This window comes from Triticum dicoccoides, chromosome 2B (genome assembly GCF_002162155.2).
Source record: "Triticum dicoccoides isolate Atlit2015 ecotype Zavitan chromosome 2B, WEW_v2.0, whole genome shotgun sequence".
Classification (NCBI taxonomy): domain Eukaryota; kingdom Viridiplantae; phylum Streptophyta; class Magnoliopsida; order Poales; family Poaceae; genus Triticum; species Triticum dicoccoides.
In genome coordinates, this window is record NC_041383.1 from 253,987,861 (window position 1) to 254,059,949 (window position 72,089).

General features: G+C 45.4%; 1 protein-coding gene and 2 long non-coding RNA genes across 3 annotated transcripts; all 3 read right to left on the bottom strand.

Moving 5' to 3' along the window:
- Positions 1 to 24,203: 24,203 nt before the first annotated feature.
- Positions 24,204 to 25,940, bottom strand: LOC119363382. Its single transcript, XR_005173934.1, has 4 exons — positions 25,516 to 25,940; positions 25,365 to 25,427; positions 24,975 to 25,024; positions 24,204 to 24,448 (listed from the first exon to the last, which is right to left on the bottom strand). It is a non-coding gene; the product is annotated as an uncharacterized LOC119363382 (long non-coding RNA).
- Positions 25,941 to 56,279: 30,339 nt separating this feature from the next.
- Positions 56,280 to 58,654, bottom strand: LOC119363383. The gene is made up of 5 exons (XR_005173935.1): positions 58,511 to 58,654; positions 57,853 to 57,982; positions 57,631 to 57,753; positions 56,943 to 57,012; positions 56,280 to 56,310 (listed from the first exon to the last, which is right to left on the bottom strand). It is a non-coding gene; the product is annotated as an uncharacterized LOC119363383 (long non-coding RNA).
- Positions 58,655 to 60,278: 1,624 nt separating this feature from the next.
- LOC119363381 (cleavage and polyadenylation specificity factor subunit 3-I-like) lies at positions 60,279 to 62,626 on the bottom strand. The gene is made up of 7 exons (XM_037628723.1): positions 62,350 to 62,626; positions 62,160 to 62,257; positions 61,924 to 62,078; positions 61,797 to 61,842; positions 61,570 to 61,719; positions 60,463 to 60,866; positions 60,279 to 60,348 (listed from the first exon to the last, which is right to left on the bottom strand). The coding sequence occupies exons 3-6, from the start codon at positions 61,986 to 61,988 to the stop codon at positions 60,468 to 60,470; spliced, it is 660 nt and encodes a 219-aa protein (XP_037484620.1). The 5' UTR covers positions 61,989 to 62,078; positions 62,160 to 62,257; positions 62,350 to 62,626; the 3' UTR covers positions 60,279 to 60,348; positions 60,463 to 60,467.
- Positions 62,627 to 72,089: the final 9,463 nt, after the last annotated feature.

Sequence of the window (72,089 nt, forward strand, 5' to 3'; positions counted from 1 at the left end):
AATAAGAATATCATATTTCTTCTTGTCAGTCAGAAGAGGAAATTCAAAACCTCCAATAATAATCGATGGAATTTTTCCAATAGAATTGATACTGTGAACTTGAGGTTGTTTTCTCGGAAAGTGTACCATATGCTCATTACCATTAACATGAAAAGTTGCATTGCCTTTGTCACAGTCAATAACAGCCCCTGAAGTATTCAAAAAGGGTCTATCAAGCATAATCGACATACTATCGTCCTCGGGAATATCAAGAATAACAAAGTCCGTTAGAATAGTAACATTTGCAACCACAACAGGCACATCCTCACAAATACCGACAGGTATAGCAGTTGATTTATCGGCCATTTGCAAAGATATTTCAGTAGGTGTCAACTTATTCAATTCAAGTCTATGATATAAACAGAGAGGCATAACACTAACACCGGCTCCAAGATCACATAAAGTAGTTTTAACATAGTTTCTTTTAAGGGAGCATGGTATAGTGGGTACTCCTGGATCACCAAGTTTCTTTGGTATTCCACCCTTAGAAGTATAATTAGCAAGCATGGCGGAAATTTCAGTTTCCGGTATCTTTCGTTTATTTGTAACAATATCTTTCATGTACTTGGCATAAGGATTCATTTTAAGCATATCAGTCAAACGCATACGCAAAAAGATAGGTCTAATCATTTCAGCAAAGCGCTCAAAGTCCTCATCATCCTTTTTCTTGGATGGTTTAGGAGGAAAAGGCATGGGTTTCTGAACGCATGGTTCTCTTTCTTTACCATGCTTCCTAGCAATGAAGTCTCTCTTATCATAACGTTGATTCTTTGATTGTGGGTTATCAAGATCAACAGTAGGTTCAACCTCTACATCATTGTTATTGCTAGGTTGAGCATCAACATTAACATTATCATTAACATTATCACTAGGTTCATGTTCATCACCAGATTGTGTTTCGGCATCAGAAATAGAAATATCATTGGGATTCTCAGGTGTGTCTACAACAGGTTCACCAGATGCAAAGTCCTATCATCTTTCTTCTTTTTAGAAGGACTAGGTGCATCAACATTATTTCTCTGAGAATCCTGCTCAATTCTCTTAGGGTGGCCCTCAGGATACAAAGGTTCCTGAGTCATTTTACCCGTTCTTGTCATAACTCTAATAGCATAATCATTTTTCTTGTTATTTAATTCATCGAGCAAATCACTTTGAGCTTTAAGTACTTGTTTTGCTTCAACGGTAACCATAGAAGCATATTTACTAATGAGTTTAAGTTCACCCTTAACTCTAGCCATATAATCGCTCAAGTGTCCAATCATAGAAGCACTATTCTTTAATTGTCTACCAACAGAAGCATTGAAGTTTTCTTGTCTAGCCATAAAGTCAAATTCATCCAAACATTGGCTAGCAAACTTAGTAGACGGGATTTCAACTTTATCATATCTATGGAGAGAATTTACCTTTATTACCTGTGTCGGGTTATCAAGACCATGCATTTCTTCAACAGGTGGTATATTAAGGCCATGTATTTCTTCAATAGGAGGTAAATTCTTAACATCTTCAGCTTTAATACCTTTCTCTTTCATAGATTAATTTGCCTCTGCATATCTTCTGGACTGAGAAATAGAACAGCTCTTTTCTTCGGAGTTGGCTTAGGAGTTGGTTCAGGAAGTGTCCAATTATTTTTGTTAGTCAACATATTATTCAATAACAATTCAGCTTGATCAACAGTTCTTTCCCTGAAAACACAACCAGCACAACTATCCAGGTGGTCTCTGGAAGCATCGATTAGTCCATTATAAAATATATCAAGTATTTCATTTTTCTTGAGAGGATGATCAGGCAAAGCATTGAGTAATTGGAGAAGCCTCCCCCAAGCTTGTGGGAGACTCACTTCTTCAATTTGCACAAAATTATATATTTCCCTTAAAGCAACTTGTTTCTTATGAGCGGGGAAATATTTAGCAGAGAAGTTATAAGTCATATCCTGGGGACTACGCACACAACTAGGATCAAGAGAATTAAACCATGTTTTAGCATCACCCTTTAGTGAGAACAGAAATAATTTAAGGATATAGTAGTAACGAGTTTTCTCATCATTAGTGAACAGGGTGGCTATATCATTCAATTTAGTAAGATGTGCCACAACAGTTTCAGATTCATAGCCATAAAAAGGATCAGATTCGACCAAAGTAATTATCTCAGGATCGACAGAGAAATCGTAATCCTTATCGGTAACATAGATAGGTGAAGTAGCAAAAGCAGGGTCATATTTCATTCTAGCATTCAGAGACTTTTCTTTTAGCTTAGCTAATAATTTCTTAAGATCGAATCTATCATTGCAAGCAAGAAAATCTCTAGCAGTTTCTTCATCCATAACATAACCCTCAGGCACAATAGGAAATTCATATCTAGGGGGAGAATCTTCATCATCACTTTCATCAATATTATCAGTTTCAATAATTTCATTCTCTCTAGCCCTAGCAAGTTGTTCATCAAGAAATTCACCTAATGGCACAGTAGTATCAAGCATAGAAGTAGTTTCATCATAAGTATCTTGCATAGCAGAAGTGGCATCATCAATAACATGCGACATATCAGAATTAATAGCAGAAGCAGGTTCAGGTGTCGCAAGCTTACTCAAAACAGATGGTGAATCAAGTGCAGAGCTAGCTGGCAGTTCCTTACCTCCCCTCGTAGTTGAGGGAAAAATCTTAGTTCTTTCGTCTTTCAAGTTCCTCATAGTGATCAACAAATATAAATCCCAAGTGACTCAAAGAATAGAGCTATGCTCCCCGGCAACGGCGCCAGAAAATAGTCTTGATAACCCACAAGTATAGGGGATCGCAACAATTTTCGAGGGTAGAGTATTCAACCCAAATTTATTGATTTGACACAAGGGGAGCCAAATAATATTCTCAAGTATTAGCAGTTGAGTTGTCAATTCAACCACACCTGGATAACTTAAAATCTACAGCAAAGTATTTAGTAGCAAAGTAGTATGGAAGTAACGGTAACGGTAGCAAAAGTAACAGTAGCAGTTTTGTAGTAATTGTGACAGTGGCAACGGTAAAGTAACTAAGCAAAGAGCAATATGTGAAAAGCTTGTAGGCATTGGATCAGTGATGGATAATTATGTCGGATGCGATTCCTCATGTAATAGTTATGACATAGGGTGACACAGAACTAGCTCCAGTTCATCAATGTAATGTAGGCATGTATTCCGAATATAGTCATACGTGCTTATGGAAAAGAACTTGCATGACATCTTTTGTCGTACCCTCCCGTGGCAGCGGGGTCCTATTGGAAACTAAGGGATATTAAGGCCTCCTTTTAATAGAGTACCGGATCAAAGCATTAACACATAGTGAATACATGAACTCCTCAAACTACGGTCATCACCGGTAAGTATCCCGATTATTGTCACTTCGGGGTTAAGGATCATAACACATAATAGGTGACTATAGACTTGCAAGATAGGATCAAGAACTCACATATATTCACGAAAACATAATAGGTTCAGATCTGAAATCATGGCACTCGGGCCCTAGTGACAAGCATTAAGCATAGCAAAGTCATAGCAACATCAATCTCAGAACATAGTGGATAGGGATCAAACCCTAATAAAACTAACTCGATTACATGGTAAATCTCATCCAACCCATCACCGTCCAGCAATCCTATGATGGAATTACTCACGCACGGTGGTGAGCATCATGAAATTGGTGATGGGGGATGGTTGATGATGACGACGGTGACGGATCCCCTATTTGGAGCCCCGAACAGACTCCAGATCAGCCCTCCCAAGAGAGTTTAGGGCAGTGCTGGAGCTCGGGACGCTTGGGGAAGGTGGAGAGGGCGAGGCCTGGAGGGATGGCTTCTTAGCCATCTCCGTGAACTTGGCAGGAAGGGCCCTGCAGGGTAATGATCAGCTAAAGCAGCAGGAAAGTAAGGAACAGAGAAAGGGAAAGGCTTACTCATCAGTGGCGAAGTACTTCCTGCGCTTCAATAGGCGGCAAGGGTAATCATCACCCAAGGCCTCCCTTCTCTTTCGGAGAGCCTCGAAGTCCATGCGGAAGTGACCCAGGAGCTCGGCGCAAGGGTCAGCCCGCGACGAGGAAGAAGCGCCAATATGACCGGCATCGGGGGCATCGCCCAGGGATACGCCGCCGGACGCCGCGCCAAGAAGGGTGGCCGGGGCCTCGGGGGCCTCTGCCACGGGAGCCGCAGGCTGCGGCTCGGTACCTTCAGCCGCCATTGGGCGGGTCTCAGGAGCTGCCGCCTCAGGAGTACCGCGTGACGTCATCGTCCCGACGGTTGCCCCCTCAGCCCCGACGCCCTTTGCCTCCCAGCTCCACCACTCGAGGAAGGACTGTCGTGGGCAACCGGAAGGGCAACCACCACAACTGGGTTCTCGCGAGGTCCCCTGAGGCCTGCAGGGTGCAGCCCCCATTCGTCGAAGCTGGGCATCTGCTTCACAAGATCACCCCTGTTTGAGCAAAGGTATAGCAGGGCGCCCCCATGCCGGATGCTGCCAGGGGAAGGGTCCCCAGTCAGGATCATGAGAACCTTCCTCAGCACTTCAGGCGTCAGATCTTCCTCTTGGAGCCTCATGTGGTCTTCGCGCCCCCCGAAGGCCCACATCCGGCAGGAATGACGCTGTAGAGGGGCAATGCGGCACAGGAGGAACTCCTTCACCACCTTGGGTGCCGTCACACCAAGCGCTTTCAAGTACGCGAAGCGATGCCAAACGAAGACGAGCCGGGGGCTCGTGAGCGTCTCCTGGCCCCAGCTTGAATTGGGGATAGCGGGCACGGTTGGCTCCGAAAGCAGGGGGCTGGTCACCCCGGCATCCACATATAGCCACTGCTCACGGAACCCGGTCGTGGGCGGAGGACGGCTGAAGTCGATTCCCGAAGCCGCTGTTTCTGGTACGGCAAGGAAGCTCACGCACCCCAAGCATTGGGTGGGATTGCTGAGACGCAGAGAGAAGAAGTGGCGCATCAAGGCAACTGAAGGACGAATGCCCATCATCGCCTCGCAGACAAAAGCGAAAATGGCAAGAAGAGTAATGGATTCGGGACCCAAATGCATCATGTGGATCTGGTAATGAGAAAGCACAGCGCTGAAGAAATCAGAAAAGGGGGGAACCAGTCCCGCCCACAGAGCGTCGGCGAAGTACCGGACCTCGGTGACTGTTCTGTCAATGGAGAAGTGAGACGCGGGCCAAACCATGGTCCTCCCGCACTCGTTGAAGATGGTGGCGATGGCAGAGCTGACCTTGTCTGAGCCTTCCTGGTTGAGTATGATCGACCGGTCGACAGCAGGAGCCACCGACGGCGACGGGCGGGGCAAGGGCACAGGCTTTGGCCCTTTCCCCTTCTTCATCGGAGCCATGACGACAGGAAGGGAGAGGATGCGAGATTGGATTGGAAGCGGAGGCTGGAGCTCGAGAGAAGGAAGAGCAGGAGGCATGCGAGCGGCGAGAAGAGGGGAGACTGTGTGCAACAACGGGTCCGACTAGCCGAGTGCAAAATAAGGAGGCGTGGGGGAACAGGGACGCCCACGTCCAATCAACCGCCACGCGGCGCCCATGGCCGCAGGCTATTGGGGCCCGCGGCGCTTCGCACTTGCCTCTTCGCTTCTCTGCTAAGCCAAGTCCAAGCGCGCCTTGGGCCCGGGGGCTACTGTCGGCATTCTGGGAACGGGGGTACCCAGACTTGCATTAAGCCACGGGATGGATTTTCTATGTACAACCCCCCTAGCTGGGTGAGCTGCTATATATTACTCAACTCTATTCATTCCCGCACTCTTTCAGCACAAATATTTACCTTGCTAATTCATAGCAGGAACTGCGTAAAGCAGTGAGGGAGGTCCACAGCCCGCCTCCACAGCCAGAGGACCACAATCAGGCCCTCGACCCCGGACTTGAAGAAGATCCGGACATATTTGTGGAGCTCGTCGACTTGATGTTTTACCAGGCAAGCTGTGACGGTGCCCTGGTGGCCATCATAGCCGACTATCCTGGCCTACTCCCTGCATCATATGTAAGTAAAACCGGAGTCCTAACTTTCGAGAAGGATCCCTTCTTTACGCCTTACCCACCGCACACGTATTGCACTTTATAGGGAAGGCCATCGGGGCGCCGTGCCGAACCCGCGACGACTCACCAACATGGGGCACCCAAGCCGGGTAGGCTTAAAAGGAAGGCGGTCAGGACCGAGATGCCGCCGCAGAGGTATGATTTAAAACCTGCTCCGTGATTATCATCTTTAAAATATAACAATGTACATTGTCCCCTGGCAGAAAAGGTGCTCGCCGGACTGTGTCTGAAGATCCTGCCAGCCATGCCTCCACCAGCCGAACTCCAGAACCGGACTCAAGGGCGGAGGCTAACATGGGGACAACGTCGGACGGTCCTCCTACAGAGGATGCAGATAGAATATCCGCTACGAATTCCAAAGTGGAGAGCTCTATGAATCACAGGCGTCGACGGGCCATACTCCGCGACCCTAATTTCCCCGAAGAGGCATTCAATGCCTTCAACTCGGGAGACGCGTACATCCGAGCTGCTCAAGATGGGCTTGCTAGAGCCACAACCAGTATTTAAAGGATATATGGGTAAGAAAAGTCTGATAATTATGTATATCAGTAGCCCCTGAGACTTGAAACTGTTGGCACAACTGATTTAAGGATCATTGTATGCATAGGTTCTTACAGAGAAGAATACCCATTTGTCTCAAGAGCTGGAGGAGTGCAAAGCCCAGCTAAGGGCCGCAATTGCCGAAATGGAGGAATCTAAGAAGGCCTCATCAGGTAATACTTGTCTCGATCAAAAAGAATGTAATTACGTGTACCAGTTAGTATTCGGCATGCTTGCAAATCTAACAATAGATTCTGCAGACAATCCCAGAGTGGATCCGGAGATCATACAAGAGGATGAGCAACGAGCTCAACGACAACTAGAGGCTGGCGAGCGTGTGCTTACACGGGTTAGGCGAGAGAAAACGATCTCCAGGATGCCAATACCTGGCTGGGCGTTGAATTAGAAGATGTTCAGGCCCAGCTTGCTGACTCCGTGAAGGAGAATAAGAGGCTTCGCCGCGGCATTTTTAGTATGTGCTCAAATGAACCTTTATACAGTTCAGCGAAGAAACGGGCTAACAGAGTTATGTTTGTAGGTATGCTGACGGGTCGTCCCGAAGAGGAGATGCCCGAATCCGCAGGCGATCTTCTGCAAGAGCTTTCACAACTGAACGAACAAGTTCGGCAGGTGATGCAGGGTATTGCCCAGGCCTTGTGGCCGTCTGCCTCCCTGCCAGGAAGCATGGGGGAGCTTGTAGAGCTGCTCAAGGGAGCGCGGCGGCGCTTTCGATTATGGAAGATATCGGCCTGCCGACAAGGTGCGAGGGAAGCCTGGGCCATGGTAAAAACGCGGTACACCAAGGTTGATCTGAATCACATGGCCCTGGTCGGACCTATAGGGTCAGATGGGAAAGAGATTCCCGTTAGTCTGGCATATGACCAGGTAGGATTAGCCGCAAAGTATTCCCAACAGGATTGTAGGCTAGACAGCCTGTTGGATGGTATAGAAGAAGAATTTAGCCAGTCTAAGTGACTGTGTACTTCAATTGACATATTTTGTCCCTAGCCGGATTGTAAATCATTTGTCATGGCGGACCTTTTCGCTTCAACCTCCGGACCCGATAGTCCGGAGTGTATCCGAATACCCGCTCAGTTATGTAAACCGGGGTACGAGTGGAAACCAGGCGTAGGGGTCATAAGTGCCTGAACAGACAAGTACCCAACTAGCTATGTTATATTACATGGATAGAAAGAAACAACTTCCAGGGAGAATAGTTCCATTAAGGGTTCCTTTCCCTGGGTACGCATGCATTAATGTTCATGTCCGAACTGTGAACAGAGATGTAGGATATGAAACATCTGGGGGTTTGTATTGTAATAGGTAAGAAACATCTTTTGTTCACCGACCGAATATTCCCTTAAGAATGCTAGCTTTCGGCTTCACCCAGTCTAAGGTACACGTCCGGCAGACCCGGCAGTAACAATCGCAGAGGTGCTCCCCTTATGCCCTAGCCGAACTAACGGGAGCATAGGGCATAAACACAGGAGCCAGGCAACCCAGCTTGGCCAAAACTTAAGTCATATCGATGCATATAATGGCGAAGAAAAGGTACATATGGAAAAGTGACACATATGTAGTGGGCATGAAGCCCGAGAGATAATTATATTAATCTTCTGTATAAGAAGCCCCTAGGTATAGTGAGTGCACATAGCGCGTCAAGATTGTGTAGTCGAGTCACACTTGAAGCTTTTTAGGGTCATAAAAAAAGAAAGAAAGAAAGAAAGAAAGAAAGAAAGAAAGAAAGAAAGAGGATATAATTTAAAAAAGGCGGAGGTAAGGAGACGAACACAGAGTTCGGCGCTAGGCGTAGAATCTTTGGAGTCTGGCCGCGTTCCATGGGTTTGGCTTAAGTCGATTATCTGATGCATCACGCATGCGGTACGCTCCTCCGGTGAGAACTTTATCAATGATGAAGGGACCCTCCCACTTGGGCTTGAGCTTGTCCTTTTTCTTCTCCGGTAGGCGTAGAACGAGTTCGCCAATGTTATAAGTTTTGGCCCGTACTTCTCTGCTTTGATACCTTCGAGCCTGTTGCTGATAGAATGCGGAACGGGCTTTTGCGATGTCGTGCTCCTCCTCCAAGGCATCTAGACTGTCCTGCAGATCAAGCTCGGCTGCTCTCTCTTCATACATCGCACTCGTGGTGAGTCATGAATGATATCGCAAGGCAATACCGCCTCTGCGCCGTACACCATGAAGAATGGTGTGTATCCGGTAGTGCGATTCGGCGTGGTCTGCAGTCCCCATAGTACAGAGTCGAGCTCCTCGACCCAGTGCGTATCTGATTCCTTCAAGGATCACACTAGTCTGGGTTTGATGCCGCTCATAATAAGACCATTTGCTCGTTCGACTTGACCGTTTGTTTGGGGGTGATAGATGGAGGCGTAATCGAGCTTAATGCCCATGTTGCTGCACCAAGTTCTCAACTCGTCGGCTATGAAGTTGGAGCCATTATCGGTGATGATGCTGTGGGGGACACTGTAACGGTGTACAACTCCTGATATGAAGTCTATCACTGGTCTGGATTCGGCTGTTTTAACTGGTTTGGCTTCTATCCATTTGGTGAATTTATCTACCATGAACAATAGGTATTTTTTTCTTATGGCTTCCTCCTTTAACGGGTCCGACCATATCGAGCCCCCAGACCGCAAAGGGCCAAGTTATGGGGATTGTTTGGAGAGCGGTAGGTGGCATATGGCTTTGGTTTGCGAAAAGCTGGCAACGACGCAATGTTGGACGAGGTCCTGTGCATCTACTCGGGCTATCGGCCAATAGAAACCTGTACGGAAGCCCTTGCTTATAAGGGCCCGATCTGCGGCATGGTGGCCGCCGAGTCCAGCGTGGATTTCGGCCAAGAGCTGCCGCCCTTCCTCTTCGGAGATGCATCTTTGGAGTACTCCGGTAGCGCTTTTCTTATAAAGCTCTCCCTCGTGGACCTTGTAGGCTTTAGAGCGCCGCAGGATGCAGCGTGCCTCATTTTGGTCCTCGGGGAGTTCTTGCCTATTTAGGTAGGCTAAGAAGGGTTCTGTCCATGGGGCGATGACAGCCATGATCACGTGGGCCAAAGGTGTTATTTCGGTGGCGGAGCCTCCGATTATGTCAGTGTGTTCGGGATCTGGGGTTGTGGTCGGATCCGGACTAGTATTGTCGGTCTCCCCTTGCCACACCACGGATGGCTTGAACAGCCTTTCCAAGAAGATATTAGGTGGGACGGGGTCGCGCTTAGCGCTGATGCGGGCGAGGATATCCGCCGCTTGATTGTTTTCTCGGACCACATGATGGAATTCGAGCCCCTCGAACCGAGCTGACATCTTGAGGACGGCATTGCGGTAAGCCGCCATTTTCGAGTCCTTGGCGTCAAAGTCTCCATTTATTTGAGATATTGCAAGGTTCGAATGCCCACGCACCTCTAGGTGTTGAATGCCCATGGAGACAGCCATCCGAAGACCATGCAACAGAGCCTCGTATTCGGCTGCATTGTTGGAGTCTGTGTATAGTATTGGGAGTACGTATTGGACTATATCTCCGGTGGGGGATGTCAGGACAACGCCCGCTCCCAGACCTGCCAGCATCTTAGAGCCGTCAAAGTGCATGATCCAATTGGAGTATGCGCCGTACTCTTTCGGGAGTTCGGCTTCTGTCCATTCGGCGACGAAGTCAACCAGTACTTGTGACTTAATGGCTCGCCGTGGTTTGTATGTGATGTCGAACGGGAGGAGCTCGATGGCCCACTTAGCAATCCGGCCCGTGGCATCGCGGTTATTTATTATATCGTTGAGTGGTACTTCAGAGGCCACCGTGATTGAACACTCTTGAAAGTAGTGTCGTAGTTTCCAGGATGCCATGAAGACCGCGTATGCTATTTTTCGATAATGTGGGTACCGTGATTTGCATGGTTTGAGGACAGTGGATACGTAGTATACCGGCTTTTGAAGCGGGAACTTATGTCTGTCCTCCTCTCGTTCGATGACGAGCACTATGCTTACAACTTGGTGCGTTGCAGCTATATATAACAGCATGGGTTCGCCGATGTTTGGTGCGGCCAGGATTAGGTTGCTGGCCAAGAGGGCCTTTATTTCTTCCAGTCCGGCCATAGCCGCATCCGTCGATTTGAAGTGTTCGGTGCGTCGAAGAAGGCGATAGAGAGGTATTGCCTTTTCTCCCAATTGGGGTATTAAGCGGCTTAATGCAGCCATGCATCCAGTTAATTTCTGGATTTGCTTGAGGTCTATTGGGGTATCCAACTGTGACAAAGCTCGGATTTTAGCCGGATTTGCTTCAATTCCTCTATTGGAGACGATGAAACCTAGGAGCTTTCCGGCAGGAACGCCGAATACGCATTTTTCCGGATTGAGCTTGATGTCATATGTTCAGAAATTGTCGAACGTAAGCCTCAGGTCGTCTATTAAAGATTCAACGTGTCTGGTTTTGATGACCACGTCGTCTACGTATGCCTCAACTGTTTTACCGATTTGTTTGTCCAGGCATGTCTAAATCATGCGTTGGTAGGTTGCACCGCCATTTTTTAGCCTGAAAGGCATGGTGTTAAAATAGAAGGGGTCGTACGTAGTGATGAATGCTGTTGCGGCTTGATCGGACTCCGCCATCTTGATTTGATGGTATCCGGAGTATGCATCGAGGAAGCAAAATGAGTCGTGTCCTGCGGTAGCATTGATGATTTGATCGATGCGGGGGAGAGGGAAGGGATCCTTGGGGCAAGCCTTATTGAGGTTGTCGGTGTACAAAAGTAGGGGCTCTCCTTTTGACCCCTTTACTTGTGCACGGGCAGTCAGAGCCACCCGCCACGGCCACACATAACAGGGCAGGAAAGGGAAGCCGGAGAGAAGCCGAAGGCACAAGACAAACAAAGCAATGGCAAGGACCAAGGCCACAAAGATCGGATGGACGAAGCAGGTTTCCGTGGCAAGGACCCTTGCCGGGGCAGCCTCAGCGGCCCTGGGAAGACCCTTGCCGGGGGAGCTCGCCCCCACCAGCCGAGCGAGCCACCTTTGAGCCCACCAACGCTAGACAAACGCATTGGGACAGGGCTCGGGAGGCACCTCCGTGGTGGCATGCAGATCTTTGTGAAGACAAAGAATAGTCAAGATCAAATGAGGATAGGAATGCAACAATCCTCACCAAGATCCTCACCGAAGAAACCCACAAGACCCCTGGCAAGATCCTTGCCGAGGACGCTAGCGTGCCACGACAAGACCCTTGCTGGGCCACCCGACAAGACCCTCGCCAAGCGCGCCAGCAGGGCCACTGCCAGGCCCACGCCAGCCAAGTCTCCGCCGCCGTTCGCATGCAGTTGCCGACCCAACCAGCTGGGCAGGCACCTGCGTGGCAACATGCAGGCCCTTCATGGAGGCTCCACCATCGTGCCACCTCAGCTGCCTGCCTGCCTACATGGCACCGCATGCATCGCTGGCCAGGGTGCGTGTCAAAGCAAGGAGGAGCGGTGATGGACGGGACAGGCCTCGCTCCCGTCCCCGATAAAGTGAGGGAGACCTAAGCCTCGCATTAAATGCACCTTGTCCTATAATACCAGCGATAAGCTCACAGCAGTGTAGCACTTTCCACCTCCTGTGTGCCACTGTGGCAGCCCCTTTCACCTATAAAAGGAGGCCCATGGCACACTGGAGAAGGATTCGGCTCTTTCGAACCTAGCAGCACCCAGAGCTAGTTCAAGAGCTCAAGAACACTAAATGCATCCACCAAAGCAGGATCGTAGGGTTTTACGCATCTTTGTGGCCCGAACCTGGGTAAATCCCCTTTGTGTTGTCTACTAGTCCCGCTCTTCCGACGACCCCCGCGCCCCGCAACCGTAGTAGGGATTCCAGTGATCCCATAGGTGTTGTTTCCCACCGGCATCTTTGGCGCGCCAGGTAGGGGTGCACAATTGTGAGAATCTGGTCTAGCAGTTGACCTAGTTGTTCTTCATCGCCATGGCCCTAAGAAGAAGACAACCACGGCGATCGGTTTGTCCGGGACCGGGTTGCCAGTACTAGTGCGGACCAGTAGCGGGCCAGTCGTGGAGAGAACCCGTGGCACAGCCCGCGAACATCCACATCACCCTGGCGGTCCAGGCCCGGCGAGTGGCATCGTTCGCGCGCCAGGCGACGAGCCACCAGTTGCGGGCTCTAGAGATGGAGTCAGGCCCCCCGCAGGCGGCGCGGGGCCCTCCAGGGGCGCCGCCATCCCGCCAGACGGCGGCGCAGCGGCCTCCAAGAAGCCAACACCGGCGCCCACGGTGCGCTCTTCCCAGGTTGTGCGTGATGAGCAGCATCACCCTGCCGGTGACCCTGCGCGCCGCCCTGGGAAGGGTCCTGTGCGCCCATCACATGATGAGGAGGGCCAGCATGCGCGCCGAGGTGCTGTCGGAGGTGGCGAACGGCTGCGGGGCCATGACGCAGCTCCTTCTAACGTGGTTAGAAGTCGAGGCGCATCGCGGTCCACCCAGCTCTCGCCGCCACCCATTCCAGCAGAGGCTCTAGCACGCACAGCTGCTCCTCGATTTTCCTCCCGCCGCGGAGAAGCTCGACGAATGGAGGGCCACCGTCCGGAGCCTCGTCGGCATCGCCAACAATGATGAGTTGCGGCCGGCAGGACCCATAGGCCGTCGCTCCGCCGGGCCACCGCATGCCAGCGAAGGCCGTGCCGGAGGCGATGCGGCTACGGTGTACTCCCCACCTCCATCCCGGCCACCCCGGGCATTGGTTCGTCACGACGACGCTCGTGATGGTATCTCCATCGCGTCGTCCGACCTGTGAACCAACCGCGATCAGCGTCAAGTCCTTCGGGAGCGGGTTCATGAGGACGCTTGAACTACCATCGAGCGCCGATGTGACGCGTGCCACCAGTCGGACAGGCGGGCAGGGCCCACTACGGACCACCCAGCGCCGAGAAGCTACGGTGGCCTACCCTACGAGGTGGGTTGTCCGGCTTTCACCCGTGAGCTGCGGCAGTTCCAGTGGCCCTCCCATCGTACGTTCAAGCCCGATGTTGGCAAGAAGTACAATGGCAAGACTCACCCGTCAGAGTTCCTCAGCATCTATACCATCGCGATGCAAGCTGCTGGGGCCCGCGATGATAAGGTGCTTGCCAACTACTTCCCGTTGGCACTCAATCCTAATGTTATGTCATGGTTGATGCACTTGCCGGTGGATTCCATCTCTTCTTGGGCGGACCCGTGCCATGAGTTTGTTGGCGCCTTTACCAGAGGTCACCAAGCTAATGGCCAGGCGAGTGATTTACACATCATCCCCCACAAGGAAGGAGAAAACTTGCGTAAGTACATCCAAAGGTTCAGCCGGGTGCAGTACAACATCCCCGATGTTCATCCCGCCGTTGTGATCAGTGTGTTCCACCAGAATGTGCGCAACCGCAAGATGCGCGAAGAGCTGGCGATGAACAAGGTCAAGGATGTGGCCGAGCTTTATGTCTTGGCCGATCGATGCGCTCGCGCTGAAGAGGGAAGGAAGTACCCTGGCGAAGATGCCGGTTCGGAAACCGACTCCACTGGCGACACCGCCACCCCAGCGAAGAAAGGCCGACGCCGTAACAGGAAGCGCAAGAGCAAAGCCGTGCTTGCCGTCGAGGGATTCGACGACACCGGAGCCACCAAGAAGACCAAGGCGAGCGACCCCGGCAAGGAGGTTGCCGGGTGTGTCGCTTGCCGGGCCTTGGCGGCTGCCGACAAGCCAGGAGGCTCCGATAAGCAGTACTGCAAGATCCACCGCACCAAGGGCCATGACCTCCAAAACTGCCGGCAGGTAGAGCTGCTCGCCGAGAAGCAGAAAGCCGAGTATGAGCGGCGGGACAAAGAGAAAGGCCCAGATGGTGCTGAGGGACCCGGCACGAAGCGTGGCGGCCAAGGGGGGCACCGCGGCAAGGACAATCAGCAGGAGAGGCCCGCCCGAGGCCGCGACAAGAAGCAGGAAGACAATGATCATGACGAGGATGACGAGTCCGGCGACCACGAGATTCAGAAAGCCATAGAGGCCATGTGCGTCGATGGTGGCGCCTCGCTGCATACGTCCCACCGCCAACTCAAGTAGTGGGCGCGTGCGATCACAGCGGTGGAGCCATCGTTCGATGCACGGAAGCCCCTGAAATGGTCCAGCACGCCCATCATCTTCGACACCGAGGACAACCCTGACCGCACTACTGCGGTCAGGTGCTTGCCATTGTTGGTTTCACCAACAATCCGCAACCTCAAGGTGACAAAGATGTTGGTTGACAGTAGGGCCAGCCTGAACTTGATCTCACCTGTTGTGGTCAAAAGGCTGCAGATCCCCGATGGAGACCTCGAGGAGACGGGCATGTTCCAAGGGGTTAACCCAGGGAGGAGCCAACCAAAGGGAAAGGTCACGCTGCCCGTGACATTCGGAGGCGAGCTGAACCACAGGACAAAAAGGATTGTTTTTGATGTATGTAGCCGAGATCCCCTTGCCTTACAACGGGATCCTCGGCCGCCCGGCACTAGCCAAGTTCATGGCGGCTTCACACTATGCCTACAACATGCTGAAGATTCCCGGGCCGATGAACATCATCATCGTCCCCTCCGACAAGAAAGATGCGTTGATCTGCGCTGGCCAACTCTATCGGGAGGCAGTTGCAGCAGCTGCCGCTAAGGCACCTGCTCCTGCCGATGGAGCCCCGAGGGGGGAGAAGACCGGCGAGACCTCTTGCACCCACTCCGGCAAGCGCACCTCTTTGGGGTGTTGCGCTCCCATTGAGAACGTGCCAGAGAGCTCCGCCGGCAAGAGCAATAAGTCCAGAGCCACACCACCAGAGACCAAGAAGGTGCCCATCAAGGAGGACGACACGGGGGGAGCTTTTACCATAAGCTCCACCCTCGACGGCAAATAGGAAAGCGAGCTCGTCACCTTCCTGCGAGCGAATGTCGATGTGTTTGCATGGTAAGCCTCCGACATGCCCGGCCTTCCCAGGGAGGTGATTGAGCACCACCTTGCTGTCTGTCCTCATGCGCGGCCCGTCAAGCAGAAGGTCAGGAAGCAAGCTCTGGAGAGGCAGGAGTTCATCACGGAGGAAATGATAAAGCTAGAGGTGGCAGGCTTGGTGAGAGGGGTACTCCATCCGACGTGGTTGGCCAATCCGGTAGTAGTGCACAAGGCAAATTGGAAGTGGAGATTGTGTATTGATTACACAGACATCAATAAGGCCTGTCCAAAGGATCCCTTCCCGCTACTGCACATCGATAGATTATTGACTCCACGGCTGGATGTGACCTATTATCATTCCTTGACGCCTACTTAGGATACCACCAGATCTTCATGACAAAAGGACACGAGGAAAAGACAACATTCATCACCCCATGTGGTACGTATTGCTTTTTACGGATGCCTTTCGGGTTAAAGAGTGCTGGCTCAACCTTTGCAAGGGCAGTCCAAATTGGTTTTGAGCCCCAGCTACATAGAAATATGGAAGCTTATATGGATGACATAGTAGTCAAAACCAAGGACAAAGCAACCCTTGTGCAAGATCTGGAGGAAACATTTGCAAACCTGCGCAAGATCAACCTCAAATTGAACCCTGAGAAGTGTGTCTTCGGCGTCCTGTTTGGCAAGCTTCTCGGGTTCTTTGTGTCCCAGCGCGGGATTGAAGCAAACCCAGATAAGATCAAGGCCATCGAGCAGATTGAGGCACCCAAACGGATCAAGGACGTGCGCCGGCTCACTGGCTGCGTTGCTGCCATGAGCCGGTTCATCTCCAAGTCCGTGGAGCATGCCCTTCATTTTTTCAAGATCTTGAAGAAGGCAGGGCCAGTGGAGTGGACCCCACAGGCCGAGGTAGCGCTGCATGATTTGAAGAAATACCTCTCCTCTACCCCAGTGCCGGTTGTGCCCAAACCACAAGAACCGTTGCTGCTTTATTTAGAGGCAACAAATCAGGTGGTTAGCGCCACACTGGTGGCGCAGAGAGAGGTCGACGAGAAGGCAGCGGCAGCGGCAGAGTCAATAGATGGCAAGCCGGAACCCTCTCCGGCAGGGCTCGATCCCGGCACGACTGAGTCCCCGGCAGAGGCTGACGCCAGCGTGACAGGACCCACGCGACCGGGTGAAGAGGCGCATAAGAAGAAAATGGTACAGCACCCAGTTTACTTCATCAGCTCCATCTTGCAAGGGATAGGTCGAGGTACTCAGGTGTGCAAAAGCTGCTCTTCAGCCTCCTTATAGCTTCGAGGAAGCTGCGCCATTACTTCCAAGCGCACGAGACCACAGTGGTCACCCGCCTCCCATTGCAACGGATACTGCATAACCTAGATGCAACGGGGAGGATCGTGGAATGGGCCCTGGAGCTATCAAGTTTTGGTTTGAAGTTCAAAAGTACCTCGACGATTCAGAGCAGAGTCTTGGTGAAGTTTGTTGCGGAATGGACCTCGACGCCCGACGAAGAGGTGCATGAGACCACTCTCCCCAGCAAGGAAACGAGCCGTAACTAGATCATGTACTTTGATGGTGCCTTCTCGCTGCAAGGCGCCGGTGTTGGTGTGCTGCTTGTCACACCCACTGGAGAGCACCTCAAGTATGCCATCCAGATGCACTTCCCCCGGGAGATGTCAACCAACAACACCGCCGAGTATGAGGGTTTGCTTGCTGGTCACAGGATCGCGACAGACCTTGGAGTTAAAAAGCTCATCGTCAGGGGCGACTGACAGCTCGTCGTCAGGCAAATCAACAAAGATTATCAAAGCCCGTTGATGGAAGCTTACGTAGATGAGGTGACGAAATTGGAGGAGCGCTTTCACGGTATACAAGTGGAGCATGTCCCTCAGGCGGAGAACGACATCGTCGACTACCTGTCAAAGCGCACTGCCCTCAAGCTACCTATGGAACTAGGTACTTTTGTGCTTCAGTTAACTCAACCATGCGTTGAGCCATTGACCGGGCAGAACAAGCGGAGGAAGCTAGGCCCCGGCAAGTACTTCCCCACCAAGCTCCTCGGAGCCATCGGCGAAGATGTTGCCGTGGATGCCGATCCTACCGCAGGATAGCCAACTCCGGCAGGACCTCAGGTCATGGCCGTGGAGACGACCGCTCCCGTGGCAGAAGAGATGCCTTTGGTCCTTGTCGTCGAGCCACAGGCTCCGGCATGGGCGCATCACACCGTCCGATTCCTTCAAAAAGGAGAGCTTCCTGAGGAGCAGGGAGAGGCAGAAAGAGTAGCCCGCCGGCCTGCTCTGTACCAATTCGTTGATAACGTATTGTACAGAAAAAGACCGAATGGGGTGAAATTGAAGTGCATCTCCTGGGAGGAAGGACTAAAGCTGTTGGTAGAGATACATGGAGGCATATGTGGCTCCCACATAGGGTCGAGGGCCCTTGCCGGCAAGGCTTTCCGGCAAGGTTTCTTCTGGCCCACCGCCCTCCAGGATGCGACGGCACTAGTAACCAAGTGTGAAGCGTGCCAGTTCCATTCGAAGAAGCTCCATCAACCAGCTCAAGCCCTTCAAACTATCCCTCTCTCCTGGCCCTTCTTGGTCTGGGGGCTCAACATATTGGGCCCTTTCCCCCGTGCTGTCGGGGGCTTTGAGTACTTGTATGTCGCAATCGACAAGTTCACAAAGTGGCCAGAAGTGGAAGCAGTGAAGAAGGTGACAGCGCAGTCAGCCATCAAGTTCTTCAAGGGACTAGTGTGCCGTTTTGGGGTTCCCAACAGGATCATCACCGACAACGGCACACAGTTCACAAGCCATGCCTTCATGCAATACATTGAGGATCTCGACAGCAGGGTTTGTTTTGCTTCCGTGGCACATCCACAGAGCAACGGCCAAGCGGAGAGAGCAAATGTTGAAGTCCCGCGAGGCTTAAGAACGAAGACTTCTGCCAGGCTGCGCAAGAGTGGAAGGCGCTGGATTGATGAGTTGTCGGCAGTTCTTTGGTCGATCAGAACGACGCCAAGTCGAGCCACCGGCCAGACACCCTTTGCCCCGGTTTACGGGGCAGAAGCAGTTCTCCCCACAGAACTCATATACGGGTCACCTTGAGTGCTCGCTTATGATGAGCTTGAGCAAGAGCGATTGCGGCAAGATGACGCGATGCTCCTTGAGGAAGATCGTCTCCGGGCGGCTGTGAGAGCAGCACGCTACCAGCAAGCCTTGCGCCACTACCATAGCTGCAAGATTCGTGCCCGGAGCTTTGAGGAAGGCGACCTTGTTCTTCGGCACGTTCAGTCGGCCAAGAATTCCAACAAGTTGACACCAAAGTGGGAAGGCCCTTATCGGGTAACACGAGTCACCAGGCCCGGCGCAGTCCGGCTGGAGACCAAAGATGTCGTTCCAGTGAGCATGAGCAACTCCTGGAACATCGAGCATCTCTGCAAGTTTTACCCATAAGGCGCGGCTGTCGGGCCTCCCGGCAAGCCACCCTTTTGTACAAGCCTTGTCGGCAAATCATGTAACCCTTTGTACAAAGCCAGGCGCAGACCCTGAGCATAAATAAACAAAGCGCTGGCGCCCTAAGTTATAGCATGCATGCTAGGTTGAGTCTCTTCCTTGGTTAGGGTTGATAGTGCTTAGTGGCGGCTAACCCATAGCTTAGAGGCCGAGTGCGCGTCTCTCTGTTCTTCTGTGTCTTCTTTGGTTCGCAGGAGACATGAGTATTCTTGTCGAACTGCTTTGGAAGAAAGGGGACGGACCGACGTCCGGGCCCCGACAAGCCAAAGTTGCCAGGTGCTACAAGAGCAAGGATCCATCCGCGGCAAGCCAAGGTTGCCGGGGGCTGCAGATCCAGATAAGTCTTCTATCCTCTATCATGCATTTCGTTATGGACTGAGGTATGTGAAACCTCATTTTATCCTTAGGCTACCGTGCTCCCCTCATTCCGGACCCTAGGACTCATCTCCTGGGGCCGAGTTTGGTCGTAGTTGAGGCAGCAAGGAAATGAAATGAGGATCCTAAGCCCACCTCATTCCTGCCTCTGCCAAGGGCGTGAGAAAGGTCGAGCGAAGTGGGGGGACGGCAAGGCCTGTTGCCGGGCAAAAAAACGTTTATCTTAAAGGTAACGAGGATTCACTCCTTGTTGTGGGTTGCACCTGCAAACGAAAACCCCGGCAAACATCCCTTTTTCAGTAAAAAACATCCCGTACAGGTACAGTTAATACGAAATGAAAAACATGAGCAAGGGGATTACAAGTTATAAAGTTAACAGAAGCCCGAAGCCTTACAAGACTAAAAAGAGATAAGGTGCCCGTAATCCCTTTCTTGTCCCTCTCCTCAGGAAATGGAACAAGAAAGCAGAGGGGCAAAAGGGGCGCCTAGGCGAGCTACGAGTGGCAGAAGACACCAAGAGAACATCCCGGTGGCCGTCTGATACGTCTCCAACGTATCTATAATTTTTGATTGCTCCATGCTACTTTATCTACTATTTTGGACTATATTGGGCTTTATTTTCCACTTTTATATTACTTTTGGGACTAACCTATTAACCGGAGGCCCAACCCAAAATTGTTGTTTTTGCCTATTTCAGTGTTTCGAAGAAACAGAATATCAAACGGAGTCCAAACGGAATGAAACCTTCGGGATCATGATTTTCCAACCGAACATGATCCAGGAGACTTGGACCCTACTCCAAGCACTGTCCGAGGAGGTCACGAGGGTGGAGGGCGCGCCCCCCTGGACGCGCCCCCTACCTCGTGGGCCCCTCGAAGCTCCACCGACATACTCCTTCCTCCTATATATACCTACGTATCCTTGAACGATCAGAACAGGAGCCAAAAACCTAATTCCACCACCGCAACCTTCTGTATCCACGAGATCCCATCTTGGGGCCTATTCCGGAGCTTCGCCGGAGGGGGCATCCACCATGGAGGGCTTCTACATCATCACCATAGCCCCTCTGATGAAGTGTGAGTAGTTTACTTCAGACCTTCGGGTCCATAGCTAGTAGCTAGATTGCTTGTTCTCTTTTTTTGGATCTCAATACAATGTTCTCCCCCTCTCTCGTGGAGATCTATTCGATGTAATCTTCTTTTTGCGGTGTGTTTGTTGAGACCGGTGAATTGTGGGTTTATGATCCAGTATTATCTATGGAAAATATTTGATTCTTCTCTGAATTCTTTTATGTATGATTGAGTTATCTTTGCAAGTCTCTTCGAATTATCTTTTTTGGTTTGGCCAACTAGATTGGTAGTTCTTGCAATGGGAGAAGTGCTTAGCTTTGGGTTCAATCTTGCGGTGTCCTTACCCAGTGACAGAAGGGGCAGCAAGGCACGTATTGTATTGTTGCCATCGAGGATAACAAGATGGGGTTTTTATCATATTGCATGAATTTATCCCTCTACATCATGTCATCTTTCTTACGGCGTTACTCTGTTTTTAACTTAATACTCTAGATGCATGCTGGATAGCGGTCGATGAGTGGAGTAATAGTAGTAGATGCAGAATCGTTTCGATCTACTTGTTTTGGACGTGATGCCTATATACATGATCATTGCCTAGATATACTCATAACTATGCTCAATTCTGTCAATTGCTCAACAGTAATTTGTTCACCCACCGTAGAATACTTATGCTCTTGAGAGAAGCCACTAGTGAAACCTATGGCCCCCGGGTCTATTCTCATCATATCAATCCCTATCACTTTATTTACTTGCTTTGTTTTTACTTTGCCTTTTACTTTTTACTTTGCATCTATCTATCAAAAATACCAAAAATATTATCTCTATCAGATCTCACTCTCGTAAGTGACCGTGAAGGGATTGACAACCCCTAAGCGTTGGTTGCGAGTTGCTATCGTTTTGTGTAGGTACGAGGGACTTGTGCGTGGTCTCCTACTGGATTGATACCTTGGTTCTCAAAAACTGAGGGAAATACTTACGCTACTTTGCTGCATCATCCTCTCCTCTTCGGGGAAATCCAACGCAGTGCTCAAGAGGTAGCAAGAAGAATTTCTGGCGCCGTTGCCGGGGAGGCTCACGAAAGCAAGTCAACCATACCAAGTACCCATCGCAATCCCTATATCTCGCATTACATTTTTTGCCATTTGCCTCTCATTTTCCTCTCCCCCACTTCACCTTTGCCGTTTTATTTGCCCTCTCTTTCCCAATCTCCTCCTCTCTTTCCCGTTTGCCTTTTATCGTTGCCTTTCTGCTTGCTCGTGTGTTACTTTGCCTATTTGTTGCGATGGCTCTACCTAGATTTGGTGACCTTCACCTTAAAAAGGCTAGAGGAGATCGAAAGCAATGTTAGGAAGTTTATGGTTTTGCAATTTGAGCACAATAATTTCTTTAGAAACGAACTTAAGGAACAAAAAAGTTTTATGAGCTTTATGAATAAAGAACTCGATGATATGTCTAAAGAATTTGATGGTATAAGGGCCTAAATTGCTCGTCTTGAAAAGATGACCGCTGAAATTTCGGATATGCAAGCTACCTTAGTCAATAAGATGGCCGCTAAACCAAATTCCTATGAAAATCAAGATGAAGATCTAAAAGTTATTGATGTGTCCCCCATTAAATCTTTGTTTTGCAATATGAATCTTGATGAATCTGAATATGATCTTCCTTTACCTAGAAGGCGTTCTAAGAATTCGGAGTTTCTAGATCTTGATGATGAAATTGATGAAAGTGGGATTGAAATAAATAAAAATCGTGATGTTGCTAAACCAACTATTTTGGATCTCAAGGAATTTAATTATGAGAATTGCTCTTTGATTGGTTGTATTTCCTTGTTGCAATTCGTGCTAGATTCTCCTCATGCTTATAGTCATAATAAGGCCTTTACCGAACATATTTTTGATGCTTTGATGCAATCTTATGAAGAAAAACTTGAGTTGAAAATTTCTATCCCTAGAAAACTCTATGATGAGTGGGAACCTACTATTAAAATTAAAATTAAAGATTTTGTGTTTCATGCTTTGTGTGATTTAGGTGCTAGTGTCTCTACTATTCCCAAAACTTTATGTGATTTGCTAGATTTCCGTGATTTTGATGATTGCTCTCTAAACTTGCATCTTGCGGATTCCACTATTAAAAAATCTATGGGAAGAATTAATGATGTTCTTATTGTTGCAAATAGGAATTATGTGCCCGTAGATTTTATCGTTCTTGATATAGATTGCAATCCTTCATGTCCTATTATTCTTGGTAGACCTTTTCTTAGAACGATTGGTGCAATTATTGATATGAAGGAAGGGAATAATAGATTCCAATTTCCCTTAAAGAAGGGTATGGAATACTTCCCTAGAAAGAAAATAAAATTACCATATGAATCTATCATGAGATCCACTTATGGATTGCCTACCAAAGATGGCAATACCTAGATCTATCCTTGTTTTTATGTCTAGCTAGGGACGTTAAACGATAGCACTTGTTGGGAGGCAACCCAATTTTATTTTGTGTTTTTTGTTTTTGCTTCTGTTTAGGAATAAATAATCCATGTACCTTCTGTTTGGATGTGGTTTTATGTTTTAATTAGTTTTTGTGCCAAGTAGAACCTATAGGATGACCTACGATGATAGTTGACTTGATTCTGCTGAAAAACAGAAACTTTGCACGCACGAATTTAGTTATGATAAATCACAGGAACGTACTTTTGCGTTGATTCTTTTTGATGATGATCAATAAACAAATTGTCCAGGACTTCTATTTTGGAGAATTTTTAGAGTTCCATAAGTTTGCGTTAGTTACAGATTGCTACAGACTGTTTTGTTTTTGACAAATTCTGTTTTTCGTGTGTTGTTTGCTTATTTTGATGAATCTATGGCTAGTAAATTAGTTTATAAACCATAGAGAAGTTGGAATACAGTAGGTTTAACACCAATCTCTACTCCTAATGGAGCAGTTGGTAGGTCGCGTTCCGGGTTTTATTTTCGTCCCACCTAACCCGGCCTATTTTGGTACTTCTTTGGTACTACTTCCCACCTCCCTCCCAACCGCGGAAAACCAAAAAAAACCCGAGATGGAGTCCCGCACCCGCACAACCTCCCGTTATTATCATCTGAGATGAACGAAAAAAATAGAAAAACCACCGGCCACGGACCGGCGAAGATTAACCAGCCAAAAAACGGGATTGGTCTCGAACGAGTACTCGTGCCCTCGAGCGAGGTCTCGCGTGGTTCTTGCGAGTACCAAACGCAGACATCACCCTCCTTCGCCCGCTGCCGCCCATCGGTCCTTCCCCGCCATCCCACCGCCTGACTCCATTGCTCCGGCGCTGGTCCTGTTTACAACTCCCCGCTGAGCGCTTCGAGGATCCGGCGCGGATCAAAACCGCCGGTATCCATCGCGCCAGCGCGGATCCCCTTCTGGACCTGAAGCTGGACAGGTCCAGGACGTGGCGCCAACGCCAACGGCGTACAAGATCCGCCCTCCAGGTATCACATATCTGAAATTTACATCCATACACATATACAATGGTATGAACCTACAACCTACATAACAAACAGGTCCAGGACGTGGCGCCAGCGCCGACGGCGTACAAGATTCGCCCTCCAGGTATCACATATCTGGAATTTACATCCATACACAAATACAATGGTATGGACCTACATAACAGATCTGAAATTTACATGATTTCATATACACAGCCATCACATACACACTGCCAGCACATACACACTGCCATCGCATACACACATTGGATACTTTGTCGTAGCCTGCCATCGCATACACACTGCCAGCACATACACACAGCCATCGCATACACACATTAAATACTTTGTCGTAGCCTGCCATCGCATACACACTGCCAGCACATACACACAGCCATCGCATACACACTTTGGATACTTTGTCGTAGCCTGGGTCCAGTTGGAGCACCATGATCCTTAGAAGAAAGGTGGAGGGCTGGCCTGACTAATAAAGGACCCATAAGTAAGAATACCATCACCAAACGGCATTGCAAGGAATGAAAAGATGGAACCAATGTCCCTAATAATTTTGAATTGTAGCTGTTATTTTGAATTGCATATTATGATGGAACCAATGTCCCTAATAATATTTCAAAGATGAAGCTCTCAAAGATGTACTTGTGCCTTTTGCTGAATGTGTTCTATGTTTAGATTACCATACTTGATTTGCTGTTAAGGCATGAATGAGAATGTGCAAGATCACATTGTTGCGGGGAGTATGTAAAGGGCTCAGCCTGCGGGAGTGTAGCGGCCGGAAAAAAACATCATCTAAGATGCAACTTTTGATGAAAAAAAGAAGGAGATGTATTTTTTCTTTTATATTTTTTGCGGGAAAGTAGGAGCTATAACTTAAAGATCATGTCAACATAGCAACTTACAAATGCTTTGAATGCATGCTTCAGCGAAGTCATCTCATAGATGAAGGAAAGAAGGAGCTATAACTTAAAGAGCATGTCAACATAGCTACTTACAAATGCTTTGAATGCATGCTTCAGCGAAGTCATCTCATAGATGAAGTAGCCTAAAAATCGCAGATATTAGCCAAGAGAACAAGCAAGCAAGACATGCAACTGAATGTTAGATAGGAATGCTTGCCTATCAACCATATGTTGGACTTGGAGCCATATGAAATATAAGCAACAAGTTCAGTTATTTCAAGTATTTTTCCTACCTGATTTTCTTAGAGCATACTTACCGAGCCATATATTTATTAGCTGAACAAATATTTCTTAGAGCATACTTAGTGAGTAACCTTCTAGTATTAAGTGAACTGTTACTATCAAATAAAGCTGCTGCTTATCAGAAGCTGACCAAATAAAAATGCAGACAGACTTACTCAATTTATTAGCAATCTAACTAACCTGAAGAAGTCCGGTAAGTAGAACAAGTCGGGCAGGAGGCACAAGCATGAGTGAATCTACGAACTGTTGCACTCAAAATTTTCTTAAAGTTCAAGATAGAATAAAGTCGAGGAACTCAATGATTGACTATTGATGCTTTGAATTAAAGTACCTTCTTATTCATGCCTTCAAGTTCGCCATCTCTCTTGCGTTCATGTTGCATCTATTATATCCATCTGATCATCTCCCAGGCCTCAAAAACACCAGAGCTAGCGGTCATTTCATTTGCGAATGGGTAATGCAAGAAGCAAAGCCGGTGAACATGAACAAGAAGACGCCATAGCTACAGGTAGTGTTCACTGTACTATGAATACTTGCTTTTCTGCTAATATTGCGCTTCTTGCATAATGTATTGCAGATCAGACGAGCGTAAAACATGCTGAAGAATACAACGCAAACTTGATACCCATTGATGAACAAGTAGATGATATTCGCGCAATTGAACCCGGTATATAAAGTGTGAAAATACTGTGATGTGATGCCTGACATGCAAGTCTAACAATGACTTGTACCATGCTTAATGTCTTGCAGCACCTACGAGCGAAACAAAAATGAAAGATGGTAATCCAAACATCATATCCATAGCTGCAGATGTTGATCCTTTTTACACGATGGAGACAGGTACATGATTGATTGCGTGCATACCAGACAAATATTGAAGTTGTATTCATGCTTACTATACTCTACAGATGGACCGGAAAGGGCAAGGCCTAGGTACCATGATGATGGTCAAACATTTGCACCTACGGATAGCCTAACACTCGATCATGGTATTCATAACATGCAGCTACGAGATAATTCTCAAGGTATCCATAGGCATGATATCCACCTTCCCAACCGTCGTTTTATTTGTTTTCTTATTTGTATTTATACATGCAGACGACACTGCTTCTGAACATCATGAAACTCTATCATTAAATAATGAATGCAATAAATATGCGGATAATGCATTGGAGCAGTACAATGCAAGGAAACGTGCAGCTTATCGGATTAAACGAAATGAGGATATTGTCAGCTTACAGAATGAGAATCAGCCGGTAGTTGCAAAATCTGGTAAGCTTGATGGACACTCTTAGTTTGATGTGTATACGTATGTTGCTTAGTAGGTAATATTGTGCTTATATCCCGGTTAACAGAATATATGATGCACAATAATTTGCCACTTATTAGATCATAGGGATCTTATCAACGCTCGTAGGCGGGCTGCTTATCGCAACAAGTTGCCAGATGATTTGGGTAACCAACAAGTCATTGGGAAGTCCGCCCGTCGCCGGTCTCTATGTGATATCACAAATGTTCTCGAAGATAGGGAGAGAACTAAACCTAATGTCCAAGATGAAAATGCACTTGCCCTTCAATCATCAGGTAAGCTTAAAGAGTATTATCCATGATATTCGGTATGTCAAAACCATTTAGCTAACATGTGTTTGGACAACTTTTTGTTCACCAGACAACCCAGCTAACTCTAACTATACAACATTCTCGCATGACGCGTCAACATTTTCTATTACAACTACGGGCCTTTCTGGTCTCGTTAATGAGAATGAAAGTCAAGGTGATCATATTTTGAGTACTCATTGAACAAATTGCTCACATGTTTCTGTTATATTCTCTAATATTTGTGTTTGCCCCTAATGACATCTGATGCAGTAGCAGTCCATAATTACACCCAAGAAACAGAGGATAGAACGGAAGCAGAACGCAAGAGAGACCATAGAAACGCACTGAGAAGGGCCTCCTATCGGCAGAAAAAGCTACCTAATGTCCGAGATGAAATTGCAAAGACCCTTGTGTTAACAGGTATGGTTCAAAATGTTTTTAACATTATAGTTGGTATCGTCTTAACCAATTAGCATAATTTTGTTTGGTCAAATCTGGTTCACCAGACAACCCAACCAGCTCGGAGTCATTTCCAAGTTCAAATACGGTGTCATCTGGAATCATCTGTGACACCGAGCATCAAGGTGATCATATTGTTCCTAATCATCCACCAATTTCGTGGGCGTATCTGTTTTATTCTCTAATATTCGGGAATGTAATCTTGTAAGACACCCAAGAAGCAGAGCTTAAAACGGAAGAAGAACGCAAGAGAGACCATAGAAATGCCCTGAGGAGGGCTTCCTATCGGCGGAAGAAACAATCTAGCGTACAAGTTGAACATGCACACAACCTGCATTTATCAGGTATGCTATTAATGATTTAACCATTATGTTAACAACCGTTTTTATCAATAAGCAATAATATGTCTGGACAACTTTTGTATGCAAGGCAACCACACTAGCTCTAACTATACATCATTCTCGGATGATGCGTTGGCATTTCCTGATTCAACGGAGGTCTCGACTGGGATCGTTAGTGACATAGAGCTACAAGGTATTGTAATTTTGTTCTACTCTAACAGAAATTGCTTCCATCTTAGTTGCATGTTTTTTTATTTTCGGTAATGTTTATAATGGCTCCAGACGGGATCTTGAATGACATACAAGAAACAGAAGAAAGAACTGAAGAAGAACGCAAGAGAGACCATAGAAACGCCCTGCGGCGAGCTGCTTATTGGAGGAACAAGGATAAGCGTATCCAGGATCAAAACAAACATGCATCTGCTACTTCAGGTATGCGCTTACATTTAGTATCCGTTTCTATGGCAGTCCCTGCTATTCTATATGTGACTCCTCCAAATCCGATAAATCAAAATTAACTAAATATGAATTTAACTTATTTTTGATCCAAACGACCAAAATAGCCCTAGCGTTACAGAATTAATGAAAGAGGGAGCAACATGTCCCCCTTCAACTTTACACGTGTCTGTCATTCAGGACACTGTTCTAGCTAGGAGGTAGACTGACAATGAGCGGAAACGTAATTTAACAAACGATCAAAGGGAGGCAAAAAACGCAAGGAGCAGAGCATGCCATCAGAAGAGATGTGACGAATTAACGTTGGAGGTCAGAGAAATAATGAACGAAAAAAGACGCGAGAGGAGCGTGCAACGCCGCAAACTCATGTCGGCGAATGAGAAGGGGGAGTCAAGTGCACAGAGGAAGGCCAATTATGATCGAAGGAAAAAAAACGTGCAAAGAATGCATCGCAATCCCCCTTACAGACCTAGCAAACTCAGACTCCGAATGTCCCACATGCCCAAGCCGCGCATCACCCGTCTCCCAGGCCGCAAAAGATGATTCATCTGATGATGATCCGGGGACGAATATGCTGACATACTCTGTCGGTGCCACTGGTAAGAATTTGCGATTGTCACTTTCTTAAGCTCATTCTCAGCATGTCGTTCTAACATGATTGTGTCCGTTGTCACTATCTGTATGATGACAATGCAGAAGACATCGATGTTTTCCAAAGCGGCACCATGCGTCATGAGCAGGAAGCACATGAATTGATTGATGAGGAGTACTACATGTTTTGCAACGAAGGTATTGCAAACCCTACACTATTGACACTTTGGAGCTCTATTGTTGTCTCATTTATTTGTTGTTAGTGAATTGTACGTGATTTTGCAACAAATCACCGTAGGATCCGATAATGACATATTGGATGATGATGAGGAAGCGAGCAAGTCTACCGATAAACTTAGCGAGATTGATCCATTTGACACTGTCTACTCAAACATTCCAGACAGCACTCACGTCCTGAAACTCAATGAAAATTGCAAACACTGTATGGCCAGATCCAGCTTAAGCAACCGGAACCAATCCCAGAGCTTGTGAGGCTATGGTCCAGCATGGATGCAGATTCGAGACATTTTCGGGAGAACATACGGTTCTTCAACGGGCATTTCGCCTTCACCACCCTTGGCGTCAGCCTTGATGAAAACTACACAAACATGAGGTCTGGGGTGTACACATTCCGAGCTCACGGCACCATCTACCACAATGTCCATTCGTTTGGGCCTAGCTCGCGTCCAGAACATCTGCAGTTGTACTTCTATGACGACGACCCTAACCTAGATCATCGTAAGGCGGCCACCAAGCAATTAGACCAAGATGTCGTGAAGAGGTTAGTAGACATACTCAAAGAAAACCCATACTCCCAGCAATTTAGGAGTTTGGGTGCACACAAAGACAACCTCGATGATTATAGGATAGACCTAAACACCGATAAGAGGTTGGACCAAAGAAGGTATAATAGACCGGTGTCCTCTGAGGTCACTGCAATTTGGGTTGAGGGCACTGACCTAGCAAAAAGGTTTGACCGCAAGATAACACTTTGTGGTAACAACAACGAAAGGCATAGTATTCGTGTGACCTCAGGGGCATACGACCTGTTGTCTTATCCATTATTCTATCCAATGGGGGAGCTAGGTTGGCATCCGAAGCTACCCAAACATAATGTTGATTGGAATGTTGTCCAAAATCCTCGTTTGTCTCATGATGATGAGGATGATGCAGGTATGTCGTATTGTGTCCCACTTTGTTAAAAATATCTTGTTGTTTTTTAAGATAATGCTCACGCGATCTAAATCAAACGTGTGTAGAGGGGAATAGCAGGTTATGCGTCTCCGTTAGAGACTACTACTGTTACATGTTGCAAACAAGGCCTGCAATCTTTAATCCAATTCTCTGTGGAGCACGCCTACTGCAGCAATGGGCGGTTGACATGTACATTAAGATTGAGAGATGTCAGTTGAGGTGGTACAGGAAGAACCAGACGCAGATCCGTGCCGATCTGTATAAAGGAGTTGTTGATGCGATAACATCCGGGGAGACCCGAGCAAGCGTTGTTGGGAAGAGAATAGTTCTCCCTGGAACTTACCCTGGTGGCGACCGCAACATGAAGAAGAGACATATGGATGCCATGGCAATTGTCCATACATACGGGAAGCCTGACATCTTCTTGACCATGACTTGCAACCCTAAATGGGAAGATATAACAAATGAGTTGCTTCCTGGACAGACGGCGCAAGACCGACCAGATATTGTGGCTCGCGTGTTCTATGGCAAACTAGAGGCTATGAAAGATTTCTTGCTCAAGAAGATGGTCCTGGGTGTTGTTGTTGCTTATGTTTATGTAGTCGAGTTCTAGAAGAGAGGCCTCCCCCACGCACATTTTTTGTTGATCATGGATTCAAATTATAAGCTTCTTGTCCCAGAGCAGTATGACCGACTCATTTCCGCAGAGCTCCCAGACAAGCAGAAGTATTCGGAATTGTATGCAATGGTGGTAAAACATATGATGCACGGACCATGCGGTGCTCTCAACCCGAAGAATGTTTGCATGCAAGATAATGAATGCAAGTGCAGATACCCGCGGCCATTCAATGAAAACACGATACAAGGCAAGGACTCATACCCAGTTTATCGTCGTAGAGACGATGGTAGACGCGCTAAGGTTCGAGGGAAAATGTTGGACAACCGATGGGTTGTGCCATATAACCCTTACCTTCTGCGGATGTTTAATTGCCACATCAACATCGAGGTCTGCTCTAGCATAAAGGCTGTAAAATACATTTATAAGTACATTTATAAGGGCCATGATAAGGCTTCTTTCAGCATTGACCAACCAAACGCTGATGGTAACATTGATGAGATCAAGAGATACGTTGACGCAAGATGGGTCACCCCTCCGGAGGCTATGTGGAGGATATTTGGTTTCCCACTGTGTGCCAATTACCCGCCTGTCTTGTAGTTGCCTCTTCATCTCCCGAATATGCACAGGGTTACATTCAATGCACATGCTGACTTGAAGAATGTTGTATCCTCCGAGAATGCTTCAAAATCCATGTTAACAGAATATTTCAAGGCAAACGAAAAACACCCTTGGGCAAGGCATATATTGTATAAGGATTTCCTCGGAAGCTTCACGTGGGAGAAGAAAAAGAAGTTTTGGAAGATGCGGGTGGAGCGTTTTCAAATAGGTCATATCGTGTCTGCCAATCCTGCCGAGGGGGAGCGATACTACCTTCGTGTGTTGTTGAACCATGTTACGGGGAAAACATCATTTGAGGACTTGCTCACCCTCAACGGCGTGGTATGTGGGAGCTTTAGAGAGGCCGGTGAAAGGTTGGGACTCATCGAGGCAGACAACACGCCCGACAACTGTCTTACTGAGGCGGAGCAGTGGGCTATGCCATGTTCTCTTAGGAGGCTCTTTGCAACAATATTGGTGCACTGCGAGCCAGGCGACGTGCGCGGTTTATGGGATAGACACCTCAAGCCTATGTCCGATGACTACCGTCGGACACGCACGTCCCCGAACGAGGTGGAGCAGATGGTGTTGCTTGACATTAGGGGGATGTTGCAGTCTATGGGTAAAGACATTATTGATTTCGCTCTTCCAACGATCGATGATGCGTTTGACCCAACCGAGGGCGAGGCCAGAGAGATCATCGAGGAATCAACTGTTGAGTTTGACGAAAGTGACACTAAATTGTCATCTTCCCTAAATTTTGAGCAAAGGACTGCATACGACGAAATACTAGCGTCTGTTGAACGTGGTGATGGGGGTATATTCTTTGTTGATGGTCCTGGAGGTACGGGGAAGACCTTCCATACAGAGCGATGCTCGCCAAGGTGAGGCGCAAGGGCAAGATTGCTATCGCTACCGCGACGTCGGGTGTCGCTGCTTCTATCATGCCTGGCGGCAGGACTGCCCACTCAAGGTTCAAAATCCCACTAAGTTGCGATGATGGAGCGTCGTGCAACTTCACCAAGCAGAGTGGGACCGCCAAGCTGCTAAGGGTGGCCTCATTGATACTATGGGATGAGGCCAGCATGACTAAGCGACAAGCGGTTGAGGCATTAGACAATAGCATGCGCGACATCATGGGAATACGCGATCGACCCTTTGAAGGAAAGACTGTTGTTTTTGATGGGGACTTTAGGCAGGTGCTTCCGGTCGTCAGAAGGGGGTCACGGGGCCAGATAATTGATGCAAGCCTTCGAAGTTCTCATCTATGGAAGAGTATGCGGCAGCTTCGGCTCATCACCAACATGAGGGTTGGTAATGACACTTGGTTTGCAGATTACTTGCTCAGGGTCGGTAATGGCACTGAGGAAGCCGACGACCAAGGCAACATAATACTCCCTGATGATATTTGTCTGCCATCAACAGGTGAGGTTGACGACCTGGAGAAGCTGATTGACCACGTGTTTCCAAGTCTAGATGACAACATGGCAGATTCGAGTTACATGACATCTCGCGCAATCCTTTCCACGACAAATGACAATGTCGACAAGATAAAAATCCGCTTGATAGAGCGTTTCCAAGTAGATGAAGTAATCTACCATAACTTTGACAGTGCGGAGGACGACCCATATGGCTACTACGCTCCTGAGTTTCTAAATGGATTGACTCCCAATGGTCTTCCTCCTCATGCACTCAAACTAAAGCTGAACTGCCCTGTGATACTTCTAAGGAACATTGATCCAGCTAATGGTCTGTGTAACGGGACTAGGCTTGTTGTTAGAGGTTTTGAGAGGAACACCATTGATGCAGAAATCGTGATTGGACAACATGTTGGTAGGAGGGTCTTCCTTCCTCGAATACCTCTATGCCCATCTGACAACGACATGTTTCCTTTCAAGTTTAAGAGGAAGCAATTTCCTATAAGGCTTAGCTTCGCTATGACGATTAACAAGGCTCAAGGGCAGACCATCCCCATTGTTGGTGTGTATCTACCTAATCCAGTGTTCTCTCATGGTCAACTCTATGTTGCTTTGTCTCGAGCCACCGCAAAGAGAAACATTAAAATACTTATTCAGAAGGAGAAGCCAAAGGATAAGGCCAACAAGCAACATAACAACCCGAAGAAGCGTAAAAGACCGACCGTTTCCTTGCTGACTTCAATGAAGAACATCGTTTACAAGGAAGTACTTACAGGATGAAGTTAGGTCTTATAAGACCTGGTGGATTTATATATGCAATTTACTCTTCCGATGGTCAAGATTGCTGTAATTCGGTTGTATGACATATTTTTTCATTTGGTATCTCGGTTGTTAGAGGCATACACCAATAATTTCAAGTAATAAATCCATTTCAATAAATTTATACTGTGTTATGTGTAATCTGATTTTGTACATGTCACACAGCGTACTGTGTTATGTGTAAGACTAGAATCAGAAATAATGATTGGCTTCATGAAGATTTGCATCATGTTTAATTAATATTTAACCTTTATCACTGTTATTTGCTTTCCACTATCGCAATTTTTCTGGCAATTTATATGTCACACAGCGTACCATGTTATTTGTAATTTGATATTCCGAAATAATGTTTGGCTTCATATAGAGCCGCTACCTGTTACATTTACTTTGTACAGTTTGATTAAAACCTGTAGCATGCATGTGATGTCATCATTTAGCATGCATATTATATTTGATACATTGAATTTCAGTGTGTGTGATAAATTTATTTACATACTCATTAAATGGCTAAAATCTTACATGTTGGCCTACTGCCTTGAGCTTTATGAGTGTGTATGACTCTGTAATATATCCTTTGTTCAACCCAGTTTTATTTGGTGTACATTTTTCATGTACAGCTATAGCTATGAAGGTCTCTTTTTATTTAGTTCCCTAATTCTTGTTTATTTTTTGATGTTCTCATCCCTCTTTGAACAAGGAAATGTGCACAAACTTGAATGAAGTGTTAATGCATTCAACGTAGACTTGGAAATGTTACAGCAGGCACAAACAGTATTCAACGTAGTTCTAATAAAATCCCGTGTATAAGGAAATTTTAAAAGTGTTTATGAAAAATGTACAATACGTGCATGTTAACTATTTTATTTGCTTCCTTTTAAAAACATTCCTAATCGGTTTATCACACATGAAATGTACGATGCGTCGCTTTGTTAAGGGTAACACACCAAAGCCAAAAATATTTAGGATGCATAATCACGTCGAGCCTATTAACCTGCCTATTAGTAGTACATATCCCGTTACGAAAGACGATAGGAAATAATGTTTGGGGGACGGTTGGGGTTCTAGAAACGATCTAATTTTGCAGGCAACCAAGGAAACATGTCGCTAATTAAAACTCTCATAAAGAAGATCAATCAGTTACATAGGCTTGTGAAGCACATGCAAGCATGCGACAAGAAGACGGAAATGCCTTGAAAGGAGCATTCATGAGTAGTTATACAATATTCTTTACAGCTTTTTATGTTTTATGTTTCAACGCTACTTAAGAGCAGTTTGCTTTGTAATCGATTTGGAGTCAAACTATGATAGTGTGAATAAAGAACAGATATTGTTTAATGCTTCCCTTTGAGCTTTGTCGCCTAACATGCTATAATTTTTTTTTCTTATATGAATACGCAGTACAAATGCTGTAGTCCGTACTTTTCTCGAAATTTTCTTTTTATTACAAATGGCATTGACTGCGTTTGTGCTACATTAACTAACTTACGTCATAAAATGCAGGCTTCTCAATTAAGCATGCTGGTTTTGAAAGTGCGGCTGTTACAGTGTGCATATAGAATCAAATTAAAAAAGACACGCCAATTAAAAAACAGAACGAAACAAGCCATCAAAGACCGACTAAACTAATTACTACTATTGCTACTAACTTCGATTTAATTTTTTGTTACTATTTAAAATGCCCGTAACATAGTCGTTGCAAAGTAACAAAACGATGTCTCATCACATGTAATAAAATCAAATAAGTTGGGATTTTATAAAATAACATATATAGTATAATAAAAGCTGAGTAATTAATCGACTTTTACAATTGCAGCATGTTGGTAATTAACGGTAAAATATTTATTCGACGAATCCATGGTAATATATTAATTGCATGACTACACTTACCTTAACGCACTATCACCTTAATTATTTTGATATATCCTATTATTGCGTTCTTAAATAAAAATTTGAAGTCATCGTTATATTCCCGCAGTTTGTTATATTGAATATAGCTGTCACATCCCTAGTCTGGTATGACCTAGACTAGCTAGTCATTTGTGCATCATGTTTAAATTCCATTTAATTTTGAAATGAGGATTTGTGAAACCCTCAGAATCATCTCTGAAAATGACCCAAATAAAAATTGTTCCAAAAAGGTCCAAGAAAATGTTCATGTTGCTCTCTGAAAATATTGGTCAGAGGTAAAATTCAAAAAAATATTTTAGGAGCTCATGGATATTTATTTTGGCCATTTGGATTAATCCGATAATTATTTGCATTGGATATATATATGTCATATTTATAATATATGTCCAAAAATTATGCCATTTGCTGAGGAGCTTTGGAATAATATAGTTAGCTCCTGCAAAATTTGGCATAAGGTAATAAAATGATTTAATATTTTAATTAAATCAAAACAAATGTCAGAAAAATAGAAAAGGAAACAAAAATGTAAAATGCTTACCTGTGCAGCCCAGCAGCAGCCAGCGCCGGCCCAACCCACTGGCCCCTCCTCTGTCGTCTTCGTCCTCGACAGGAGGATGGGCGCGTGCCCAACGCGCGCGCGCGCCGCCGCGCCACGCCACCAGCCTCCCTGCCTGCCTGTCCTCCCCATCGTTGCTCTGGATGATCCCGCGCGACGCCACGCACGCCCCGTACCCCTCTCACTCTTCCCCTGATCCTCTCCTCTCCTCTCCCTCGCTCTCTCTCTCACGGCCGAACGCCACCAACGCCACCGCTCGCCGTTGCCGCGGCCACCACCTCCCCCTCTCCCTCTCTTCGAGTCCGGTAGCTCCGCCACGTTGTCCACCACCTCTCCGTCAAGCCGTGCCTCGCCGGACGCCCCGTGGAGCCGTCGCCGTCGCCTTCTTCACCTCCGGCCGCCGTGGATCCCCATCGCCGCCCCGCCGTCTCCAGTGCGTCCCCGAGCCCGCTTCGACGCCCGCTGCAACCGCGGTGAGCTCCGCCACCATTCCCCTCTCTCCCCTGGTCGCGCTCGCCCTATAGCTATCGTCTCCACCATGGCCGAACCTTCGCCGCCGCCGAGCTCGCCGTCGACGCAGCTCCGGTAACCATTTGGTCACCCCGGCGAGTTCAACAAGCTCGTAAGGCCCCGTAGAGCATCCCTAGCGCTTTGCTTCGCTCGTCTTCGAGCTCCAAACGCGCTCTCGTGCACGACCGAACTCCGGCGGCCGCAACCGAGCTCGCCGCCGCCGACTCCGGCCATCCCAGGCCCAGCCACGGCCACCGGCTGACGCGCCTTCGAGCTGGCTTTCCAACGCGCCTAGCCGCGCGTCATTTGGAGCACCACAGAGGAAACCCGGGGCACAAGTACGCCGCGGATCTCGCCGGCGACTAACCGCCGACGGGTTTGACTTGTTTGACCTGGGGTTTGACCCCCCCAGGGTCTCTGACGTGTGGGCCCCGGTGCCCCCTAATCTTTTAATTAAGTTAAACTAACCCTGTTTAACCCCCTGTCACTGACGTGTGGACCCCACACGTCAGGTTTGACCAGTCAGCGCTGTTGACTTGCTGACGCAAGCATGACGCAGTGCTGACGCAATTATTTATTTTCTGGTTTAAATTTAAATCAGGAAATTCCAGAAATTAGCAAAACTTCTAAAATTCATAGAAATTCAACCGTAGCTCAGATTGAAATAATTTATATATGAAAAATTATCAGAAAATGCAACCTTTCCATCTGTACTAGTTTCATGCATGACAAACGAACTTATACATGCTGTATAAGTGAAACACTATAATGGCTTATATAAAGAGCTTATTTTGGAGATGCATTTGAACCTTTGGTTCAAATGGACTTCATCCAAATATAATGCTAGCTGCATTAGCACAATCAGCATCACATCTTCATGCCATGTTCATGCATCATTGTGTTGCATATGCTTGTGTTTTGATTGCGGACACTGTTCCTTCTCGACAGGTCCTGCTCCGGAGCCGTTCCAGAGTACCTGTCTGTGAAGCAGTGCCTCCTCTGTTGATCTACCAGGCAAGCAAACCCCCTTGTTCATTCCGATACAATCCTACTCTCTCGCTCCTGCTCTCAGTTATTGCATTAGGACAACAATGATTCATCTGCGACTTTGTGCTGCGGTACTTGAACCCATTCCTCTGCATGACCTGTCATTGCCACAGTAAATAGTTGAAACCCACTAGCATGTGTAGGAGTTGATTGAGCCATGTTGTGTTCCTACCATGCTATGCCTGCTATTGCTTAGAGTTGTGTCAGGTCTGGTTCATTGGGAATGAATTGGAGTGTTACGATATGTTCTGATGCTGAGAGTGAAGTGTGTGAACACGATTTGGTAAAGGTAGCGGTGAGAGGCCATGTAGGAGTACATGGTGGGTTGTCTCACTGGAACCATCCTTAAGCACTGAGTTCTATGTATGTCGTCCAATGACTAGCTACTACCACACATTGGAATGCTTAAGTGCCCCTCTCGACTTATTAGCCAACTTGATCTCTGTCCAGGAGTCTCAACTAGTTTCTGGTGTTTGTAGGTAGTGCTATTTTTCTACCAAGTGGCACCCGGCAGGGTGGGCTTGGGACATACTAGGCACACGTGGCATGGTGTACCGAGTGGCACCCGGATGGTGGGCTCGGGAACCCTGCACACATCGTTTGGGGCCGTGAGCGAAACCCCGGCCGGATCTCCTTGCGGATGGAACCCGAATAGGCGATAAACCTGGACTAGTGTCTTGTGTGGTTAGTCAGGTCGTGGCCGACACCCTCGCCAGGCTTCCGCTTGAAGGTTGCCGAGATACATGACGTGTACATGGCGGTAAGTGGCGAGAGCGTGTGTGAAGAAGTACACCCCTGCAGGGTTAACATGATCTATTCGAATAGCCGGGTCCGCGGTTATGGACTTCTTGGATGCTTACATGGTACATAGACAACTTGAAGTGGATACTATAATATGCTCAAGACAAGTGTGAGTGCTATGGATGGCCTTCTCGTAGGGAGACGGGGATGAATCCATAGTAGTGTATTGTGTGGTGATTAGTGGACTCGTGTGCGCCATATCACCTCAAGAGTTTCTGGTAGTCGTAGAATAGGATAGCCACTGAGTCAAAGCTGGCTTGCTGCAACTAAACCCCACATTACCTTCTTGACACACATGCATGTATGATAGGATCTGATGTAAGTCTTGCTGAGTACCTTTGTACTCATGTTGCTTTATTTATGTTTTTGCAGCGAAGACTTCGGTCTTACTAGTGTTCTCGTGGACTTCGACGAGTAGCTTGTTACCTCAGCTACGATCTTGTACCCTTGGGAGGGTCTTGTAGATAGTCAGGCTTCTCAGTCTTTTTCTTTTGTAGTTGTCTGTACTCAGACATGTAATGCTTCCGCTTGTTGCTTGTATGCTCTGAATGATGGGTCATGTGACCCCTGTCTGTATTTATTGCTATGAGGCTCTTCTAAGCCTTTATCTATATGAGTTTGCGTTATGTTATGATGCCATGTTGTACAACACATACTTGCATGTTATGCGTACGTGTAATGTGTATTGCTATGTGTGGGATCTGACTATCTAGTTGTTTATCCTTAGTAGTCTCTCTTACCGGGAAATGTCTCCTAGTGCTTCCACTGAGCCCTGGTAGCTTGCTACTGCTCCAGAACACTTAGGCTGGCCGGCATGTGTCCTTCTTCGATCCTGTGTCTGTCCCTTCGGGGAAATGTCACGCGATGAATACCGGAGTCCTGTTAGCCCGCTACAGCCCGGTTCACCGGAGTCTTGTTAGCCCAGTGCTACAGCCTGGATTCACTCGCTGATGACCGACACGTTCGATGCTGGGTCATGGATGCCTGTCCCTGTAAGTTAGTGCCACTTTGGGTTTACGACTAGCCATGTCAGCCCGGGCTCCTTATCATATGGATGCTAGCGACACTGTCATATACGTGTGCCAAAAGGCGCAAACGGTCCCGGGCAAAGGTAAGGCGACACCCGTGGGGATACCGTGCGTGAGGCCGCAAAGTGATATGAGGTGTTACATGCTAGATCGATGTGGCATTGAGTCGGGGTCCCGACAGCCTTGGTATCAGAGCCTGACTGCCTGTAGGATTACCAAGCCAAACTGGTCGAAATTGAGTCTAGAAATTCTTTAGTTATGTAAGGGAATTGATTGTGGGAAGGAATGTAAGGCTCCTTTTACTCCTTTACCTCATGGCCTTCTGATCTGAGTCGTCCTATCTTTCCTACGGGGTTAAGGAACTAGGCTTTCTCTTCCGTCTATCAGGATCACGTGTTACTACTCCGTAGTCCCATAGGATTGGTTGATCAGAGTCATACCCCAGTTTCGAGTATTTCCGGTGTAGTCTGTTTAGTATGATCTCAGAACCTTGAGTAATGCTGATGAGTATGTTACCACCCCATTTTTAGTAGGATGTCTCATTCTGAGCATTTTACTGCCGTTATGCTGCCGGAATTTCCCTAGGAGTTCGAGAGATACTAATTCCTTGTCCTACATTCTACAATCTATAGTTGATGTTGACTCCGTCCCTGGTTTCGTTTCTCAGGATGTCATCAAGTTCTATTATTTGTAGCCAGAACCATGAAGATGGTAGGGATGAGGATCCTCCCGACCCGCCTTCGTTGACACAGTTCATGTTAGAAATGGACAGGAACAAGCGTGAGTCTAACCGTTTGTTGGCACGTATCGAGGAGAACACCGCACATCAGTCCAATAAGTCTGCGACCATTCATGACTTCATTCGCTTGCACCCACCTACCTTTCATCATTCCATCGAGCCACTCGATGCAGATGACTGGCTCCGTAGCATCACTCATAAGCTGCGTTCCGCGAGCGTAGCTGAAGATGACAAGGTCACCTATGCCACATACCACCTGGAAGGTCCTGCTGGTCTTTGGTGGCAGAACTATGAGGCTATGCTTCCAGCTGGCCAGATTCCTACTTGGAAGGTTTTCACTGAGGCTTTTCGCGAGCATCACATTCCCCAGGCCCTCATCGATCGCAAGAGAGAAGAGTTCTGTAGTTTCACCCAGAGTAAGATGGCTGTTGATGCTTATAGTAGAGAGTTTGAGAACCTCGCTCGCTATGCCACAGAAGAAGTGTCCACAGATGCCAAGAAGCAGGCTAGGTTCCGGAAGGGTCTCAACCCCAAGTTGCGTCGTGATCTCCACCTACATCATTGTGATACACTCCAGGCCCTTGTGAACAAGGCCATCAATGCAGAGACAACTCAACTCACTTACGAGGAGTCTCGTAAGCACACCCATGATTTGGGATCTTCCTCTGGCTCTAGTTCCCAGAAGCGCCGGATTTGGGTTCCAAACTCCGCTCTTCCTTCCGGTTATACACCGAGGCCATCCCATGTGGTGCCTCCCCCAGCTCAGCCATATGTTCCACCCAGGCCTACTGGTAGACCGCTTGTCAGTGCGGGTCCCCGTCCAACCTCAGGGACTTGCTTCACATGCGGGAAGCCAGGACACTATGCACGTGACTGCTCTCAGACTAGTTATGCTCCACCCCAGCCCGAGAAGACTGTTGGATGTATTAAGCCATCACGCAAGATGATCAGTGTCAAGTCAGCCCCCACTGAACGTGGACGTGTGCATCACGTCTCAGCTAAAGATGCTCATGATGATCCGGATGTCGTTCTTGGTACACTCCTTGTCAATTGTCACCCAGCATCAGTTCTATTCGATACTGGAGCATCTCACTCCTTCATTTCTGAAGGCTATGCTCGTTTGCACGACATGTCATTTTGTGATATGCCAACTCCGCTTGAAATCCAAACCCCAGGGTCTAGGTGGCAGACCACCAGAATTAGCCATGGAAATGAAATCCTTGTTGACGGACTTGTATTCCTTGCATCACTTGTAGCCCTCAAGTCCTCAGATATTAACATCATCTTGGGTATGGACTGGATGACAGCTCATCATGCCAAGATCGATTGTTACACAAGATCTGTTCAGCTTACACACCCATCTGGCAACATAGTCACTGTCTCCACCAGAGTTGCGAAGCGTCAGCTCTATTCTCTTAATGCCAGTCCTCTTCCAGACCTTGAAGATATCCCGGTAGTCCGTGACTTTCCGGATGTCTTTCCAGAGGAACTGCCAGGTGTTCCACCTGACAGAGATGTAGAGTTCGTCATAGATCTTATCCCAGGAACTGCTTCAATCTCTAGGAGACCCTACAAGATGGCACCCTTAGAACTAGCCGAGCTTAAGAAACAACTTGACGAGTCCTTGCAAAAAGGTTTCATCCGTCCTAGTTCTTCTCCTTGGGCTTGCCCCATCCTCTTTGTTAAGAAGAAGGATGGTACGGACCGGATGGTTGTAGATTATCGTCCCGTTAATTTGGTCACGATAAAGAACAAGTATCCGCTCCCCAGGATCAACGACCTGTATGATCAGCTCGTTGGATCCTCAGTCTTCTCCAAGATGGATTTGAGGTTAGGATACCACCAAATTAAGATAAAAAACGGGGACATTCCCAAGACAGCCTTTGTCACTCATTATGGTCAGTACGAGTACATCGTCATGTCCTTTGGCCTAACCAACGCCCCAGCCACATTTTCCCGCTTGATGAACTCGATCTTCATGGAGTACTTAGATAAGTTCGTCGTGGTTTACCTCGATGATATTCTTATTTACTCGAAGAACGAGGAAGAGCATGCCGAACATCTTAGACTTGTATTAGAAAAACTCAGAGAGCACCGCCTTTATGCCAAGTTCTCCAAGTGTGAATTTTGGTTGCCAGAAGTGACCTACCTAGGCCACGTAATTTCTGGTAAGGGCATTGCTGTCAATCCCGAGAGAGTCAAGGCCGTTCTCGATTGGACTCCACCTGAGACCGTTAAACAAGTTAGGAGTTTCCTTGGTCTAGCCAGCTATTGTCGCCGCTTTGTTGAAAATTTCTCCAAAGTAGCCAAACCCCTCACAGAACTTCTCAAGAAAGATAAAAAGTTCGAGTGGTCCCCACAGTGTGAGTACAGTTTTCAGGAACTGAAAAGACGCCTGACTTCTGCTCCCGTACTTGTGCCACCGGATTTCACAAAGGACTTTGTTATCTATTGTGACGCCTCACGACAGGGACTAAGTTGCATTCTTATGCAGGATCGTCATGTGATTGCCTATGCATCTCGACAGTTGCATCCACATGAGGATAATTATCCTACACATGATCTAGAGCTTGCAGTCGTAGTCTATGCACTCAAGACCTGGCGACATTACCTTCTTGGTAAACGTTGCGAGATCTACACCGATCACCAGAGTCTCAAGTATATCTTCATCCAACCAGATTTGAACCTTAGGCAAAGACGTTGGTTGGAGTTGATCACAGATTATGATCTAGGGATTACCTACACCCCAGGCAAAGCCAATGTCATGGCTGATGCTCTAAGCCGTAAATCCTATTGCAACAATCTCATGTTGCAGCAAGGCCAACCACTTCTCCATGAGGAATTCTGTAAGCTTAACCTTCACATGGCTCCTCATGGATTCCTTTCTACCTTGGTGGTGAAACCTACCCTTGAGGATCAGATCATCTCTGATCAGAAGTTTGATAGGGGTGTTGTCCGCATTAAGAGAAACATTAAGAAGGGAGTTGGTGGATGTTTCTCTATGGATGATCGAGGTGTTGTCTTCTTTGTGAATCGCTTGGTGGTTCCCAAGAGTCAACATCTTCGACAATTGATTCTTAAGGAGGCGCATGAATCTCCTCTCATGATTCATCCCGGTAGTACTAAGATGTATCAGGATCTATGCCAGAGGTTCTGGTGGACTAGGATGAAGAGAGAAATCGTTGAGTTCATTGCTAAATGTGACGTTTGTCGTCGCGTTAAGGCAGAGCATCAAAGACCTGCTGGCACCCTTCAGCCTTTAGCTATTCCTGAATGGAAATGGGATAAAGTTGGTATGGACTTCATCACTGGCTTTCCCAGGACCAAGAGAGGGAATAACGCTATCTTCGTAGTCATTGATCGTCTTTCCAAAGTGGCTCACTTCCTTCCTGTTCGAGAGAGTATCACTGCTAGTCAGCTTACTGACTTATACATTTCTCGAATAGTGTCACTTCATGGTGTTCCACTAGAGATCAATTCAGACCGTGGCAGTCTTTTCACTTCTCATTTCTGGGAGAGTTTCCAAACTGCCATGGGAACCCATCTTTCCTTCAGTACCGCTTTCCACCCTCAGTCGAGTGGTCAGGTGGAACGGGTCAACCAAATTCTCGAAGACATGCTTAGAGCTTGCGTTATCTAATTCGGTATGGATTAGGAGAAATGTCTTCCTTTTGCCGAGTTTGCTTATAACAATAGCTATCAATCCAGCCTCAAGAAAGCTCCTTTTGAAGTTCTCTATGGACGAAGATGTCGAACACCTTTGAACTGGTCAGAAACCGGTGAAAGACAATTCTTTGGACCGGACATGATCCAGGAGGCAGAAGAGCAAGTTCGCATCATTCGTGAGAACTTGAAAACAGCCCAGTCTCATCAAAAGAGTCAGTATGATCATCATCATAAGGATATGACTTATGAAGTTGGCGAAAAAGCTTACCTTCGGGTTACTCCCTTGAAGGGTACCCATCATTTCGGTATCAAGGGCAAGTTGGCTCTTCGTTACATTGGTCCCTTTCGCATTCTCGCTAAACAAGGAGAGGTTGCCTACCAGTTGGAACTACCCCCACATCTTTCTCGAGTTCATGATGTCTTCCACGTCTCTCAACTCAGGCGTTGCTTCTCGGATCCCATCCGCGGAGTGGACCACGAAATGCTTGATCTCCAAGATAACCTCACATACCGAGAGTACCCGGTTCGCATTCTCGATCAAGCAGAGCGTGTCACTCGACGTCAGAACATCAAGTTTCTCAAGGTTCAGTGGTCTCATCATTCCGAGAGAGAAGCTACTTGGGAGCGAGAAGATCGTCTTCGACTGGAGTACCCCGCTTTCTTTCCGTCGACCCCTGAATCTCGGGACGAGATTCTTTCAAGTGGGGGCGAGTTGTCACATCCCTAGTCTGGTATGACCTAGACTAGCTAGTCATTTGTGCATCATGTTTAAATTCCATTTAATTTTGAAATGAGGATTTGTGAAACCCTCAGAATCATCTCTGAAAATGACCCAAATAAAAATTGTTCCAAAAAGGTCCAAGAAAATGTTCATGTTGCTCTCTAAAAATATTGGTCAGAGGTAAAATTCAAACAAATATTTTAGGAGCTCATGGATATTTATTTTGGCCATTTGGATTAATCCGATAATTATTTGCATTGGATATATATATGTCATATTTATAATATATGTCCAAAAATTATGCCATTTGCTGAGGAGCTTTGGAATAATATAGTTAGCTCCTGCAAAATTTGGCATAAGGTAATAAAATGATTTAATATTTTAATTAAATCAAAACAAATGTCAGAAAAATAGAAAAGGAAACAAAAATGTAAAATGCTTACCTGTGCAGCCCAGCAGCAGCCAGCGCCGGCCCAGCCCACTGGCCCCTCCTCTGTCGTCTTCGTCCTCGACAAGAGGATTGGCGCGTGCCTGCCTGACGCGCGCGCGCGCCGCCGCGCCACGCCACCAGCCTCCCTGCCTGCCTGTCCTTCCCCTCGTCGCTCTGGACGATCCCGCGCGACGCCACGCACGCCCCGTACCCCTCTCACTCTTCCCCCGATCCTCTCCTCTCCTCTCCCTCGCTCTCTCTCTCTCTCTCTCACGGCTGAACGCCACCGACGCCACCGCTCGCCGTTGCCGCGGCCACCACCTCCCCCTCTCCCTCTCTTCGAGTCCGGTAGCTCCGCCACGTCGTCCACCACCTCTCTGTCAAGCCGTGCCTCGCCGGACGCCCCGTGGAGCCGTCGCCGTCGCCTTCTTCACCTCCGGCCGCCGTGGATCCCCATCGCCGCCCCGCCGTCTCCAGTGTGTCCCCGAGCCCGCTTCGACGCCCGCTGCAACCGCGGTGAGCTCCGCCACCGTTCCCCTCTCTCCCCTGGTCGCGCTCGCCCTCTAACTGTCGTCTCCACCATGGCCGAACCTTCGCCGCCGCCGAGCTCGCCGTCGACACAGCTCCGGTGACCATTTGGTCACCCCGGCGAGTCCAACAAGCTCGTAAGGCCCTGTAGAGCATCCCTAGCGCTTTGCTTCACTCGTCTTCGAGCTCCAAACGCGCTCTCGTGCACGACCAAACTCCGGAGGACGCAACCGAGCTCGCCGCCGCCGACTCCGGCCATCCCAGGCCCAGCCACGGCCACCGGCCGACGCGCCTTCGAGCCGGCTTTCCAACGCGCCTAGCCGCGCGTCATTTGGAGCACCACAGAGGAAACCCGGGGCACAAGTACACCGCGGATCTCGCCAGCGACTAACCGCCGGAGGGTTTGACTTGTTTGACCTGGGGTTTGACCCCCCCAGGGTCTCTAACGTGTGGGCCCCGGTGCCCCCTAATCTTTTAATTAAGTTAAACTAACCCTGTTTAACCCCCTGTCACTGACGTGTGGACCCCACACGTCAGGTTTGACCAGTCAGCGCTGTTGACTTGCTGACGCAAGCATGACATAGTGCTGACGCAATTATTTATTTTCTGGTTTAAATTTAAATCAGGAAATTCCAAAAATTAGCAAAACTTCTAAAATTCATAGAAATTCAACCGTAGCTGAGATTGAAATAATTTATATATGAAAAATTATCAGAAAAATGCAACCTTTCCATCGGGACTAGTTTCATGCATGACAAACCAACTTATACATGCTGTATAAGTGAAACACTATAATGGCTTATATAAAGAGCTTATTTTAGAGATGCGTTTGAACCTTTGGTTCAAATGGACTTCATCCAAATATAATGCTAGCTGCATTAGCACAATCAGCATCACATCTTCATGCCATGTTCATGCATCATTGTGTTGCATATGCTTGTGTTTTGATTGCCGACACTGTTCCTTCTCGATAGGTCCTGCTCCGGAGCCGTTCCAGAGTACCTGTCTGTGAAGCAGTGCCTCCTCTGTTGATCTACCAGGCAAGCAAACCCCCTTGTTCATTCCGATACAATCCTACTCTCTCGCTCCTGCTCTCAGTTATTGCATTAGGACAACAACGATTCATCTGCCACTTTGTGTTGCGGTAGTTGAACCCATTCCTCTGCATGACCTGTCATTGCCACAGTAAATAGTTGAAACCCACTAGCATGTGTAGGAGTTGATTGAGCCATGTTGTGTTCCTACCATGCTATGCCTGCTATTGCTTAGAGTTGTGTCAGGTCTGGTTCATTGGGAATGAATTGGAGTGTTACGATATGTTCTGATGCTGAGAGTGAAGTGTGTGAACACGATTTGGTAAAGGTAGCGGTGAGAGGCCATGTAGGAGTACATGGTGGGTTGTCTCACTGGAACCGTCCTTAAGCACTGAGTTCTATGTATGTCGTCCAATGACTAGCTACTACCACACATTGGAATGCTTAAGTGCCCCTCTCGACTTATTAGCCAACTTGATCTCTGTCCAGGAGTCGCAACTAGTTTCTGGTGTTTGTAGGTAGTGCTATTTTTCTACCAAGTGGCACCCGGCAGGGTGGGCTTGGGACAGACTAGGCACACTGGCCTGGTGTACCGAGTGGCACCCGGATGGTGGGCTCGGGAACCCTGCACACATCGTTTGGGGCCGTGAGCGAAACCCCGGCCGGATCTCCTTGCGGATGGAACCCGAATAGGCGATAAACCTGGACTAGAGTCTTGTGTGGTTAGTCAGGTCGTGGCCGACACCCTCGCCAGGCTTCCGCTTGAAGGTTGCCGAGATACATGACGTGTACATGGCGGTAAGTGGCGAGAGCGTGTGTGAAGAAGTACACCCCTGCAGGGTTAACATGATCTATTCGAATAGCCGGGTCCGCGGTTATGGACTTCTTGGATGCTTACATGGTACATAGACAACTTGAAGTGGATACTATAATATGCTCAAGACAAGTGTGAGTGCTATGGATGGCCTTCTCGTAGGGAGACGGGGATGAATCCATAGTAGTGTATTGTGTGGTGATTAGTGGACTCATGTGCGCCATATCACCTCAAGAGTTTCTGGTAGTCGTAGAATAGGATAGCCACTGAGTCAAAGCTGGCTTGCTGCAACTAAACCCCACATTACCTTCTTGACACACATGCATGTATGATAGGATCTGATGTAAGTCTTGCTGAGTACCTTTGTACTCATGTTGCTTTATTTATGTTTTTGCAGCGGAGACTTCGGTCTTACTAGTGTTCTCGTGGACTTCGACGAGTAGCTTGTTACCTCAGCTACGATCTTGTACCCTTGGGAGGGTCTTGTAGATAGTCAGGCTTCTCAGTCTTTTTCTTTTGTAGTTGTCTGTACTCAGACATGTAATGCTTCCGCTTGTTGCTTGTATGCTCTGAATGATGGGTCATGTGACCCCTGTTTGTATTTATTGCTATGAGGCTCTTCTAAGCCTTTATCTATATGAGTTTGTGTTATGTTATGATGCCATGTTGTACAGCACATACTTGCATGTTATGCGTACGTGTAATGTGTATTGCTATGTGTGGGATCTGACTATCTAGTTGTTTATCCTTAGTAGTCTCTCTTACCGGGAAATGTCTCCTAGTGCTTCCACTGAGCCCTGGTAGCTTGCTACTGCTCCGGAACACTTAGGCTGGCCGGCATGTGTCCTTCTTCGATCCTGTGTCTGTCCCTTCGGGGAAATGTCACGCGATGAATACCGGAGTCCTGTTAGCCCGCTACAGCCCGGTTCACCGGAGTCCTGTTAGCCCAGTGCTACAGCCTGGATTCACTCGCTGATGACCGACACGTTCGATGCTGGGTCATGGATGCCTGTCCCTGTAAGTTAGTGCCACTTTGGGTTTACGACTAGCCATGTCAGCCCGGGCTCCTTATCATATGGATGCTAGCGACACTGTCATATACGTGTGCCAAAAGGCGCAAACGGTCCCGGGCAAAGGTAAGGCGACACCCGTGGGGATACCGTGCGTGAGGCCGCAAAGTGATATGAGGTGTTACATGCTAGATCGATGTGGCATTGAGTCGGGGTCCCGACAATAGCGTATTCAGAGGCGAAAAGGAAACAATGATACTGGTGAGATAATTGACATGATTTCGATCAGATTAAGAATCTAAAATTTCTATAAATAAATAATTGATTCAAAATGTTTTAGCAATAAATTATTTGTTGCCAAAGAACTCTCAGAACATACTATTTATTCGATAGTAGAGGTTTTTTGACATAACCGGCCACATTCAAATGTTGAAAGAATATTGATTATCCCGCCTGTTGGCCCCTTGGACTATATATATAAAAACCAGCACCTGTGCCCGTGCGCCCCTCTATCTTTCTTTAACACTTCATCCAATAGCTCCCTGACCATGGTGATATCTTACAGCTCGAGGCCCTCGAGGAGGGTGATGGCGAATCCACCGGATACCATCATGCCTCTGCCTACCATCCCTCCGATGAACAGGCAAGTGTACAGATCTTCATGCACGCTTATCTGACATCACCGTTTGTTGATCCCATCATTTCGGGTTATTTTATGTAGGTTCCTGAATTTTCAAAGTGTACAGATGGAACATATCTATCAAAGATGTTGGATCATCCGAGCACGGGTGATGTGGAAGTCCCATATCAGGGTGCATGCAATGGAAAACCCATACTTTCGTTGCATACTTCTGGACCAGGAAGTTAGTGATCACTAAATATAGCAAACTTTTTTAATGTATATACACAGTCTTGTTATCTGATTTTTTAAAAATTTCCAGGGAACAAAGATTGAAGCAATTGCCTTCAACAACCAAGCTTATCGATTCAACGCCATTCTGCAGACCGGGCTAACTTATGACTTCAGTAGCGTCGGGATAAACCCCACGGAAATGCTAGATGGTCACTTCTGGTATCTATGCAAGGAGTTTGTCGTTCAACTAAATGATATAACCATGGTTAGGACATCGGTGCACAGTATTGCATCGACAATTTGTCCACCTTTTTTCCCACAACTTGGTGCCATATCCTTGCTACGGGACAAACAAATTACCGGTACAACATATTTTATTTTGTTTATGCATATTTATCGATTTAACATTTTGTCTCACCCAGACTTAATTTTTTCCATATGTTCTTGGTATTCTTATCTATGCTGGTAGGATACAACATAGGTGGGATTCAGTATATAGACGGCATGTCCATTTTGTTGAGATAGGCATCATGAATTTTCGGTAAACTCCAATCAGTACTTGAGGTTTTATATGATTATTAATATTTGATAGTTGCCTACCATCAACATATCTTTATCATTGCAGACGGGAGATACTTTTTATACGCCTAAGCTAAGAGCATGCTGGTCGTCACTTGTACCACTTGCAGCGCACTGATAATTTGTTCGAGAAAATTGCAGTTACGTACATACAGGTTAACCGGAGGGATAAGTGCATGGAGACTATGAGGGAGAGCACATTCTTGTTCTCCCCCAATATTAATGATGATGTTCATCATCTTCAAGGTGAGTTCTATAAACTATTTCGATTTTTATGGCTTTTTTGTTCTTTTCTATATTACGATGTTATCAGTACTAACAAATTGTTTTTTCGTAGATATCCACGAAGCCTGCTTAATGACACTTGACGAAACAGTATCATATGTCAATGCTGCAGTTGTAGCCTGGAAAAATGGACATTAGATGAATTTGTTTTTCAACATGGCTCAATCAGAAGCTCGTTTCCCTCGGTCCTTTTATCTACATTTGTAATAATAATGTATTCACACAGAACAAACATTTCTTTTGAAGTGTGTTTTCTTTTTGCTTGACAACTCTAAGTGTAGCCATTATGGCAATATGTATTTTCTGTATGCGTACTTACTTGGGGATATCTGGTTTTATAAAAAGGTTGTTTTTTTCTGATTCGTTGAGATTGAACTGGAAGAAAATATTCAACTATAAAAAAAGGAGAAAGATCTGATACACCCCCGTCATGTTTTTTATAATTAGAAAGAATCATCTACGTCTTAAGTACGACTGGACATATTTAGCAGGCAATAAAAAGCATTACTAATATATCCTTTTATATATATGCTGCTTCGACATCCTAATTGGCAGCGCGCAAGATATGATCCGTCCAAAAGCTTAATTTATTTTATACTAGGAAATGAATAATATAGACATGCACGGATGGAATGATATGGGCACTTTCCATCGGCCTTATGTACCATCCGATGCTGAAAGTCAGGCGTAATTAAAACTTTGCTTATTATTTGGCTTTCAACAATGGAAGTTTCCGTATTATTTGGACATCCTATAAGTCTATATGATGCAGCTGCCAAACAGGAACCGATCCTTTCATATAACCTCCGACGAGCTCCTGTTTGAACACCCACCCCAGTCTTCACTAATTTTCGATCACTCACGACTCTCATCAATGGAGGCTGTGCACGAGCCAGTTGATGTTCAGCTCGCACCACAAGAGGCTTTTCCCGCACCTCAGGAGGCTGCGGGCAACGTTAATGCCGTATAAGATGCCGTTGAATACATTTTTCAATTTATCACTGTTGTCTAGGACGATGAGGCACTAAAGTAAGTTGTATTGCTCTTCATATTACTCTCATACACATCAGGCTAGATATTAGTTGGGCAACACAACAGGCTAGACATAATTAACCATAATAAATAACTATATTATGTTTGGTTGTCTAGGTGTTATTTATTTTAGTGTATATATTTTTTGCACTGTTACACCGTTTTTAAATATTTTATGTGTGACTCTGTATCCCAGGTTATTTTTATTCATCTATAACATTATTAAAGACAAAATAGCTAACACGCAAAAGAGCTAGCGTGTTTTAAATTAAGTAATTTTTTTTCACTGCTTTATATTATACAAAATAGTTAGTCTAAATGTGATACAGTGAGGGATAAATGCTATTTGGTAAAGATCGGTTTGCATTTTTTGGGCAGCACAATCTGGATTAGAAGCGAACGACCATATCATATTGAAATCAGCCTACGGATGCTCCAGGAAACAATTAGCCTTTTTGAAATAATTCATCCTGAGTGCTTCAATCTAGCAGTTCGTAAGCTTGCTAGCGCTGAAGTAGAGAGCACTGCAGGTACAAGAATGCTTGGAAACAAACATTTTTTCGACTTGCAGTTTCATTCTCTGGCACGGGCCCTCAGACACTCTTCGATGGAGCAAGAAACACGCACCACGGTGCTGATTGACAATGCCATTGTTCGGCCGTTTCCTAAATATGATGTGTTCAACTCTAACATTGTAAGATACTTATTCTTTAAATTTAATTTGCTTATTCTATTTTGTACTAACATGTGTCTATTGACGACAGTATCTACTACCATTTGTTTCCGTGGATTCTTCGTACGGACTACTTGTAGTCGACATGGAAACTAGGAGGGTTCTCCCAATCGATCCATCAATCGACGTCTATGGTGGACCATACAACTTTCATAACACTGAGACGAGGAAGGAAATCACAATGTTGAAAGAAGAGTTCAACAATGTGTTGCAGATGAGGATCCCTGGTTGGAATTCCAATCTCGATGACTGGTCAACGCACGACATCGCTTCAAACGGCAGGCGGTAATATAGTAAATCGATCACACGCGTTATAAGCAGACCGTTATAGTTATAATATAGATATTTTTTTTGTAACAACAAAGACTCCGCTTTACTTGTCCTACAGGAGATGGCTCACCAGAATGGTACTACTGATTCTGGTAGGAAGACCACTCGCGTAAGTACACAATAACAAGGTTTATCGTGCGATTTATTTTCGAGCAATTTATAAATTACTATTTTTTCATCTTCTTTAGGATTCAATACAGCTCAGAAAGAACCTGCTGGTCCAGATGCTGACGATAAAAAACAATGAAGCAGCTAGAAACATACCAGATGAAATTAAAGCGGCATTGAGGGTTTTATACGACTGAATATGGTCCATTGCATTTCCGTATGTCGCAAATAAATGGCTATTACATCTTTGTTAGGGATCGTACTGAGAATTATCTATTTGGCAATACTTTTTTTGTTTTGGATATTAAACATTTGTTTTGCGACACACCCTATAACTCCTGTGCGTTAACGTTAATTATAACAGTAAAGTCATGAACTACATAATTGGCAATACAAACTATATATAACTAACATGTCAATGCCTACTTATCAACATCAGCGCTAAAAGAAAATCACTTGTCGTAAATCACGATGCTTAAAGGCGATAAATGTCAACTGTCCCCACACAGGAACCTTGAATGATTTGACACACCAGCCCATGCAGCTAAGGCCAAAACTTCTTGTAGAAGGGAATAAAATACCCATGAGGGCCAAGAGGCTGCCTTCGGGTTGGCAGAGTTAATGACCTCCCAGATCTTCATCAGACAAAGGAATCATTAAGGCCTCATTCTCGGTGTTTGAGATCATGTTACAATTGTCCCATAGAAAGGGAGAGATAGAGAGACGACCCTACTGCTTAGCCCCCAGAAGAGAAGAGAAGAATTCCATAATGTGGGATATGATGAGGGATTGATCCGAAGCCCTAACTCCATTGATGATGAGGCTATCTAAACCAACTTATTCCGGTGAGGGGTCTAGCTTCTCAAGCTAGCTTCACATTCCGGTTCCGATCAGTGTTGCAATCGGAATAGGATGAGGGAGAGAGGCGCCATGATGCATCAAGGATAGAGGACGAGGGGGAAAAGTGGCATCAGTAGACTATGCACATACCGATCTTTAGTAGGGGAACCACAATATGTCCCTGTGTTTAAGTGGGCCAGGGCAGACCATCTTGGCTATTTCCTCACACTAAAGAAATAAAGCCTAACACTTGTGACGTAGATATCTAAATATATGGTGGCCAAATGCATGATTAGCGCGTAGCGCTTTCCTGATAATTTTTCCTGAGGCGGCTGGGTTATGACGGGAGTGCAAGCTCAAACAGATTCACTCAACTAGGTCCAGGCTGTTAACACCAGCGACCTTGACTTCGCTGCCAATGGAGTGCTGTTCAAATAAATAATATTCTTTGCTAGATTAAACTTTACCCAAGTGGTATTTTCGTTTTGCCCCAGGATGTGTAATAAAGTAATGGATGCGTTAGCCCCAGTAATGTGGCAGGATCAAGCACCTGAGTTTGTGGATGCTCTTGTAGCTAGCGACTCTGCTGAGCTGTCTGGTTAATGGTAAGCTTGATTCCCGCCACAAAAAAAATGTTGGGAAAATATTTATTAGAGGAAAGGCACCGGCCCCCACTGTTGAAATCAGGGGGGGCAGATTTGATAGGGAAATAAATCAGGGCCCCACCATTCAAATCATGGGGTCGAAGATTTATTTAGAGGGGGACAAACACTAGGCCCCATAAAACACGCAACCATCAACGCTTTCCGGGTGGGCATCGAGTGTTGCACTCCCTCACGATAGAGTAAGTCTGGTTTCTTTTATTATTTTTTTGTTTGGGAAAGTTATGGGGTAAGGGAGACATAATTTAGGCAACATTTAATCTGTTACTGGTTTTATGCATAGTGTAATCAAAACAAATATCTTGCCGATTTTGTTGATAGTATTTTTTTATGGAAACATGCAAACAAGGAAGGACAGGGTGCACCTTCCTAACTGTTGTCGCACAATTCCCCACGGCCTCATATCTACTCAATAAAATCCTACGGGCTCCTTCCTCTCTCGCTTTACCAGTTGTACGACCGACTTTTTGCCCCGTCAATGGAAGCAATGGCGAATTTTGGGGGAGTGCGACACGCAGTCGACTACGTGTACGATTTCATAGCACTTTCCTCAGACGAAGAACTACTAGAGTAAGTTCTCACGGCCCGATAGATCTAATATTTTTTGCTCTTCATCGTCTAAGTCCACTGCCATGTACATGTATACTTTGCATTTAGAAGTTATACCCCCATAAAAAATCTTCCTGCCCTGTACATATATACTTTACGTTTAGATTAGAAGATATACCCTGGTCAGGATCACGTGATCTTTGTCTAAGTTCAGATTTCTGTTACAAAGGCTGAATGTGTAGTTATTTTTCTTATACAAGTATATAAATACATATTGAATGGTTGTTACCAGATATTATATTTGTATTGGTAAATTGTGTCTAAAACCAGTGTTTTGCGGCGTCTAACATAAATAGCTGATAAGTATGGAACAAAATACGTATGAAACTGTGGTCCAAAACTATGGGGTCTAACACCTTTTACAACAATGTTGAACAAGCTATAAACTACATGTTGAAATTTTCATCCAAAATCTACAACAATTTTTATGCAGGTCCATGTACTACTACGAAAACACTTCAATCTGTTAGTTTATTGCCCGTACATAATATTAAAAATACTTAACTTGGTAGAGATTACAATATCTTTTAGGTCATTTAATGTGATATATACTACTATTTAATTATTCATATCTTATAGACAGCAAGACAGTTTTATCGTTTGAGTTTAGGATTACTTGAAGTCATATAATTGGTATGAACCTTGATCTTCATTTTTTACAGCACAATCTGGATTAGGAGCCCGCGCCCATTCCCTATCGAGATTAGCCTACGGATCATCCGAGACACCATACTAGGAGATGGACTTGTCCATCCGTTATGCTTCAATTTAGCTGTGTGTAAGATTACTACCGACGCAGCAGAGAGGAGCGCAGGCACCAGCTCTGTTGGAAAGACACATTTTTTCAATTTGGGATTCCACGTGCAAGCACAGGCGCTAAGGCAGACTTGGTTAAGCCAAGAACAGCGCACGAATGCACTGATTAACAATGTCGTGCTTGAGCCTTTTCCAAGATACTGCGTGTTTCCCACCCCTACAATTGTAAGTGTTCTCTTTCTTACAAATTAGTTGGTTACTTTGTTTGACATTTACCTTTGTCTACCAAATGCAGTATCTTCTACCACTGTCACTCGTGGATTCGTCCTACGGTCTTTTAGCAGTGAACATGGAAATGGAGAGGACTATCGTTATTGATTATTCGAACCAGGATGTGTTTCATTTTGAGGAGGACCCCCATGGCACTGAACTTCAGAGGGAAGCCCTTTTAGTGAAGCAAGAACTCAGCTCTGTATTGCAACAGGAGGCCCCTGATAGGAACAACCAACTTGTGGAATGGCCCGAACAAGATAACATTCATGTTTCACCTCGGCGGTACTATTCTAAATTTGGCTTGCATATTAGTGTGTGCTCTAATATAGCTAATACAATATGTTTTGTTTGGTGACAGTATGGACTCCGGATTCAAAGTTCTACAGGAGATGGCCCATCTGTATGAAACCATCGGTAATGACATGGTTCATAACATGCCTAGGACTAGCGTAAGTGATTTTGTAATGAGGTTACATATTGCATATATTTGCTAAATATATCTTCTGACTTTGTTTATGCATAATTTGTAGGATCCACAAAGTCTCAGGAAGCGACTAATGGTCCAGCTGTTGATGGTTAGGGATAACCAAGCAAAGGATAACATTCCAGAGCAAGTTAGAGCAGCGTTGAGATTTATTGGTGGCTAAGGAGGACTTCTCCATCGATAAATACCTTATAATAAAATGATGTTTAGTTGCTTTCTAGGAAATATCTGTTTCAATGCCCGTGCTGATGATCAGTTGACATTTTCTCTTATATTTATGTTGGTTAGTATCCACTAGCTATAGATTGATGTTGGCATCCCCTAGCTTTGTTGGTTATATATCTATCCTTCCATCCATCTAAATATTACGAGAAGAAGGCCATATTAGTTTGGACCAGGTTTGGTGCTCCGGGTGCACCGGCAGGTGATGTTTTCAGATATTCAGTGCCTCGCAACATATACTACTACTACCTTGTATAGTATAACTCCATCCATACATGCACTGCTATACTATACGAGGTTTTCTTCGTAGTAAAAAACACATTCCAGCTAGCGAGTAGTAAATAAAAATATGATTGTCATACGACACGTACCTTGCATATATTATATAAGTTTCAAGTTCTCCTTTATCTGCCTCTCTCGCCGATTCCTTCAATTCCATCCTTGCAAATAAACACTGATTATCTTTTATGTGTTCCTGAATAGAAAACAAAAATTAGAGAGAGCAATGGGTTTTCTTATTGATCAGTACATATAGATAAAACCTAAAACTAAAATGGTAGGTATGTTAGAGCCAGACATATATATATATCGCATCTTTGACTAAGTATATTGGACGAAAACGAATCCTATTTGTGAGCTAGATGTCTATTTATCATGTTGCTATTTACCTCTTCAAGTGTTTGCCTTATTTTTTATTCTAATGTATGGCACTCTTATGGGCCCGCAGAAGGTTTCTTTGTATGCTTTACCCAAATTCATGTTTTTTCCCGCCGAAGAAAAAACTACTCAACTTAGTTTTAAAATTTTGTCATGCCTATTAAAAGATTGTATATATGTATTTTGAAATATGTTCATCATGCATTCAAGAAAAATTTAACATGTACTAAACAAAGTAATGTTCAAAATTACTCTTACACTTGTACAAACACGTTCTTTATGTCTTTACATATTTATAGAGTGATGGAACCTATGTACCTCAGGCTCAAGTGTTTCTGAATTCCACCGATCATTTCCTGCATTATTTGCCTGCAGATTATAGTTTAACTTGACCCTATTAGAATGATGTAATGGACTCACTTATGAAAATTGAGTTGAGCATACTCTTACATTAGAAGGCTTCAAGGCTCCCCATGATTTTACATTCACCCAGTTTAGTTGATCAAGGGACACATTTGCACTGAAAACAGACATTTGTACAGGGAAATCAAATAGCCACCACGACACCAAAGTATAAGAATTTTGATTAAAAAAAGAGTCTGATATTCAACAGCCAGATACATTTGAAATTATAAATTTGATTGATGCCATTGTTATTTTAAAAAAATGTGATTATGCCATAATTGAGCTTAGCAATTTTAATATTTCAAATGAGGAAATCATCAAGCAATTTAGGTTTTAGTTCTCATTTAATTAAATTCATAGTGTTTGTTATAAATTATTTGGAAAACAATGAACTCTATGGCTCTTATTACTAAACAGACTATCCTGCTAATGTTTTATATATGGGATTTGGGTTGGCTAATTGGATCCTAGCAAACCAAGACAACGATGCATCTTGCTTTGCACGTCAATGAGATTTTAACAAAGCAAACAATCTGTTTGTCTTACACAATTTGTGCATTTATCATCAAGCTTAACATATACAAGACCACTAACAATATCGAGACCCTCACATATATTATCCCAGGCCTGCATATCCGGTTCAGTGATTGTTCGACATAAACAAGACCACTCACAATACTACTACTAAGCTACTATACTAAGTTGATACCGTTTAGTCGTGTAGAGGATGTACCTGGCTGGTCAAATTTGCTGGAGTCAGCTCTGTCTCACCACAGTCTTCACCACCGTGGCCTTGTCTTGGTCGTCGGGGATACCTCTTCGCCCAGGCCCTGCCTTTGAGGCCCGGTCACGGCACCTCGATACATCATCGAGGAGGATATCAGGTCTTGGAAGCAAAAAAAGGAATAATTTTCTTCAAGTTGATACTATGTAGTCGTGTAGAGGATGTACCGACCTGGGCAAAGTCGCTGGATTATGCTCTGTCACAAATGGTCTGCAACAGTTCCACGCCCCCTTGTGATCTACGGCCGCTCGTACCCAGACGATGTTGACGTTGTAACAGGTCGATGATGCATTAGATGCATCTGTGTTTTGATTGTGCATACAACAAAAACAGAAGGTTCTTAATTGCCATCTATCAGAAACAAAACATTTTAGATTATTTTAATGTTTATTTAACTTGATTTAAACGTATGAAAAGTCATGTTTACCTATTCAAACTGAACAATAATAAAAATAGAATCAATATTTAAATAGACAAATAAGATATTTGGTTTTTATATGGCATGCAATCAGTAAATTATCTGCCATGATAAGTTCTTTATTTAATTAATACAACAATTTAAATTTTTAGTAAGTTCTGATTTCTGACATCTTTTATAATTTATTATGAGGTGTGTTTGATGAAAAAAGGAAAGATATCTACAACATACGTAAGTATATATGGTAAAACTTGAAATATATCAGCTACTCAGCCTTCCCCTGCATGGCCTACCTATATATGTTAACCTCCTCTGCCATCCCTCACCCCCCCTCCTTACTCTCCCTTCGCCCATCACAGATAGCAAAGGATCATAATACCCATACTTGGAGCACCAATTCCCTAGGAGTACCTTATGTAAGCAAGGAGCACCAAGAAGGTGAGGTCCTCTAGGTATGTGAAAATTTCTGGATATTTGTATTCTGTAAAAGGGCAACAGTTACTAGATTAGGATCATGCTTTGGTCAGGCATACCATCAAAATCCAAAAAAAGAACACCATTGGAGATAGTGCGAGGTTAGAAAAATATCATAGCCAATACAATTGATTTTAGATCTAATCAAGCAGTCCTATTAGATGGGATGCAACTGAATACAAACAGTTATTTCAGATATTATAGGCTAACAGTCTATTCTGGACATCGCAAGTGTGGCATACACCTAACTGTTTAAGTTATGACCATGGTTTGAGCCAGAAAAACAAACAATTAACTTCTTAAGTGTTACAACATGCCAGAAAACAAACAAATTAAATCATCTTCTGAAGATAAATATCATCAGAGTCATAATATAAAATCATTACATGTAATAGAATTTGCATGAGACATAATGCTTCGATGGAATAGTCTAAAAGTATTCATAAAGCCAAATTTATTAATGGCAGTGCTTCCTAATTTTACCCTAAGAAAGACATCTTGGCTGGACAGACTTAAGAAGGATTTCTCTCTCCTTACCTATAGGGTCAATGAAAAACACAAACATCTTATCCCTCTCATACTTGCCTCCATAGCTTAGTTCTCTCTCCACCCCCAAAGTGGCGGGTAGATACATGTAAAGATATCATGTAAATTGTACAAAGTTTTTCTAATATAAGTTTAAAACAGTAGGAGGTTCTCCTACTATTCAAGGTTCAAAAAAATAACACTAATGTCTAATATTATAAATAGCACAGAGTGGGTTGTAACACGATGGTATTTTACTTAGCATAGAACATTTAATATATTTAATATATCCAGAGAAGAGGTGAAGCACCGCTACAGTTTTATACCAACAAAATAAACAAACATGCAGATTCAAATTATAGCCATTGCATATGAAGGCAAGACAGCATTATAAAGAACATGTATTCTGCTCCTACAAATAGCATGTAAAGAAAACATCACTATCGTCCTGGCACTGGCCTGAGCGCTCCAGACAACGAGGATGCCGCTCCCGGTGCCGGCATCAACAACCACCTGACAGACCCACCGAATCAATCAAGCCGGAGCCAGCAAGATATATACATTGATCAATAATCAAATTTTCATTAATATACTGCGCTGACTTCCAGCACCATCTTATAGAGAGCATATTGCCAGTTCTTCTCTACTTTATTTCAACACTGTTGTCTGCTCACATATATTATAATAGACCAGAAAAAATAATCTATATAGTTTATTATGTCCACTACCACCAAGTTGGGAGTCAAAAATGTTACATACTGTGCGGCATCTTGAAAAAGTACTAGCTGAAAGAATAAGCAACTCGTTTGAGGCCATTGTAACCTACTTTTGATGTTGTTTGCACATGACCCGACCTCTCCCTCTCTCTTCTCCTAAAGCTAATAGTAGCAGTACACGCTCACAATAGCTAGCACATACATTTGTATATCTCCCTCTACCTCTCCCTCTCTCTTCTCCTAATACTAATAGTAGCAGTACACGCTCACATAGCTAGCCACAAATTACAGCAAAACGTGGACCGTAGTCCATTCGCGGGTACTGGGCAGGGGGGAGGGGCCGTTTGTCTCACCTTGACGCGGAAGTGGTGGGGGTTGCCGAAGACGGCGGAGTGGTAGACGATAAAGACCACAGGCTGCACCACCGTGACCCAACCTCGTGGTGGTTCTTCTTGCCGGCGATGTGGACCACAGGCTGCACCACCGTGGCCGTGTCTTCGCCCTGGCCCTCCATGTGTGGTCGTGCCACGGCGCCTCGGTAGAACAGCGAGGATGAGATCAGGTTAGGGAAGCAACAAATGGAAGAAGTAGAGGAGGAACCACCACGGATCGGCGTACCGGGGCTTCTGGCGTTGCAGATCAGTGTACCTTTTCTAATATGGAATCTTATGGAGCTCTGGGTGGTTAGACCAATACTCATCCAGGATAAGCAACAGTTCATGTGCTCTACCAAGAGCATATGCCGGGATAAGAACACGCCCCCCTTGAGAAACAGTGTTGTGGATGGCATCAGTGAAGCGCTTTTCTCTGACATGGCGGGGTTGGTGTTGCTGCACGCCATAAGTTGACTCAATAATGCAAATATCAGGGGAGAACTGGGGGATCTCAGCAGCTTTTAGGTGCCGGTCTTCTTCATGGGAGTAGTCACCGGTGTAAAGAATGCGAACACCGGCAATATCCACCATGAACATGGCAGCACCAAGTACATGGCCAGCAGTATAGCACCAGAAGCGTATGCCATTAACTTCAAGTGTCTGGTGGAAGTCTATGACCTGCATCACAATTATATATTAATACAATGTCCATTCTCCCTGTGGACTTTCAATCCTCACAAGCAGAATCAGGCCTCAGCTGTAAAGGTAAAAAATCCTGCTATTTCGAAGCAATGCCCAGATAATATAGGGTTCTTAAATCTTAATTTTACCAACATCACAGCGACTTTTAAATGTTTTGACAATTCAGAATTAATACTGACACATAAGCGCTCAAAAGGCGGGAAGCAGGAGCTAGCTAGATGGGGGGGACTGAATCTAAGTTCACTTTAAAATATTACCCAAGCATGTAATATATATGTAGGCAACAACTCCATGTACCTAAAGAACAGAGTTTGACTGAATTTGTAGGAAAAACTATCAAGAACTACGATACCAAATTAATATCATTGGATACGCAACAAAAATATATATTCTTATTACTGTAGTTGTTGATAGTTTTTCCTACAAACATGATCAAACTATGCACCATTTGACTTCAGACAACATTTATATGCCTTCTTTTCAGAGACAGGGGGGAGTAGTATCTTTATTTGTTCTTCTTTTTCTTCTCTAAATATAGTGTTTCCAGTTTTCTACCGACCAGGCTTTATCAATCATCATCGTATTGGCTACAGGCATTCCATACCAAACCAAATGGGTCAAGCCGTTCACATTTACACATGCCCGAAACAACGAGATAAGCAAAAATAAGGTACTGTACCTCGATCTTGTCCATGGAACGGATGATGTCCTGCTCGTCAAACAGCATGTCCTCCACCGACACCTTGCTGGCCTTGACGTAATCCGAGAGCAGCAGCCTGTAGATGGCCTTGGTGGCGTGGGTCATGAACACGCGGCCCTTGAACGTCGTCTCCAAACAAAAACAGAGCAAATTCAGGTACCAAACAGCATAAGAACATCGACATCCGACGCGTATTACCTACCTACCTTCTCGAGGAAGTAGGGCAGCGAGGTGGCGTGGTCCAAGTGGAAGCTGCAATTCGAATCCAAGGCCGGAAATTAGGCGTTAGGAACGCAGATATGCGCAGGTGGGGATGGAGGCGCGGTTGCTTACTGGGTGACGAGGAGGACGTCGATGGCGGAGGGGTCGATCTCGTCAAAGTAGGGCAGCGCCGCCATGCGGGAGTAGGCCGGGTGGATGCCGCAGTCGAACCGGGCACCAGCGAAGAGCCAGTCAGTCGGATTCCCCCAACAAGATCCAAGTGGAAGCTGCAATTCCAATCCAAGGCCGGAAGTTAGGCGTTAGGAACGCAGATATGCGCAGGTGGGGATGGAGGCGCGGTTGCTTACTGGGTGACGAGGAGGACGTCGATGGTGGAGGGGTCGATCTCGTCAGAGTAGGGCAGCGCCGCCATGCCGGAGTAGGCCGGGTGGATGCCGCAGTCGAACTGGGCACCAACGAAGAGCCAGTCAGTTGGATTCCTCCAACAAGAACAAGGAGAGCTAAGCGGGGAGAGGGAGGAGGGGTTTGGATGCGAACCAGGACGGTGCGGCCCTTGAAGTTGCCGAAGACGGCGGAGTGGTAGACGATGAAGGGGCGGAGGAGCGCGGCCGGCAGTTCGTCGACGCGCGCGGCGATGCGGCGGCGGAAGGGAAAGGGGCAGATGAAGTGAGTGGAGTGAGGAGTGAAAGGATAAGGTGAATGGGGCGGGGTAGGTGGCCACGAGTTATGCGGGAGGCGGGGGAGGTGTGCCGTGGCACTGGGGAGGTGGGCCGTCGCGCGGAGGAGGTGTACTGTCGCGTGGGGAGGTGGGCCGTCGCCTTGATGCACTTGTGCTGGGCCTGGCCCAGCTTGTTTTGGCCCTGTGTAATACTGTGGATAAAAATCAACTGTGCATATATAATAAAAACTATACATACCTCACAAAATCAATAAAGGTGAATAATAATATACATGGTTCATACTAATATACATTTTTTATACTTACTAAATAAACCAAGGCCATCACAAAAAAAATAAGAGGGGGCAAATAATAGAAAACACAAATATACTTTGTTAAAGAAGGTTTGTTTGCATGTTATATTTTCTTTTGTTGGACAGATTTCCACATCCTACATAAATAATTTAAATAATTTTCAAATGATTACTTACTTATATAAGAACATTATATTTAGTTGTTTTTCCCGAATTTTCATGTGGTAGGACATTCATTTAATGGTAATGTATTTATAATAATACCAATTAGGTTTCTTTTTTGCATACAAATAGTTGTGTCAGTTTCACTTTTACTTTTATTATATATTATATATAATTATATGCTGTACTAGGAAATATTATTTTTATTTCATCATATATATTTCATCATGGTATAGTTGTTATTAGTGCTGTGATGAAATTTTTTAAATTATTTTTATACCTCACAAAATAACATGTATATTTACATTATACATACCTAACAAAATGTACAAATTTTACAAAAGAGTAGGAAAAACAAATATACTTTGTTAATGTTGGTTTGTTTGTTTTAGTTTTTGTTTGACAATTTTCGCTATGCTATACAATTAATTAAAAATAATTTAAGCAATTTCAGACCCCTACTTACTTATATATAAACATTATAGTTTGTTGTTTTCCCCAAAATGTTGTGTTAGTAAAATGATTTTTAATATTTATTTTTCTAATAAAATCAAATGCCTTTTCTTTAGCAGATAAATCATTTGTGTTGGTTTCACATTCAGTTTTATTATATATTTTAAATAATATTATGATGCAGTAAAAATTATTAATTATATTTTACCATAGATATAAATTGATGGGTTCCGACATACGCACTGATGCAACGATGACAGAACACGCTGAAACACCACGAGAAGAGGTGCGTATAGCTAAACTTTCTTTGTACGTATCTTATAGATGATAGTACAGAAGGTCTAATTTTGTATTTTTGTTATTTCAGATTACAGAAGTCATGGATATTGACTTTGGAGATGCACGGAAAGAATACATTGATGGTTCGGATGCGATGTCGCTGAAAGGGGACGAAAATTCACAACATAAAAATGCCGACGAGGTTATATGTCATAACAAACCCAAAAAGGATGCCAATTTACATGTTCTCCCACAAGGTTTTTTTATATCATTATCAATTTTTTTTTGTGATATTTCCTTTTGTATTCAACTAATTTTGCTCATTTTGATTGCTAAGTTGGCTCGCTTTATTACCATTTCGACAGACTATGTTTGTACCCTTAGAGATATTACAGTCATCGAATCAATCAAGTCTGCCCCCAAGAATACCCAGTTTGTGGACATTGGAGATGCCTTGTTATCAACCGATGAGTTGGAATGCCTTATGAAAGATGATATGTTCTTACATGACGGTGTAAGACCAAATCCACAAACTTTGTAATTAATAATTTGAACAAAATATAATATCATAAATTGTAAATATAATGTAAATGTTGATTACAGGTGATAAATGCTTACATATATTGCATGCTTGCTCACGGCCATCTAAAAGTCAGGGCGGGCGAAAAGGTAGAAATTGTTAGCACGTTTGTATCTGGCCAGATAAAAGAAGACGGGGAAAGAAACATAGACCCATCAAAATATCACTGCATCGTGCATCATGTCAATACTTACCTACAACAAGATATGGTTAGTTTTTGTCTCGTTATCCATGCATATAATTATGGATTGTTTTTATTTAATTCAAAGTTATAATGAATTGTTAATATTTATATCTAATTGCGATCGTGACTTGTATGATATTTACACCAGTTATTCATTCCGATTAACATGTCGGGCTACCGTTGGTATCTAGCAGTCGCCAATGCCAAAAAACGTGAGATTCAAGTATTGGACTCACTTGGTTCTTGGGTCAAACGCAATGACCTTGCTACTACGGTAGGTATATATTTTTTTACTCATCTTAACATATGTTTTGTTTGCCTTGTTCCCTAATATTTCTCATATATAAAATAGTTACTAGGACTTGAGAAGCGTCTAAAACTTGTAGAGCATAGTCCGGAGTTTATCAGAGGTCATAAGTGGCTCGATCTTAATGTTACAAAATGGACGGTTGTAGAGCAGTTTCATGAGGCAATACAAACCGACGGGTAAGCACATGTTACAATGTTTTGTTTATTTGATTTATCTGTGTGGTATTTTAAAGGATTGTTTTATAATATTATAGCGTATCATGTGGATTGTTCATGTTAAATTATATGGAATATTGGACATCACATGGACTGTCAGACACGTTCACCCAGGTATTCCATTTTTATACATTATCTCGTTATTTTATCTCAAAATATTATATAAATTTATTTTATATATATATTGTAGGAGGATATGAAACATTTTAGGAATAAATTGGCTGTCATTTTGCTCGATTCAGAGTTGAATAAGCTAAAAGGAGATACCATATACCATCAACCTGACGATGAAGAAACTTTAGCTAATTCTGATATCGAGATCCTGGAGAATCCATCAGACGTAGTCAAAGACAAACGTCCTGCCCCAATCACTATCATACCCACGGACCAACGTGAATTACTTGCCGGCCTCTGCAACTACATCATGTCTATCGATGATGCTGGGTGTTGGAGTAAGTATCATGCATCAGTATTTAATGTGCGGATTTATAATATTATTATTCTTATCATCCAATTTATAGGAAGGTATGGGTCCGGAGCTCGACACCCGATCCAATGGGCTTAAGTCTTAAGAAACTTCAGTGCATACTTAACATGGAGCAGACCATGGACAATGACTGCTTCAACACAGCCGTGCGTATGCTGGCATGTGACAAGGGAGTATTGTTCACATACCCTCCTGTGCACTACATGGATCTACGATTTTGTGTAAATTATCTTAACTCTTCATTCTATGTGTCATTATTATCAACATGTTGAAACAATATTTCCTTTTTTACTTAGTCCATGATGCTAGAGTCAACACGAGGTCAGAAGTTTTGCGAGAAGGAAACTATTCAGAGTTTGGCAACATTATTTGATAGCTGGCCTGAGATGGACAACGACATCTCATCGTGCAACAAGGTAAGTAAATTATTTTGTCAATTGTTATCATGGTTTGTTGTTGTTTCTAATACCTGCACTTGTAGATTTATCTTCCCTATGCATCCATCGGCCGATACATTTTGTACGTCATCGACAAAGAAGCACGTCGTCTATATATTATGGATCCTATTCAAACATCACAATCGTTAGAGGAGAAAAATTTGAGGCATGCACTGAAATTAAAAAGTTTTGCAAGGGATTTCAAAGAAGCACTCGAAATTAAGCTGCCTGGTTGGAATTATGATCTATCTAAATGGCAACGTTTATTTCCGTCCGGTGTTCCAACGAGTATAGATGGGTAATGAATTCATAACAAAAACATTTACTTTTGTTATTACTATATTCTTTACATTGTTAATTTAATGTTTTACAGGAATTTGTCTGGCTATTTTGTTTTTCATTTTATGCTCTGGTGGAACCTTGAAGATTTGGTCAAGCCGATTTGCGCATCGAGTATTGTCCGTTACATGTTTTAAGACCTTCGGCATGAAATTTTCATACTAACTACATGTATGCGTTTGTGCAGGATGGGTATGAATTGAGGAAGCAGTTTTTGTTATACTTGCTAAAACATCGTGGGAATGAGGCTAAAGGAAACTTACCGGATATTGTGCAAGAATTTCTTAAGCGCATCATCTAGATATTAATAGCTTTGTAATAGATGTTTAGTTGGAACATCGCTCAGTTTGTTACATGGACATGTCTTTAATTTTTCTTATGTTATCAATTTACATTGCAAAAATAAAGTTCAGTTATTAAATAATTATGTTTCTGTTATATTGTTTGTACGTGTGGAATTTAACATGTAACTCCTGCAAACTTTTTCAAGAGCCCGTGGCAACGCACGGGCACTCTACTATTATAAATAAAGAATGAGTTCATTACAGTACCTTGAAGTAGTCTTTTGTTTTCTTTCTCTAACGGAGCTCACGAGATTTCTGTTGAGTTTTGTGTTGTGAAGTTTTCAAGTTTTGGGTGAATTCTTTTGATGGATTATGGAACAAGGAGTGGTAAGAGCTTAAGCTTGGGGATGCCCATGGCACCCCCAAGATAATCCAAGGACACCAAAAAGTCAAAGCTTGGGGATGCCCCGGAAGGCATCCCCTCTTTCGTTCACTTCCATCGGTAATTTACTTGGAGCTATATTTTTATTCACCAACATGATATGTGTTTTGCTTGGAGTGTCTTGTATTATTTGTGTCTTTGCTTGTTAGTCTACCACAATCATCCTTGCTGTACACACCTTTTGAGAGAGCCATACATGATTTGGAATTTGTTAGAATACTCTATGTGCTTCACTTATATCTTTTGAGCTTGATAGATTCGCTCATAGTGCTTCACTTATATCTTTTGAGCGTGATAATTTTTGCTCTAGTGCTTCACTTAGATCTTTTAGAGCACGGTGGTGGATTTGTTTTAAAGAAACTATTGATCTCTCATGCTTCACTTAGATTATTTTGATAGTCGTTAATAGCATGGTAATTTGCTTGATGTTAATATACTTGGTGTTCAAGATATGTGAAACCTTCTTTTGAGTGCGTTGAATACTAAGATAAGTTTGATGCTTGATAATTGTTTTGAGATATGGAGATGATAATATCAAAGTCGAGCAAGTTGGGTGATTATGAATTTGAGAAATGCTTGTGTTGAAGTTTGCAAGTCCCGTAGCATGCACGTATGGTTAAAGTTGTGTAACAAATTTGAAACATGAAGTGTACCTCGCTTGTGCATCCTTATGAGTGGCGGTCGGGGACGAGCGATGGTCTTTTCCTACCAATCTATCCCCCTAGGAGCACGCGCGTAGTACTTGAATTTTTGATGGATTCTATATGTTTGCAATAAGTATATGAGTTCTTTTGGCTAATGTTGAGTCCATGGATTATACGCACTCTCACCTTTCCGCCTTTGCTAGCCTCTTCGGTACCGTGCATTGCCCTTTCTCACCTTGAGAGTTGGCGCAAACTTCGCCGATGCATCCAAACCCCGTGATACCATATACTCTATCACACATAAACCTCCTTATATCTTCCTCAAAACAGCCACCATACCTACCTATCATGGCATTTTCATAGCCATTCCGAGATATATTGCCATCCAACTTCCACCATCATCATGACATACATTACTTTTGTCATATTGCCATTGCATATCATGTAGTTGACATCGTATTTGTGGCAAAGCCACCATGCATTATTTTCCATACATGTCACTATTGATTCATTGCACCACCCCGGTACACCGCCGGAGGCATTCATATAGAGTCATATCTTGTTCTAAGTTTCGAGTTGTAATCCTTATGTTGTAATCAATAGAAGTGTGATGATCATCATTATTAGAGCATTGCCCAAATAAAAAAAAAGAGAAAGGCCAAAAAAAGGCCCAAAAAAGAATATAAAAAGGGCAATGCTACTATCTCTTTTTCCACACTTGTGCTTCAAAGTAGCACCTAGTTCTTCATGTAGTCTCATATCTTGTGCTTCAAAGTAGCACCTTGTTCTTCATGTAGTGAGTCTCATATATTGTGCTTCAAAGTAGCACCTTGTTCCTCATGTAGTGAGTCTCATAAGTTGTCTTTTCATACTAGTGGGAATTTTTCATTATAGACCTTGGCTTGTATATTCCTACGATGGGCTTCCTCAAATGCCCTAGGTCTTCATGAGCAAGCGAGTTGGATGCACACCCACTAGTTTTATTTTGTTGAGCATTCATAGCTCTAGTGCATCCGTTGCATGGCAATCCCTACTCCTCATGTTGACATCAATTGATGGGCATCTCCATAGCCCGTTGATTATCCTCGTCAATGTGAGACTTTCTCCTTTTTTGTCTTCTCCACACAATCCCCATCATATTATTCTATTCCACCCATAGTGATATATCCATGGCTCACGCTCATGTATTGAGTGAAGGTTGAAAAAGTTTGAGATTATTTAAGTATGAAACAATTGCTTGGCTTGTCATCGGGGGTATAGAAGTTGGGAACATCTTTGTGTGATGAAAATGAAGCATAGCCTAACTATATGATTTTGTAGGGATGAACTTTCTTTTGCCATGTTATTTTGAGAAGACATGATTGCTTTGATTAGTATGCTTAAAGTATTATTATTTTTGCGTCAATATGAACTTTTGTCTTGAATCTTTCGGATCTGAATATTCATATCACAATTAAGAAGATTTACATTGAAATTATGCCAAAGTATCACTCTGCATCAAAAATTCTTTTTTATCATTTACCTACTCGAGGACGAGCTGGAATTAAGCTTGGGGATGCCTGATACATTTCCAACGTATCCATAATTTTTGATTGCTCCATGCTACTTTATCTACTATTTTGGACTATATTGGGCTTTATTTTCCACTTTTATATTACTTTTGGGACTAACCTATTAACCGGAAGCCCAGCCCAGAATTGATGTTTTTTGCCTATTTTAGTGTTTCGAAGAAACAGAATATCAAACGGAGTCCAAACGGAATGAAACCTTCGGGATCGTGATTTTCCAACCGAACATGATCCTGGAGACTTGGACCCTACTCCAAGAAGTGTCCGAGGAGGTCACGAGGGTGGAGGGCGCGCCCCCCTACCTCGTGGGCCCCTTGAAGCTCCACCGACGTACTCCTTCCTCCTATATATACCTACGTATCCCCGAACGATCAGAACAGGAGCCAAAAACCTAATTCCACCGCCGCAACCTTCTGTATCCACGAGATCCCATCTTGGGGCCTATTCGGAGCTCCGCCGGAGGGGGCATCCACCACGGAGGGCTTCTACATCATCACCATAGCCCCTCCGATGAACTGTGAGTAGTTTACTTCAGACCTTCGGGTCCATAGCTAGTAGCTAGATGGCTTCTTCTCTCTTTTTGGATCTCAATACAATGTTCTCCCCCTCTCTCGTGGAGATCTATTCGATGTAATCTTCTTTTCTCGGTGTGTTTGTTGAGACCGATGAATTGTGGGTTTATGATCCAGTATTATCTATGGAAAATATTTGATTCTTCTCTGAATTCTTTTATGTATGATTGAGTTATCTTTGCAAGTCTCTTCGAATTATATTTTTTGGTTTGGCCAACTAGATTGGTAGTTCTTGCAATGGGAGAAGTGCTTAGCTTTGGGTTCAATCTTGCGGTGTCCTTACCCAGTGACAGAAGGGGCAGCAAGGCATGTATTGTATTGTTGCCATCGAGGATAACAAGATGGGTTTTTTTTATCATATTGCATGAATTTATCCCTCTACATCATGTCATCTTGCTTACGGTGTTACTCTGTTTTTAACTTAATACTCTAGATGCATGCTGTATAGCGGTCGATGAGTGGAGTAATAGTAGTAGATGCAGAATCGTTTCGATCTACTTGTTTTGGATGTGATGCCTATATACATGATCATTGCCTAGATATACTCATAACTATGCTCCATTCTGTCAATTGCTCAACAGTAATTTGTTCACCCACCGTAGAATACTTATGCTCTTGAGAGAAGCCACTAGTGAAACCTATGGCCCCCGGGTCTATTCTCATCATATCAATCCCTATCACTTTATTTACTTGCTTTGTTTTTACTTTGCCTTTTACTTTTTACTTTGCATCTATCTATCAAAAATACCAAAAATATTATCTCTATCAGATCTCACTCTCGTAAGTGACCGTGAAGGGATTGACAACCCCTAAGCGTTGGTTGCGAGTTGCTATCGTTTTGTGTAGGTACGAGGGACTTGTGTGTGGTCTCCTACTGGATTCATACCTTGGTTCTCAAAAACTGAGGGAAATACTTACGCTACTTTGCTGCGTCATCTTCTCCTCTTCGGGGAAATCCAACGCAGTGCTCAAGAGGTAGCACCGTCCGAGGGCTGGATGGCGATGGCGGCGTCGGAGGAAGAGCTCGAAGACGAGGCGGCAAGACGTCAATACGCGACGAAGGCGTCGGTGCCCGCGTACTCCGACTTGACGGCCTTGCCGCCCGCCGCCCTCCTCTTCTGCAGCCTCCCAATGACAGCCGCCCAAGGAGACAACCCCGAGAAGTTCAAGGAGCCGGCGACACATATGATGGGGTCGCTGGTGCGGCTTAGAGCGGCGCCCGACGCCTAGTCGGACCCGTCATCCTGCCGCCCGCTGGCCTCGTCGTCGCTGCCGTTGTCTTCCTCGCCACTCTCGCTCGAGGAGGAATCTTCAACATCAGAAGAGCTCTCCACACAGCACCTTACGCGAGTCCCAAAGTGTCCGAAGATCTTGACGGAGAGGAGGCTACTCTCCATTAGTTTGAAATGGAGAGTGAGCCCCTCCGTCAAGCTGTGGAGGCGAGCGAAGGTCTTCCACCCTCGGTGGAGATACATGACGTGAGGGGCGGGGAACTCGACGTCGGCCCATGTGCCACTGTTCCCACAACCCCTCATGTGCAGCCGCAACACCTGCGGCGGATCCAGCTCCATCTCCCGCGCAAATGGAGTCGGGAGGTGAAGGCGATGACGCGGTGGCTAGCGCAGCCTGATGAAGAATTTGCAAGGGTTGTCCCCGGCGTGGCCCTCCACGGAGGAGGGGCTGTTGGCGGAGGCGAGGCTGATCTGCCGCCCCATCCTCCTCTCCCTCGAGCACCACGACGGCCTCGACCTCGACCTCGCCTCGTCCCCCTTCCTCTAGCGGCCGGCTCCGCCGCTACGAGCTCTTGGGGAGGAGCGATACGCTGTCTGGCCAAAACCCTCGCCGCCACCGATGAAGCGTCGCCATGCCCCCTCGCCATGACAGAAGAAAGGAGGAAGCAGGAATGGGGAGAGGCAGGTGGTGAAGGGTTGAGAGGCACCGTCCCTCCCCTCCCCTCAATATAAAGGGGCGGGGGCGAGGCTCGGCCGCCCCCTCTCGGCCAATCCGGCCCATTGAAGTGATAGCGAGCGGGGCCGTCGACCGCCCTCCCCGCTCCATTGAAGGTGCGTGGGAATCGACCCATGTGCGCGCACAACTTCTCACATACCGCGCGCCTGTCATTCGCCCTGCGTCGTGCATGCAGCGAACGTGGCGCGAGGGATAGGTGCAGTGGGACGCGTGGAGCGACGGTTCCCAAGAGAGGGCAATAAATGAGCGGCGGCCCTGCGGCTTCAAGGAGACATGCAAGCCGCCTCTTTACTGTCCGCCATGGGATGACACCAGCATGCTTCCATCATGCGCGCGCACGACCCCCACGTCGTGCATTCAACGTGGGTCGTAGGGAAGCGC

Bases quoted from the DNA above. Each gene is read 5' to 3' on its own strand.
- LOC119363381 (XM_037628723.1), bottom strand. From the start codon at position 61,988: ATGGCGGCGCTGCCCTACTTTGACGAGATCGACCCCTCCGCCATCGAC. The intron at 61,843-61,923 runs GTAAGCAACCGC...TTCGAATTGCAG, and splicing joins GACGTCCTCCTCGTCACCCA to CTTCCACTTGGACCACGCCA. The intron at 61,720-61,796 runs GTAGGTAGGTAA...TTTTGTTTGGAG, and splicing joins TGCCCTACTTCCTCGAGAAG to ACGACGTTCAAGGGCCGCGT.